Source organism: Pistacia vera, unplaced genomic scaffold, assembly GCF_008641045.1.
Source record: "Pistacia vera cultivar Batoury unplaced genomic scaffold, PisVer_v2 Contig744, whole genome shotgun sequence".
Classification (NCBI taxonomy): Eukaryota; Viridiplantae; Streptophyta; class Magnoliopsida; order Sapindales; family Anacardiaceae; genus Pistacia; species Pistacia vera.
The window spans coordinates 231,257-303,345 of NW_022196606.1; the positions used below are offsets into that span (position 1 = coordinate 231,257).

General features: G+C 39.2%; 4 protein-coding genes and 7 non-coding genes across 11 annotated transcripts in view; 8 read left to right on the forward strand and 3 right to left on the reverse strand.

Moving 5' to 3' along the window:
• Positions 1-3,971, forward strand: part of LOC116115512 (TBC1 domain family member 13-like) — an 8,894-nt gene extending 4,923 nt beyond the window's left edge. Inside the window, exons 7-9 of the mRNA XM_031401661.1 lie at positions 1,866-2,045; positions 2,669-2,785; positions 3,560-3,971. Of these exons, the coding sequence (XP_031257521.1) occupies positions 1,866-2,045; positions 2,669-2,785; positions 3,560-3,724 (462 nt within the window). The 3' untranslated portion in view covers positions 3,725-3,971. The remainder of the gene's footprint in view (positions 1-1,865; positions 2,046-2,668; positions 2,786-3,559) is intronic.
• A 3,075-nt stretch (positions 3,972-7,046) lies between these two features.
• Positions 7,047-11,962, reverse strand: LOC116115500 (O-fucosyltransferase 1-like). Its single transcript, XM_031401649.1, has 6 exons — positions 11,822-11,962; positions 10,476-10,599; positions 10,073-10,356; positions 9,405-9,534; positions 8,479-9,181; positions 7,047-7,111 (listed from the first exon to the last, which is right to left on the reverse strand). Exons 1-5 carry the CDS (start codon positions 11,878-11,880, stop codon positions 8,579-8,581), a joined length of 1,200 nt encoding a protein of 399 aa, XP_031257509.1. The 5' UTR covers positions 11,881-11,962; the 3' UTR covers positions 7,047-7,111; positions 8,479-8,578.
• Positions 11,963-14,526: 2,564 nt separating this feature from the next.
• Positions 14,527-21,158, reverse strand: LOC116115501 (O-fucosyltransferase 1-like). The gene is made up of 10 exons (XM_031401650.1): positions 21,088-21,158; positions 20,832-20,985; positions 19,823-19,901; positions 19,645-19,715; positions 19,302-19,390; positions 17,956-18,079; positions 17,553-17,836; positions 16,885-17,014; positions 15,959-16,661; positions 14,527-14,591 (listed from the first exon to the last, which is right to left on the reverse strand). Exons 1-9 carry the CDS (start codon positions 21,093-21,095, stop codon positions 16,059-16,061), a joined length of 1,542 nt encoding a protein of 513 aa, XP_031257510.1. The 5' UTR covers positions 21,096-21,158; the 3' UTR covers positions 14,527-14,591; positions 15,959-16,058.
• Positions 21,159-25,643: 4,485 nt separating this feature from the next.
• LOC116115516 lies at positions 25,644-25,761 on the forward strand. The gene has a single exon (XR_004125674.1). It is a non-coding gene; the product is annotated as a 5S ribosomal RNA (ribosomal RNA).
• Positions 25,762-30,946: 5,185 nt separating this feature from the next.
• Positions 30,947-31,065, forward strand: LOC116115514. Its single transcript, XR_004125672.1, has one exon. It is a non-coding gene; the product is annotated as a 5S ribosomal RNA (ribosomal RNA).
• Positions 31,066-31,399: 334 nt separating this feature from the next.
• On the forward strand, positions 31,400-31,518 carry LOC116115517. The gene has a single exon (XR_004125675.1). It is a non-coding gene; the product is annotated as a 5S ribosomal RNA (ribosomal RNA).
• A 334-nt stretch (positions 31,519-31,852) lies between these two features.
• On the forward strand, positions 31,853-31,971 carry LOC116115518. The gene has a single exon (XR_004125676.1). It is a non-coding gene; the product is annotated as a 5S ribosomal RNA (ribosomal RNA).
• Positions 31,972-32,305: 334 nt separating this feature from the next.
• Positions 32,306-32,424, forward strand: LOC116115520. Its single transcript, XR_004125677.1, has one exon. It is a non-coding gene; the product is annotated as a 5S ribosomal RNA (ribosomal RNA).
• Positions 32,425-38,412: 5,988 nt separating this feature from the next.
• On the reverse strand, positions 38,413-45,361 carry LOC116115502 (O-fucosyltransferase 1-like). The gene is made up of 10 exons (XM_031401652.1): positions 45,291-45,361; positions 45,035-45,188; positions 44,026-44,104; positions 43,848-43,918; positions 43,505-43,593; positions 42,159-42,282; positions 41,756-42,039; positions 41,088-41,217; positions 40,162-40,864; positions 38,413-38,805 (listed from the first exon to the last, which is right to left on the reverse strand). Exons 1-9 carry the CDS (start codon positions 45,296-45,298, stop codon positions 40,262-40,264), a joined length of 1,542 nt encoding a protein of 513 aa, XP_031257512.1. The 5' UTR covers positions 45,299-45,361; the 3' UTR covers positions 38,413-38,805; positions 40,162-40,261.
• A 2,269-nt stretch (positions 45,362-47,630) lies between these two features.
• Positions 47,631-47,749, forward strand: LOC116115521. The gene has a single exon (XR_004125678.1). It is a non-coding gene; the product is annotated as a 5S ribosomal RNA (ribosomal RNA).
• A 314-nt stretch (positions 47,750-48,063) lies between these two features.
• On the forward strand, positions 48,064-48,182 carry LOC116115515. The gene has a single exon (XR_004125673.1). It is a non-coding gene; the product is annotated as a 5S ribosomal RNA (ribosomal RNA).
• Positions 48,183-72,089: the final 23,907 nt, after the last annotated feature.

The following is a 72,089-nucleotide window of genomic DNA, read 5'->3' on the forward strand; positions in this document are numbered from 1 at the left end:
ACATACATCCAGTATTATAGTTTGCTCCAAAATTCACTCCACATGATCAGTGCTCCCTCATAATGGAAATATTGACTTCGTTGCTTACTAAACTGTTGCATATTGGTGCCATACACTAAGTAAGGTCAAATGCAATTTCTGTAACTGGGGGAAATACAAGGGGAAGTGTTATAAAACCTTGAGGTGGCTTTCCACCATAAATACATGTGTCTTCCTACAATTAGGATTGGTGTTATACACATGTCAATACCAAATGACACGTCACTAGATGGAATGTCAATTGATATTCACTTGCCAAGTGACCAAATTCTTGGTAACATTTCATTTGTTAAGATGTGTGACAAGTAGGCTATATAAACCCATCCCCCTTGCAATGTTGATGTGTTGAATCGTGAGAAATTCTAATGAGTAGAAAATAGAATCTTAGCCTTTTTATTCTTTATTAATTTAATCCGAGTTTATTATCTTTCATCTATTTAGGTTTAGTCATTATTTTATATTACTTGCAATTATCTACGTTATCATTGACAACAAGATCTTGTTGATCCTAACATATGTAAGTAGATCTAAGAAGTTTTGAGACCTTTGTACCTGCTTTATTTTTTGTAGTGTAGAATATACCTTCGTACAAAATAACATTGAGGCAATCTCCTAGCAAAGTTAATGAGTTTATATTCGTACGCCCTGTGAAGACCTTGGAGATCAAGTCCATGGTCACAAGGAAAACTTGTGTCAAACCAAGCTGGAAGTTTACTAGTAGAACTGTATAAGAGAATTGACTTTTGTATATAAAAAAAAAAAAAAAAAAAATTCTCTCCCTTTTATAAAAGAAATATAGAGAAAGAAAATCCATGTGTTGTGATTTTATGATAGGGGTAATGTTTGTTTTTAGAAGGGTTAGGTATGATAGAGGTGAGAAAGATAGAAGAAAAAGATTAGATTTTTATTTATTTATTTATTTTAATAGGGAGATGGTTTAGGGTGGGTTGTTCCTTTTATTTTTTTGGGATTGGACAATTATACCGTTTGACTGTAAATATTAACCGTTGACTCCCTTAAATGTGGATGCTATCTTCCTATTTCCCAAACCAAGGGTTTTTACTGCTAATTCATGAAACATCTGGGGGTCGACTGTTATTACCTCTTTTTATGATATTATGTGAAAAGAATGTTTTGGGACCTTTATACTCGCATTACTTTGATCCAATGCTAACCAATTCATATTCATAGTGTGTTATTTCAATAATGTTACTTTCTTATTGGTCCCTGAAACATTATAAGGTGGCTTATGGTTATTTCAATGATGTTACTTTCTTGCTGGTACACGAAAAATTATTAGTGGCTTGTGGTCATTGGAGATAATATGAATTTTCAGTATCAATTATTTGAGTATCCTCTGCCAAATTGTAATGTCTTATTTTTACATTGCTTTTTTGTTTTTTAAGAGTTCTTCTCCCAAGAGATTTAGCAGGAACTGGAAATTTGACACACATAATAGTTAAAAGAGCTAGTACTATTAAAGATACTAGTATATAGATATCTTAATTCTTTTCAAGCATTTATTTTGTGTCGTGGAATAATGCTGAACAACTTTCACAAATATTTTGGTGCAAGACAATAGATAATAGCAATGAGAATATTGTAGATCAAATTTTTTTGTCATGAATTTGTTATCAATAGTTCTCGTGCTATCATGATTTATCATGCTTTTGTTTTCATTTTGTTTGTCATTTAAAATAATCAAGTCATGCAGGCCTCAAATTTATTGTTTTCCTGAACTTATTATTAAGATTTATGATGCTGCCTTGATTTATGCATACTTTTAGTTTCATTTGTTTATCATTTTCCATATTTAAGTCATGCAGGCCTCTGCAGAAGCAGACACATTCTTTTGCTTTGTTGAGTTGTTGAGTGGATTTCGGGATCATTTTTGTCAGCAACTTGACAACAGTGTGGTTGGAATCAGATCCACAATCACAAAGTTGTCGCAGCTTCTAAAAGAACATGATGAAGAGCTTTGGCGTCACCTTGAGGTCACAACCAAAGTAAGACAATTTGAAAAATTAAGAATTTGTTGCATTTTAATATGAATGATCTTATGTTTTCTTAATCTTTTTTCTTGTTTAACATATTTACAGTATCTGTATAGATGTGTATCAAACTGACAATATGGTGGAGCACACTTGGAAATCATAATACCTTGTGGTTAGAAATATTATCCAATTTACATGACAAAGAACCATTCTGTTCACAGTTCATAGTCATGTACTTTATGTTAGAATTAGTTTTGGCTTGATTGGGCTTTACCGTGGTATCCAGAGTTCCAGACCTATCATGCTTGTACTTTACTCATAATGTTTTAGTTTCGAATTCATGAGGTCTCCCTAAGTGTATGCTTGCGGCATGGTTTATGAGTTGGATTTTACTAGTGATATGAGCTTGTCTCTGTTATTAGCTTTCAAATTTAAGCTTCATTCTGTTCTTATTTCATTATCCATTACTTAAATCTCTTTACTGTGACTAGATATCCTTAGAGGCCAAGGATAGTTAAAGAGAAGCAGGACGCTCTGATATGAGCTTTTATCATTTTCAAGACATTTCAGTGAATGTTTTGTTTTAGTCTATTAATTCTTTTCAGATGCCTCACTGATGTATTAAAATTTGACAGGTCAACCCCCAATTTTATGCATTTAGGTGGATTACTCTCCTCTTGACTCAGGAGTTCAATTTCGCAGACAGCCTTCACATTTGGGACACACTTCTGAGCGACCCTGAAGGCCCACTGGTAGGATTAAATTTCTTTTGTTTGTATTCTTATGTTAAGTTTGTTCATTTTAAGATGATAGAAAGATTCTGTATCCTTGAGTGCCAAAAAATAGCCTCTGGAACTAGTAATAGTACCCCTGAGAGTGCGAATGTCCCATAGGAGCTTAAAGACAAACCATAATCATATATTTTATTTCTATGGCTACATTGGTGTGAAGCCTTGTGATAATTTTAACTACGTTGCATGTTTGAAAACAACATCCTTACTAAGATAATTGTATAATAGATGATGTGATCAGATTTGTATGCAAACATTTAATTAAGTGTCCTAGAAAAATAAATTTTGATAGTTTTGGATTATTGGGTGGATATGCGTAGCCTGTCTATGTTCTCTGAAATTACTTCAGACACGGCTGAGATTCCTAGAACTACTTATAGATTTGCTTTCTCTTGAATGTTAAATGCTGCTGTTGATTTCGAATTCAGTTTTGAAATTCTCTGGATCCAATTACTCCAACTCCTTTCGGGTTAATCACCTACTCTCTCTCTCTCTCTCTCTCTCTCTCTCTCTCTCTCTCTCTCTAAACTGAAGCAGCAGTGTGGGCTTCCCTTATTTACTTTACTTCAACAAAGAAAATTTTACTGTCTAATGCTGCCCTGGGGTTAGGTTTCTTATTTTGACTGTATGATATCATGGAGCATCATTATGTGCGGTTGCTAGAGGATGTGGTTTCTTAATTCTCAGCTTAAGAATAACTCAAAATCTAACAAAGTTCCAACATTCATACTGCAGGAGACTCTGCTCCGGATATCCTGCGCAATGCTAATTCTCATAAGAAGGCGATTGCTTGCAGGGGATTTTACTTCAAATCTGAAGCTACTCCAGAATTATCCACCAACAAACATAAGCCATCTACTCTATGTTGCAAACAAGTTGCGGACTCGTTCCACAGTCTAATTTTGTTAGAACTCCTTCCCTTGTTCCATTTTGCAATTTTCCCTTCTTTGCATATTTTTGTTATTACGCATTTAATGTTTGTAAATTACTGGATGTAAATGTTGTTGAAAGTTATCGGCTAACATGCAGGGATAATTGTCTTTGTTTTATCTTACATTCATTAATTGTTTCCTTGTTGGAACTGACATTTGTTTTAAATTCAAGATTGGTGGGAATTTGGTTTACCTTGTGAAAATTTTCAAATGTTATATACTGTAATTATATTATGTTTGATATAAGTTAATCTATTTAGCGCACTTCCTTTTTGGTGTGAAGTCAAATTCTCAAGTGATATTGTAGCCGAAACCTAAAATCAGTTCATACTCCAAATTGGTTTGGTCAATTATGTATAAAGTTCATGCTCCAAATGTGTTAGGTTAATTATGAATATACATAAGTAAAAATCACCAAACAAGACTTAAATGTCACATTCAGGAATTGCAAACTATTTAAAAGACTAGCTTATATTATATGTTGTTTATTTATCCACCTTTATAAATCCAAAATCTAACTTACGTCCAAAAGGCGTGGCATTGCAATAGTAAGCAGAATTAAATTGAATTTCAAGAGATATAGAGAATAGAGAGTAACAATCATGATAGGAAGCAATTTTTGCACGTTCAAAGGTTGAAGCATGGAAAAATTGCAAGTCAATTTGTGATTACCCTACGAGTTCCCAAACAAGTGTCATCCTCGTAATTTTTTCAACAAATTTGTTCAATTAAATCAAAATTCTTGTACAACATATTTTGCTTCGTGCGTGTATTTACATGTCCCCACTAGACCTGGCCAAGGACCGATCCTAATTGGGTTTAGGTCTGGGCTTAAGATTGGTCCCAACAAGATGGGACTAGTCACTCATGGGCCTGGGATCGGTCTCAGGGCCATGAGAAATTTCAGGGCCTAGACCAGTCTTGGGCTCATTGGACCGATCCCATAGGCTTGAAAATTTTTTTCCACCCCCCAACTTTTTTTTTATATTTGGGGTTAAAATAAATTATGTAGGGGAGTTTATATAATTTTTAGGGGCCTGGAAAATTTTTACACCCCTATATTAGTAAATTTTGTTAAATATCAATTTAACCCTCAATATTTTTGTCAATTTTAAAATTACAAGAGGTTTTTAGATATTTTTCAAATGACTTTTTTAAAAAATGCAAAGGGGTTTGGACCCAAGCATTGTTTTAAATACCGGACCGGAGAGGAACCCGCTTTACTGGTCGGGTCACAGTTCAACCAGTCCAACCGGTTGGACTGATGATGTCATCACACTTAACTGAATTGTCATTTGAAGAGTACATGTATTTTCTTTTGTGTTAATTAATTTACAAGGATTTCAATTTTAAGTCCCAAAGCCCTTAGAGTTCGAATCATGTTGGCTGTAAATACAGAATATTAATCAAAAATAAAATTAGACAATTTTAAACTTAACTGAATTGTCATTCAGGCAAAAATATTTGTCAACTCATCAATTTCCAAGAAGTTGATTTTCTTTTCGTTTATAATAGCAATTAGATATAATATTTCAACAAAACTTAACTGGACAGTGGACATATAAGATACTGATCAACATTAGATAAGAGAATTCAACTTTTATTGTAATTTCGTTTGAATAAAACATTAAAACTATCTGTCAACCCATCAATTTAGAGTAGGAAATTGATTTTCTTTTGGTTTATAAAGCTGAACTATCTGTCAACCTATCAATTTAGAGAATGATAAGCCACTCAGTAAAAATTTCTTGAATCATCGGAATCAAGTCAAGTTGTATTCTTGCTATGTCATCATGCAACATACTGTCCTCATAACTCATAAGTCCTTATTCGGTTATTCCATCCACAAACATACAATAGAAGTAAAACATAAACATTTAGATTCAAGTAAGACGTGTTTATAACCTGGAAATACAAATACATAATCTGGAAATACATGCACATACAATAAGTACTTAGCAACAAACATACCACAAAATCAATTGATAGTTGTACATAAAATAACTCAGTAAAGTTTGCAACGAAATCATTATTGAAGCTGGATCGAGGAATGGCGTGTTTATAACCTGGATCGAAGAACGGAGTTGTCGTCAATAAATGGAGCTGTCGCCGTCGATTTCCAGCGAAGAACGAAGCTTTCGTCGTCGATTTCTGGCGAGGGAGGAAGACGTCGTCGATTTCTGACAAGGGAGGAAGACGTTGTCGTCAATTTTAGAGAATTCAGTTGCGATTTCAGACTTCGATGAGTGGAGTTGATTGCAATTTGAGTGGAATTTCAGTTCAGAGAGAAATTTTCGTAGAGAACAGAGAAGAAACTAAGAAATTTTCGCAGAGAAGAGAAGAAGCTCAGAAATTTTTAAAGAGAATTAGAGAAACCGAGACTGAGAAGAAGATGAGAAACAGAGAGGGCTGTGATGCGATTGCGTATTAGGGATTTTAAAATTTCGACCGGTTTTCGAACCGACGGTTCGTTGATTTTATCTGGTTTTCAAGCGGTTTAATGCATTATAGCAGTTTTGGGGTTGACTCGAACCGGACAAGTGACCGGTTCCTAGTCTAGCTAGTTGGACCGACAGGTCCGATCCGGCTTTTAAAACAATGGTCCCAAGCCCAGACCTTGGAGGGCCCAATCTAGGGACCGATCCCTCCTCCATGGGCCTGGTCCGAGTTTGGGACTAGTCCTCGTAGGACCGATCCTTGTGAGGACCAGTCCTAGGACCAGTTTTTTGGACCGGTTTTTTGGAACTGGTCCCAAATGCCCAAGTCTAGTCCCCACGTATATCCTTCCTCATAAACCCTTTGAGGAATTGTACATTATGACATTCTGGCTTCTCATTTTCATCGTTATTCATGCCCCATTTTGCTCCCTCTTAAAAATAAAATTCTCATCACGCAATTTGTTTCAACCGGAACTTCCTAGACCAAATACATCTTAGCGACAATTAAAACTAAATACTGAGTCAAATATTTTTCTCTAGCTGTAACAATATATAGTTCAATAAATTGACAGTTCGATGTTATCAAAAACTCTACTTTGATAACATTATCAATCTGGACTTTTACATCTCACCGTATACTATGATCCGTATTTTGGTCAGCCAAGACAGCAATTGTCTTAGTAAGAGCACAATCAGTCAGTATATAGTTCTCTTCCGAAAAAGTTAAAAAAAAAAAAAAAAACAGAAAAAGAAAAAGAAAAAGAAATGAAGTAAATTCTAAGCAATAAAGCATTAATTCACAGGCAAATTTTTTATACATGCACAAATTATAATGTATTCTGGACCGCGTATTAGTGTAGAAGATTGCCTTATTTGTCTAACTGATGCCATTGATCCAGTCCCCGGATAATATGAGTCTGCAGAGCACAAATAATTTTCACTCATTCATCCATTAAGATCAACAAAAACATTAGAAAAATTGTAGATATCAGAGTTTACAATGAATGGCGCAAATTTTAAGTGAAAAAGAAAAAATTGAATTAAAATATGAACCCAAATAAATTATATCTCTCTAGCAATATAAAAAGATTCTTTCATCAAAGAGAAATAACCAACTCAAACCAACAATTTAAAGCAAAATCGTATAGCTGATATAATTCTTTGAATGATCACTAGCTCCAAAGGAACCAGAGGCATCCTATAAGACCTCAATACGATGGGTAAATGTTAAAGTGCAATAATAAGAATCAAAACAGTCCAAACATATTTCGATTGAAGCACCAATAAAATACGTGACAAACATTATCAAGGTCAGGAAATTGAAAAACCTGCTCTTTTACTAGAAGGAATAAATTGTCAAAGAAGAATGAGAACAAAGCATGAATTTTGAGGTTTGTCATTCGAAAGAAGATGATGAAAATAATTAATGAGAGAGAAACATAGAGTGCCAACTGAGAAATGAATTATCTAACTGCAGGGCAATAAAAGCGTTGGATAAAATGAAGAAATCTAAAAGGATTACGTATGCTTAAATTGTAAAACATGATCCCAGTCAAGGGAAGGCTAATATCCACAGAATCCAAACGATGCAACAAACATGGTGTATAGTTAGAGAAGAAATGGCCAGCCATTTTGAGCCATTAAATCATTATCTCAACAAACACAAATATTCCATCTCATTTATACAGTCACCTAAAGAGTCTGTCTATCACTATGAATTATTTAGTAGTTCTCAACTTGAAGATATTTCAAACAATCCATTAAATAAGTTTCATTTCCTTTTCTCAATTTTTCCACGCTTTGGATGAAGAAATTCTGACCTTCACTCAAACACTATTTGACTCAATGTCTTGTGGTCCATCCAAATTTTCTATACGGCTATTATTCCTGAGGTAGTTAAGTTATCAAGTTTCATCTTCAACTTTCTTTACAATTTCAGAATCATATTCAATTTACTGGTCACAACAATTTTTTTAATTTATTATTTTTTTGGATAAGACATTGTCCAGCTATATTAAAGAAAAAATCATAGGTACAACAATGAACTAGATATCTACAAAGAGAGCACCATATCAGAGAACAGGTAGCAAATCTATACAAGTAAAATGACAAAAATGCTGTCAAAGATAATTTTTCCATCCCTGTGGAAAGGAAACCAAACCATACAAAATTAACCCAAAGCCCCTACCCAATTTAGATGTATAAAGAAAAAAGAAGAGCACTTGCCAATTAGCTAAACCAATTTACTGCTATAGCAAATTAAAATCTCAGATATGAAACTTACCTTGAAGATCAATTAAAACCATTCCTTTCTCCATTTTCATGGGTCAGGCTCATTACCCATTTGCAAACCAACTTCTAAGAGCATACGAAAATTCTTATCTTTATGCAACAGATGTTGTCAGGTTTGATTGCAAGTCACTTGTCAGTTCACTCTCCAACTGGCTACTTAAAATATCCAGCACGTTATTTGGAGGGCATTGGTCAGCAGGGTTCTGTGCTGACATTTGACAGAAACATTCAGGCCAGGAATTTGTATAAAAAGATTCTGGAGGGACACGCTTGTGAGGTCCACCAAAGTTGGTTTTCAGCATGACACGCCTAACAGCTTCTTCAAAGCCAGAAGTCCTCCCATTCTCCCGATCAATGAAAATTGGAGCAAGACCTTTCCTGTCAGGTCTGAGTGTAGTCCGGAAGCCATAATAGAGGCGATGACCCAGAAGATTGTTGGCAAAGTTACTAGGTCCATCATATGTTGGCATGAAAATGTCAGAGAGCAGACAAACCATGTAATCTACAGCGGACCCTATCAATCCCTGGGTGTTAGCAGCTAGCTCCTCTGAGGAATCCACAGAACTGTGATTCTCAAGGTGAGGGAACAGCGATCTGAATGGTTTCATGAATCGCTCCCCACCAAATAGTTCACCAGCCGCTAGGTATATCCTGGTAGAATTATCAAACCCCATAGCACGTAGGATAAGGCCAACCTGCAAAGTGAAGAAAGTTAAGAGCCAAAAAGAAAAGTTACATATTGCATGATTTGTTAATATTGAAAAATAAAATATGCATAAGACTGACAAAGAAGCAGTCACCCTGGAGTTGACAATCTTTTATAACCTTAATGAACTCAATTACTCATAGTTAACTACAAATATAAAAAATAATAATAACCAACACATAAGCGGCAATGGAAAACAAGAAAAAAATCACCTCTTCTGGAGTTAATGGGCATTTTCCTATGGCCCTTCTTTCTTTGTAAACAAGTCTTTTTTCAGCAAAATTTTCTTTTCGATACTTCTTCAATACTTCCTGCTCTTTCGGGGAAAATATATCAAAGCACCTGTAAATCATCCATATCATGTACATCAATCTCTCTTTGTGTAACCTTGATGTATTATTTTTTGTAAACATAGCTTGATCCTTCATAGATAAAAGATAGAATAGTCCCTATAATCCCATAAATATTTATAAGTGTTAATCACTGAACAACAATTGAGTAATTATTCATCCACCCCCAAAAACGAACCCCTCATATTTTGCCAAGGAACAGGAGAAACTTAAAGGATCTAATTTATATGACTTTTACAATCATTCCTTCTTATAAAAGGACTGAATCTTTTTATGATTCTTATATTAGCAATTTAACAATTTATTTGTGTTAACACAGACACATTGCCATATGTTGCCTGGTTTTTGAAATTTGTGATGTTCAAGTGTCTGAGTCATGCAGCTTCTGTCCTCCAGTCCTTACCTGTGTTTCAGAGTTGTAAACTACAAGAGCAATTACATCAATATATCTTAAATGTCTAATCCTCAAGTGTTGCCTCTGCTGTTGCAAATACTAGTTGAAAGAATAAGATTATGAAATAAAAACGTACCCAGCAAACGCTAGCATATCCATCTCAAAACGAAGATGTATCGATATGAAATGACCTTGAGCACGAAGTTTATCGACTATTGACTCGCTCAACTTCATAATATGTGGCTTGAACCTTAAAGCGTGATAGTTAACTCTGCACCTCAGTCGCTGATACTCAGGGTTGTCAATTTCTTCAGCTAAACGATGGGAAAAGGGAGTCAAATAAATAGCACCATGTTCCTTCATCTTTTTTAGAGCTTCTGTTGTATACCAACTGATAGGAGCATCTCTAGGTGGCCGAAGCTGAGTCCACAAGTAAAAAGATAAATAAAAAAGTTCAAAGTTCAAAATATTTCCAGGATAAAAAATAACTAGCAGATTTAACATCATGGATGCAATAATAACTTACAGCAATAATCTACCTGATAAGCTTTTATTTTCTTCTTTTTCCCATTTTTGTGAATTTCTGGTATGCTTTCCACAATTCGTACATCAAACCTCAGAGTGTGAATAAAATGCTCAACATCATAGATACCCTGGAAACCGCTGTAGATAACAAAATAGTGTGACTACAGAATTATCCCATGAGATCAACTATAAAATAATATATCAGAAGTAAAATCATCTTCAAAGAGCATCTCACAAATAGTTGAAAAAAGGTATGCTCAGGGAAAATGTATCTTCTGTGATCCTTTGTAAAGCATGTGAACGATTAATACTCTTTTGATGGAAGGCCAGTATCATAACAAACAAGTGCATAGTAAAGAAACAAACTGCAGCTCATTGCTAGTTCAAGTTTTAAGATAACAAATAGCAAAGGCATACACCTTAAGTGCTTTAACTGATAAGAAGAATAAGTACAAAAAATGTTACCCACAATTAAAAAAAAAAAAAAATTACTGATATGATTGCCATGGATTACAAAAGGAGGATATGATGCTATTAACTTAAATGATCCCTATATTAAGTTTTAAAGTTGCATTTTGAACATAAAAGGTGCAATATGATGCTCTGTAAAACTATTGGAAACTGTATATCACAATTCAATATATTTTATTTTCTGTGTAACATGTTTGATTCAAGGCTTGAAACCTATATTAAACAGAAACAGCACTTATAATCAACAGTAATTATGCAGAAGAAGCTTTTAAAACTTTCCAAAGCATCATTTGGAAGAATCAAGGTCACAACTTATAACCATAAGCCAGTCCTTGAATAATGAGCAGATCTCAGAAAAGTATTCATGTTTAAGCCTCTTGACCAAGATCAAGTGCAGTATTCTCATACAATTTCATAATAGGATGACACGCTTACATATATAATATGACCATATCTTATCACAACTATATATACAAGCCAGTCCTTAAACATTGAGGTGCACATCTCACAAATGACGTGAAACATAAGTTTCATGCTTGAGCCTCTTCACCAAGATTAAGTGCAATATTCTCACACAATTTATAATAGGATGAGAATTTACATTTACATATATGAAATGAGCATATCTCATCATAACTATATGTACAAGGATCATAAAAGAACAAGATTCACTAAAGTTGAGCTCTAATGGCTTTCAAGCAATACGTTATGCATCTAAGCCAAAAAATATAATGTTCAGATCACAAACAATATTTTAATTAAATAAATATGTAACATAATTGCAAAGCAGGAGATCTCTATTAAGAAACTGAAAACCTATGATGTAAACCAGTAAGATATTTAACACCACCAGAAAAATAAATGAGAGAACAGGCCAAGAACATGATACCTGTCATCATGCCAAAACGAGTTAGCGTCCAACTCAGGCAGCACAAGTGTAGCGTTCATGATTCGGGCAGCAAGAACCGCATTACAGATCTACAACATTCATAAGAATATATGTTAATTACAAAAAATTAACTCCATCAATATATAAGGAAAAAGAAATCCATCAAACTATTGGAATGATATCTTAGTGATGATAAATTCATTTAGATCACTTGGTATTTTTTTAGGAATGTACTATAGTTACATTGACAACCATTAATCTCTCTCTTTCTTGATAAGGAAATGTTTATCTCTATTTCACAATCATAATCCATGATATACTTTATGAAATAATAGATACAAACCGCACTACGTTGTTGATTTAGACCACCATTACAGCGAACACGCAGATAGCCATTGGTCTCTTTGGGAGAAGCTACACAATGTAAAAGGGCATAAGACAAAAATTGAAAATCCAAAATCTCTAAAATCTATAGATCAAAGTAGACATATTTTCTTCTTGAGAAACAGAAAAACACCTACGGGGCCAGTCAGATCTTGGAGCAGAGGACGGCCTCCAACCGCCAGAATTAGCACTTTCCCAAAGTTCTTCTACATTGATCTGCTTAAACATGGCAAATAAAATTATGAACATAAGCTGGAACAGTCAATAATGATAAGCAACCACTAAAAAATGAAAAGTTTTTCACAAATATCCAACTTCCTCTGACTATACTATTATCCATATTTCAAGAAATATAATAGATAATAATTCATAACTCAATCAAATATTGAAGCCAAAGGAAAATCTGGTGGAGGCCCGCAGCGATATTGAAGTGCAAATTGTTCGTTTGACTTGGGCATAGGTGTACAATTTTAACATTCAACATACAACTTCGTGTAATCAGTATCTTACTAACTATACTCGTATTCAACCATTAGGCTAGGTTATAGAATTATTAGCATTCATATTTTCAGTCCTAAGAATTAAAAATAACTGGGATTCTCAGGGGATGGAACAGCGATCTGAATGGTTTCATGAATCGCTCCCCACCAAATAGTTCACCAGCCGCTAGTATATCCTGGTAAATTATCAACCCCATAGCACGTAGGATAAGGCCAACCTGCAAAGTGAAGAAAGTTAAGAGCCAAAAAGAAAGTTACATATTGCATGATTTGTTATATTGAAAAATAAAATATGCATAAGACTGACAAAGAAGCAGTCACCCTGGAGTTGACAATCTTTTTAACCTTAATGAACTCAATTACTCATAGTTAACTACAAATATAAAATATAATAATAACCAACACATAAGCGGCAATGGAAAACAAGAAAAAAATCACCTCTTCTGGAGTTAATGGGCATTTTCCTATGGCCCTTCTTTCTTTGTAAACAATCTTTTTTCAGCAAAATTTTCTTTTCGATACTTCTTCAATACTTCCTGCTCTTTCGGGAAAATATCAAAGCACCTGTAAATCATCCATATCATGTACATCAATCTCTCTTTGTGTAACCTTGATGTATTTTTTTGTAAACATAACTTGATCCTTCATAGATAAAAGATAGAATAGTCCCTATAATCCCATAAATATTTATAATGTGTTAATCACTGAACAACAATTGAGTAATTATTCATCCACCCCCAAAACGAACCCCTCATATTTTGCCAAGGAACAGGAGAAACTTAAAGGATCTAATTTATATGACTTTTACAATCATTCCTTCTATAAAAGGACTGAATCTTTTATGATTCTTATATTAGCAATTTAACAATTTATTTGTGTTAACACAGACACATTGCCATATGTTGCCTGGTTTTTGAAATTTGTGATGTTCAAGTGTCTGAGTCATGCAGCTTCTGTCCTCCAGTCCTTACCTGTGTTTCAGAGTTGTAAACTACAAGAGCAATTACATCGATATATCTTAAATGTCTAATCCTCAAGTGTTGCCTCTGCTGTTGCAAATACTAGTTGAAAGAATAGATTATGAATAAAAACGTACCCAGCAAACGCTAGCATATCCATCTCAAAACGAAGATGTATCGATATGAAATGACCTTGAGCACGAAGTTTATCGACTATTGACTCGCTCAACTTCATAATATGTGGCTTGAACCTTAAAGCGTGATAGTTAACTCTGCACCTCAGTCGCTGATACTCAGGGTTGTCAATTTCTTCAGCTAAACGATGGAAAAGGGAGTCAAATAAATAGCACCATGTTCCTTCAATAAACCCTTTGAGGAATTGTACATTATGACATTCTGGCTTCTCATTTTCATCGTTATTCATGCCCCATTTTGCTCCCTCTTAAAAATAAAATTCTCATCACGCAATTTGTTTCAACCGGAACTTCCTAGACCAAATACATCTTAGCGACAGTTAAAACTAAATACTGAGTCAAATATTTTTCTCTAGCTGTAACAATATGTAGTTCAATAAATTGACAGTTCAATGTTATCAAAAACTCTACTTTGATAACATTATCAATCCGGACTTTTACATCTCACCCTATACTATGATCCGTATTTTGGTCAGCCAAGACAGCAATTGTCTTAGTAAGAGCACAACCAGTCAGTATATAGTTCTCTTCCGAAAAAGTTAAAAAAAAAAAAAAAAACAGAAAAAGAAAAAGAAAAAGAAATGAAGTAAATTCTAAGCAATAAAGCATTAATTCACAGGCAAATTTTTTATACATGCACAAATTATAATGTATTCTGGACCGCGTATTAGTGTAGAAGATTGCCTTATTTGTCTAACTGATGCCATTGATCCAGTCCCCGGATAATATGAGTCTGCAGAGCACAAATAATTTTCACTCATTCATCCATTAAGATCAACAAAAACATTAGAAAAATTGTAGATATCAGAGTTTACAATGAATGGCGCAAATTTTAAGTGAAAAAGAAAAAATTGAATTAAAATATGAACCCAAATAAATTATATCTCTCTAGCAATATAAAAAGATTCTTTCATCAAAGAGAAATAACCAACTCAAACCAACAATTTAAAGCAAAATCGTATAGCTGATATAATTCTTTGAATGATCACTAGCTCCAAAGGAACCAGAGGCATCCTATAAGACCTCAATACGATGGGTAAATGTTAAAGTGCAATAATAAGAATCAAAACAGTCCAAACATATTTCGATTGAAGCACCAATAAAATACGTGACAAACATTATCAAGGTCAGGAAATTGAAAAACCTGCTCTTTTACTAGAAGGAATAAATTGTCAAAGAAGAATGAGAACAAAGCATGAATTTTGAGGTTTGTCATTCGAAAGAAGATGATGAAAATAATTAATGAGAGAGAAACATAGAGTGCCAACTGAGAAATGAATTATCTAACTGCAGGGCAATAAAAGCGTTGGATAAAATGAAGAAATCTAAAAGGATTACGTATGCTTAAATTGTAAAACATGATCCCAGTCAAGGGAAGGCTAATATCCACAGAATCCAAACGATGCAACAAACATGGTGTATAGTTAGAGAAGAAATGGCCAGCCATTTTGAGCCATTAAATCATTATCTCAACAAACACAAATATTCCATCTCATTTATACAGTCACCTAAAGAGTCTGTCTATCACTATGAATTATTTAGTAGTTCTCAACTTGAAGATATTTCAAACAATCCATTAAATAAGTTTCATTTCCTTTTCTCAATTTTTCCACGCTTTGGATGAAGAAATTCTGACCTTCACTCAAACACTATTTGACTCAATGTCTTGTGGTCCATCCAAATTTTCTATACGGCTATTATTCCTGAGGTAGTTAAGTTATCAAGTTTCATCTTCAACTTTCTTTACAATTTCAGAATCATATTCAATTTACTGGTCACAACAATTTTTTTAATTTATTATTTTTTTGGATAAGACATTGTCCAGCTATATTAAAGAAAAAATCATAGGTACAACAATGAACTAGATATCTACAAAGAGAGCACCATATCAGAGAACAGGTAGCAAATCTATACAAGTAAAATGACAAAAATGCTGTCAAAGATAATTTTTCCATCCCTGTGGAAAGGAAACCAAACCATACAAAATTAACCCAAAGCCCCTACCCAATTTAGATGTATAAAGAAAAAAGAAGAGCACTTGCCAATTAGCTAAACCAATTTACTGCTATAGCAAATTAAAATCTCAGATATGAAACTTACCTTGAAGATCAATTAAAACCATTCCTTTCTCCATTTTCATGGGTCAGGCTCATTACCCATTTGCAAACCAACTTCTAAGAGCATACGAAAATTCTTATCTTTATGCAACAGATGTTGTCAGGTTTGATTGCAAGTCACTTGTCAGTTCACTCTCCAACTGGCTACTTAAAATATCCAGCACGTTATTTGGAGGGCATTGGTCAGCAGGGTTCTGTGCTGACATTTGACAGAAACATTCAGGCCAGGAATTTGTATAAAAAGATTCTGGAGGGACACGCTTGTGAGGTCCACCAAAGTTGGTTTTCAGCATGACACGCCTAACAGCTTCTTCAAAGCCAGAAGTCCTCCCATTCTCCCGATCAATGAAAATTGGAGCAAGACCTTTCCTGTCAGGTCTGAGTGTAGTCCGGAAGCCATAATAGAGGCGATGACCCAGAAGATTGTTGGCAAAGTTACTAGGTCCATCATATGTTGGCATGAAAATGTCAGAGAGCAGACAAACCATGTAATCTACAGCGGACCCTATCAATCCCTGGGTGTTAGCAGCTAGCTCCTCTGAGGAATCCACAGAACTGTGATTCTCAAGGTGAGGGAACAGCGATCTGAATGGTTTCATGAATCGCTCCCCACCAAATAGTTCACCAGCCGCTAGGTATATCCTGGTAGAATTATCAAACCCCATAGCACGTAGGATAAGGCCAACCTGCAAAGTGAAGAAAGTTAAGAGCCAAAAAGAAAAGTTACATATTGCATGATTTGTTAATATTGAAAAATAAAATATGCATAAGACTGACAAAGAAGCAGTCACCCTGGAGTTGACAATCTTTTATAACCTTAATGAACTCAATTACTCATAGTTAACTACAAATATAAAAAATAATAATAACCAACACATAAGCGGCAATGGAAAACAAGAAAAAAATCACCTCTTCTGGAGTTAATGGGCATTTTCCTATGGCCCTTCTTTCTTTGTAAACAAGTCTTTTTTCAGCAAAATTTTCTTTTCGATACTTCTTCAATACTTCCTGCTCTTTCGGGGAAAATATATCAAAGCACCTGTAAATCATCCATATCATGTACATCAATCTCTCTTTGTGTAACCTTGATGTATTATTTTTTGTAAACATAGCTTGATCCTTCATAGATAAAAGATAGAATAGTCCCTATAATCCCATAAATATTTATAAGTGTTAATCACTGAACAACAATTGAGTAATTATTCATCCACCCCCAAAAACGAACCCCTCATATTTTGCCAAGGAACAGGAGAAACTTAAAGGATCTAATTTATATGACTTTTACAATCATTCCTTCTTATAAAAGGACTGAATCTTTTTATGATTCTTATATTAGCAATTTAACAATTTATTTGTGTTAACACAGACACATTGCCATATGTTGCCTGGTTTTTGAAATTTGTGATGTTCAAGTGTCTGAGTCATGCAGCTTCTGTCCTCCAGTCCTTACCTGTGTTTCAGAGTTGTAAACTACAAGAGCAATTACATCAATATATCTTAAATGTCTAATCCTCAAGTGTTGCCTCTGCTGTTGCAAATACTAGTTGAAAGAATAAGATTATGAAATAAAAACGTACCCAGCAAACGCTAGCATATCCATCTCAAAACGAAGATGTATCGATATGAAATGACCTTGAGCACGAAGTTTATCGACTATTGACTCGCTCAACTTCATAATATGTGGCTTGAACCTTAAAGCGTGATAGTTAACTCTGCACCTCAGTCGCTGATACTCAGGGTTGTCAATTTCTTCAGCTAAACGATGGGAAAAGGGAGTCAAATAAATAGCACCATGTTCCTTCATCTTTTTTAGAGCTTCTGTTGTATACCAACTGATAGGAGCATCTCTAGGTGGCCGAAGCTGAGTCCACAAGTAAAAAGATAAATAAAAAAGTTCAAAGTTCAAAATATTTCCAGGATAAAAAATAACTAGCAGATTTAACATCATGGATGCAATAATAACTTACAGCAATAATCTACCTGATAAGCTTTTATTTTCTTCTTTTTCCCATTTTTGTGAATTTCTGGTATGCTTTCCACAATTCGTACATCAAACCTCAGAGTGTGAATAAAATGCTCAACATCATAGATACCCTGGAAACCGCTGTAGATAACAAAATAGTGTGACTACAGAATTATCCCATGAGATCAACTATAAAATAATATATCAGAAGTAAAATCATCTTCAAAGAGCATCTCACAAATAGTTGAAAAAAGGTATGCTCAGGGAAAATGTATCTTCTGTGATCCTTTGTAAAGCATGTGAACGATTAATACTCTTTTGATGGAAGGCCAGTATCATAACAAACAAGTGCATAGTAAAGAAACAAACTGCAGCTCATTGCTAGTTCAAGTTTTAAGATAACAAATAGCAAAGGCATACACCTTAAGTGCTTTAACTGATAAGAAGAATAAGTACAAAAAATGTTACCCACAATTAAAAAAAAAAAAAAATTACTGATATGATTGCCATGGATTACAAAAGGAGGATATGATGCTATTAACTTAAATGATCCCTATATTAAGTTTTAAAGTTGCATTTTGAACATAAAAGGTGCAATATGATGCTCTGTAAAACTATTGGAAACTGTATATCACAATTCAATATATTTTATTTTCTGTGTAACATGTTTGATTCAAGGCTTGAAACCTATATTAAACAGAAACAGCACTTATAATCAACAGTAATTATGCAGAAGAAGCTTTTAAAACTTTCCAAAGCATCATTTGGAAGAATCAAGGTCACAACTTATAACCATAAGCCAGTCCTTGAATAATGAGCAGATCTCAGAAAAGTATTCATGTTTAAGCCTCTTGACCAAGATCAAGTGCAGTATTCTCATACAATTTCATAATAGGATGACACGCTTACATATATAATATGACCATATCTTATCACAACTATATATACAAGCCAGTCCTTAAACATTGAGGTGCACATCTCACAAATGACGTGAAACATAAGTTTCATGCTTGAGCCTCTTCACCAAGATTAAGTGCAATATTCTCACACAATTTATAATAGGATGAGAATTTACATTTACATATATGAAATGAGCATATCTCATCATAACTATATGTACAAGGATCATAAAAGAACAAGATTCACTAAAGTTGAGCTCTAATGGCTTTCAAGCAATACGTTATGCATCTAAGCCAAAAAATATAATGTTCAGATCACAAACAATATTTTAATTAAATAAATATGTAACATAATTGCAAAGCAGGAGATCTCTATTAAGAAACTGAAAACCTATGATGTAAACCAGTAAGATATTTAACACCACCAGAAAAATAAATGAGAGAACAGGCCAAGAACATGATACCTGTCATCATGCCAAAACGAGTTAGCGTCCAACTCAGGCAGCACAAGTGTAGCGTTCATGATTCGGGCAGCAAGAACCGCATTACAGATCTACAACATTCATAAGAATATATGTTAATTACAAAAAATTAACTCCATCAATATATAAGGAAAAAGAAATCCATCAAACTATTGGAATGATATCTTAGTGATGATAAATTCATTTAGATCACTTGGTATTTTTTTAGGAATGTACTATAGTTACATTGACAACCATTAATCTCTCTCTTTCTTGATAAGGAAATGTTTATCTCTATTTCACAATCATAATCCATGATATACTTTATGAAATAATAGATACAAACCGCACTACGTTGTTGATTTAGACCACCATTACAGCGAACACGCAGATAGCCATTGGTCTCTTTGGGAGAAGCTACACAATGTAAAAGGGCATAAGACAAAAATTGAAAATCCAAAATCTCTAAAATCTATAGATCAAAGTAGACATATTTTCTTCTTGAGAAACAGAAAAACACCTACGGGGCCAGTCAGATCTTGGAGCAGAGGACGGCCTCCAACCGCCAGAATTAGCACTTTCCCAAAGTTCTTCTACATTGATCTGCTTAAACATGGCAAATAAAATTATGAACATAAGCTGGAACAGTCAATAATGATAAGCAACCACTAAAAAATGAAAAGTTTTTCACAAATATCCAACTTCCTCTGACTATACTATTATCCATATTTCAAGAAATATAATAGATAATAATTCATAACTCAATCAAATATTGAAGCCAGAGGAAAATCTGGTGGAGGCCCGCAGCGATATTGATGTGCAAATTGTTCGTTTGACTTGGGTATAGGTGTACAATTTTAACATTCAACATACAACTTCGTGTAATCAGTATCTTACTAACTATACTCGTATTCAACCATTAGGCTAGGTTATAGAATTATTAGCATTCATATTTTCAGTCCTAAGAATTAAAACTTCAATTAATTTTATCGCAATTTCTCATCAGCAAAACAAATTAAAAATCTTGAATGCATTGATATTTTCAGTCCTAATAGTCAAAACTTCAATTAATTTTCTTGCATTTTCTCAGTAGCCCAACAAACAATAAATCTGCGATGCATTCATATTTTCAGTCCTAAGTATAAAAAAATCAATTAATTTTCTCACATTTTCTCAGTAGCCACTGATATTTTCAAGCCAAAGAATCAGAGTTTCAATTAATTTCTCACATTTTCTTGGCAGTCATTGCTATTTTCCGTCCTAAGAACCAAAACCTCAATTAATTTTCTCGCATTCCCTCAGCAACAAAACAAACAATAAGTCTTGAATGAATTCATACATCCAGTCCTAAGAATCAGAACTTCAATCAATTTCCTAGCATTTCCTCAGCAGCCAAATAAACGATAAGTCTTGAATACAATGATACTTTCAGTCCTAACAATGGAAGCGTCAATTAATTTTTTTCAAATTTTCTCAGCAGCCAAACAAACAACAACTCTTTGAACTAAGTAAGTAACTAACCAACTAACTGACCTCGGAAGGAGAGGCCGATCCACGAGTTCCGGTAATAGTGGCGGAGAACAAGACTGAGAGAGTACAGATCAAGACAACAACAACAGCAATCGACAGCTTTCCTACCAATCCTTTCACTCCTCCTTGCTTCACGTGCAGCCTGTGGTGTCCACCTCTGCAAATAAAAATTAGATAAAAAACAAAATATCAAACAGGTGTTTGTTTCCAGAGAAAATTCTCAAATACACTTTCCACGAAAATGATATTAATTTTGTACCTCCTCATTTTTAGGAGATCTGGTGATATGATGATCGTTGATTGCTTAGCTTTGTTTACTTGAGCTGAGAGTTGTTGCCAGTGTGAGCGTGTGAGTATTGAAGGGTTGTATTTGGCGGTGGGTGGGCCGGGTCACTGTTGGATCTCAATGATTGGGTCCAGTTTAGACCCATTTAGATTTTTTGATTTTATATTTGTTGTAATTACACATAATCCCCAGTTCGTTAAGCAGTTAATTATTAAAATGACCTTTCTACCCTTTACCCGAAATATAATAATTTTTCCTAAATTATTATATTTATAGATATGGAATAAAATTTATGAAAACATTTCTTTCACACCCACACAATTTTCATATTTCCCCCAAAATGTCATCTTTCATTAATTTGTTTCCATTTTTTCCGATTCAAACAGAAACTTTCTCACCCAAAATATTGGGTTCGGTAGGCACACTGAAAGCTCATTCTAACACCTCAGTTTGTCATTGATAACACGATGGATGCGAGCTTGTACTTATAGCTCAGGTATAGTTTTCGAAGCTCAACACGACCTCCAAAAATTGGGGGGGACATATGGACAATTTGCACATCAATAGGTCAATGTAATGAGTATTTTGTAAGGTGCCTTGACATATGGACAACTCTCATCCGTTCTTCTCTTAAAATGAGATAGGGTTGGTATAAGATATCTTTGAGGCGGTATGGGCTTGACAGGAAGTACAATTTGTCTCTTAGGCACTTGTTGAGCTGATATTAGCGTGACTTAGTTTTTGGAGTGCGTAATCGCGCTTCAAAAACTCAGGTCTTCGATCTGAATGGCTGTCACATTGTAGGCTGCAGTCTCGAACTGAAGAGCTCAAACTATGCTTGGTGCGATCAGGTGTTGAGAGCTAGGACTGCGATTTGAAAGCTTGGAGCGATCCGAAGCTGAGCGCAATCTGATAACTTACATGAAATGTCCAGTAGATGAATCCCTGAAGGGAGCTAACATCAGAAACCCAAACACACGGCTTAGAGGCCTTAAACGGATAAGCCAACTTAAAACAGCCATAACTTTTGATTCGGGAGGAGTTTTGGAGCCCGTAAGATATCCACGAAAAGCTTGTTCCGAGCTCTACGTTGTGGCAACTGGGGAACCCGGTTGGGGCCATTTTCGGGGCCAAAATCCACCATTTCAGCATGTTTCAGGGCTGTTTTGAGTTTTCTACGCGTTTTTTCTGACGCTGGCAGCTAGTCGCGATCTGAGAACTAAGAACTGGTCGCGATCTGAGAGTTGAGAACACGACCTGAGGCTGTTTGCATTATCAGACCTAAGAGCTGATCACGATTTGATAGGAGCTTGACCTGAGAGTCTGAGTTATGCGGTCTGAATGATCTAATGCAAACAATCTCAAGTAAACAAGCGAGCTTATGAGCTCAATCAGAGAGCATAAGGAGCTCGATTTGAGAGCATAAAGAGCTCAATCAAAAAGTGCGAAAAAAGTTTGATCAGAAAGCGTGAAGCTTGATCTAAGAACACAATGAGTTCGATCAAAAAGAGCAAAGCTTGATCTAAGAACTCAAGATCAACGATCTGAGCGTGCGATCAGCGATCTGGCTACGCGATCAGAGAGCTAAAGATCAACGATCTGAAGCTGAAGATCAAGATGATCTGAGCGTGCGATCAGCGATTTGGCCACATGATCGGAGAACTTTGATGCGTCCGATCAGCAATCTGGCCACGCGATTGGAGAGCTAAAGATCAGCAATCTGAGCGTGCGATCAGCAATTTGGCCACGCGATCTAAAGCTAAAGATCAACGATCTGAAGCTGAAGATCAAGACGATCTGAGCATGCGATGAGGGATCTGAAGTTAAGATCAGCGATTTGAAACCGAAGATCAAGACGATCTGAACGTGCGATCGTGCGATCAGCGATCTAGCCACGCGATCTGAAGACTCTGAGGCGTGCGATCAGCGATCTAGCCACTCGATCGGAGGACTCTGATGAGTGCAATCTGCGATCTGGCCACGCGATCAGAGGACTTCGCGCAGTTTCAAAGGGAAAAATTCGCTCCAATCGGATGCCCGGTCGCAATGTTATCGCCTTCCGAAATTTCTGCTCCACTGCGATGGGTGACCTCCTGGGAAGTCTTCGTATTGAACCCGTCTTTTTTTGTGAGTACGTCGATCGAATTGGGATTTTATTTGAGAATTAGAACGAAAGGAATTGAGATTTTAGGGATTTTTTTAATGTGAACCAGTTATCCACCTGTCCCTCAATTACATTGGTCTAATAGCAATTCGAAGCATTTCATGCGTAAAGTTGGGTTTATGTTGCTTTTAGACCAAGTTGGCCCCGAAACCTAGTCGGAACGGTCGATTTGGTTTGAGTTTCAAAACCCTGGTTTGGGTTGATCACATGGTTTAAAATTTGAGGCAAAGGCATATTTGTAATTAAATACCTATGGCACTTCAAACAAAATTAGGCAATGATTCTTCAATGGTCAACTATCAGTGATGTATGACGATTTGAAGGTGGTTTATCTCACTACTAATCAGAGAAGGGATGATGATAAGATAGTCAGATAAGTCTACTTTATTATCTTTTGCATCCTCTGTGAAGTTTTATGTTCTTCATGTTCTCTGGCATAGACAAATCGTCGAACCAGCTATTAACGCCCATGCACCATGCGCTAGAATCTTGTTTCTGTTATGCACACAAAAGAGATGCATACGAGGCACTGGTGACTTTCAAAGTGATTAAAACCGACGCACAACTTGCATCTCAACATTTTTCGGATGTATAAGCTAAAGCAAAGCTTATGTCATTTTATAAATGGAAAGACAAAAGTTAGATAACAAATATTAAGTCTAATCCTTCGACCACCAATTCTAACCACACCATAAAATAAATTAAACTCTTGTTTTTCATTCTACTTATACAATTATTTTGGTAGTTTTGACACATCAAAACATCACAGGTCTAACAAATGTAACCCTAGGATTCCTATAAAATATTAAGTCTACAAATGAAAGCAAAAGTTAGATAACAAATATTAAGTCTAATCCTTCGACCACCATTCTAACCACACTATAAATAAATTAAACTCTGTTTTCATTCTACTTATACAATTATTTTGCTAGTTTTGACGCATCAAAACATACAAGGGTCTAACAAATGTACCCTAGGATTCCTATGAAAAAAAAAAAAAAAAAAAAAGGAAATCTAATTTAATTAAACACCTAAAATAAGAAATTCAATTTAATTAGAACTACTAAAAAAATAAAAATCAAACAAGAGAAGTTGTATATAGGAAATAATAATATTCCCTTTCCTTAAAAGAATTCCAAAATTATAGTCTTTGTGTTGTGTGTGATTTTTCCATCAAGCTCAGGGAATTACGCGGTTATAGCTCGATCCAGAATCAGTTCAACTCAATCGATTGTCTGACCTAGCATAAGCTCGTCGATTTTGTAGCTCGACCTAGCCAAGCAAGTCGCGACCAATCCCAACAGTTGTTCAACCAACTCACATATAACTTCAGATCTTGGATATCTCGGAAGGGATCAGATCGACAGCAATCTTGGCACAATCTTAATGCTCAATCATTAATATCGGAGTTGCGTTTCAATCTTAATTGTAATTCCTTTATTTTCGCTCTTTCCTTTTACAAAATCATATATGAACCCCCTCCAACGATGAGAAGGGGTTAGCAAATTGTTCTAGGATTATCATTGTAAGCTCTCCACAAAAATACAAAACACAGTGGATGTAGGCTCTAGAGTATAACTCGTCGAACCACTTAAAAACTCTTTGTGTCACCCTTTATGTTTTTTCATTCATACATTGTTGGTTACCCGTAATCATGCACATATTAGTTCCGATTTTGTCAAGGTCAATCAGATCGCTTTAGTTGGTGCAAACTTTGTATCAACATTTTGGCGTTAGAAGAAGGGCCTCCATCAAAATCTCAGAATTTTTGACAAACAATCCTAGTGACTCAATCACTCAAGGGCCACAATGTTTCACACAAATCGAAAACCACCACCGAAAACCATGACAATGTGGAAACCACCCACCAGATTGCACCAAGATGTCGTCGGGTGTCGACCACCAGTACCGCCAAGGCAGCAGGCCGCAACCAGTAGCGGGCAAGGACGTTGAATCCCAAAATGGCCAATTGGTGGAGATGATCAAAACAATGGTTGCATAACGTGCAACAAAAGGTTGAATTGAGAAACCATTAGCCAGGCCCCCAAGACCTGATCGACCGCACTTCACCAATGTTACTCCAACAATAGGAATTCAGTCAATGACCAATTTGGTTTGTCGGCACCGAGGAACGATCATCTATCCCAGAACCGCCAAGCACATTCTGTTTATGAACGAGAATCCCGCAAGCATAGGGATGGGCATTGGCCGAGGCAGGCCGAGGACCTCTCTCTTTGGCCGTACCCAAAAGCCCAGGGGATTCCCCAGTCCCAGCCCATAGCCTAAACGGGAATTTGGGGATTCCTCGAATTTCCCGTTCGACTTAGGAAGTGTGCTTAAATAAATAGAATGTGCGATACCAGATGGGTGCGACCATACCAGCACTAATGCACCGGATCCCATCAGAACTCCGAAGTTAAGCGTGCTGGGCGAGAGCAGTACTAGGATGGGTGACCTCCTGGGAAGTCCTCGTGTTGCACCCCTCCTTTTTGCCTCGCTTTCGTTCTAGCCCTCAAACCGTGTCTGTTTTACTTACTGAGCATCTTTGTGCTCACTCCGTTGTTTTCTTTGTTGTACAGGAAATAGGTGAGGACTTGGTCGGATGGACGTCGGCAAGCGTGGAGATTTGGCTGCACTATCCCTTGTTTCGTTTTGTTTCGAAAGTCCTTGTACATATGATGTTTTGTTTTGTAACGAATGTGATTACTAAGTAAAGAAAATTTTTGGGCCCAACTTGTTTTGATAAATATGCCATCTTTTTATTAATCGATATTACGAATCTGGTAGAAAGAAAGTAGTTGTTACATTCATCGAGCAATCTCAACCTGTAGACGTGGCCATGTGTGGACCATCCACGAGGAGCGATGAACCATCAAATTACTATAATGATAACCGTCGTTGCATGTCGCCTCGACTTTGCGCGTGAACAGCTGTCGTTACCCACGTGCGACGAAACATAACTGACATAGGCTGCCACATTTAATGTGGCACGACCACGCAAAAATTACCTTTATGCCCTAACTGTTCATATTTTGAGTTTTGATAGGTACCGTGAGGAATAAAGATCCAAGTGTGAGATACGTCAGCCAAGCACAAGGTCGACCATGGGGGTGAACATGCACTCGAAAACTCACTGATGAAGCCAAGCTTGGCATCAAATCGAGTAATAGTCTTTGGAGCCCAAACGAGCATCAAACACTAGGGGGCAGATGTTGTGTGTTGTTTTTCTGCTAAGCTCGGGCCAACTCAAGGGTATAGCTCGACCCAAAATGAGCTCGGCCACTATGATTGATCGAGCTAGCATAATCTCGTTGAGCTGTAGCTCGACCCAACATAAGCTAGTCGCAAACAATTCAAGGAATCATTTAAACAAACCCCAAATTACTTCAGATCCCAAATATTGCGGGAATGACTGGAACAACAATTATCACTACGCAATCACAACGCCTGATCGCGAGGATATCAGAATTATGGTTCGAATCAATTGTAATCCCCTCAATTTCATTTCTTTCTTTGTACAAATCTTGTATATAAACCCCCTTAGAAAATGGGGAGGGGGTTAGGAATTTCAGATAAGAATTGCATTGTAATCTCTCACAACAAATACAAAAACACAGTGGATGTAGGCTGTTAACCTGGCCGAACCACTTTAAAAATCTCTTTGTTTTTAGTTTCATTCATATTCATTGGTTATTATCACTAATCACCCACACATCGGCTCCGATCCTGGCAAGGTTGACCGGATCTCGCTGGTTGGTGCAAAATTCTGTAACCAACTATATATATTTAAGTAAAATTTTTTTTTCCTATTTTAGTTCAAAAAGTATATATTACGTAGTAGACCAAGAGATAAGAATAAAAAATGAATTTTAAGATTTTTTTATTTTTTAAATGAGGAGAGTCTAAAAAAAGTAAATTAATAATGAAGATTCAGAAATAAGTTAATTATAGATCTTGAAATCCACCGATAAAAATATTTCATTATAAATTAAAATAAGGAGATAATTTTGTAATCATGGAATTAGAATCAATTATCAAGATATTTTTAAATATTCAGTGGCTAATTAAAACATATTATTTCTTAACATAAATTATATAAGCAAGAAGTTAAGATCTATAAGCCAAAAGTTAAAACATATTTTTAATTGTTATATACTTATATCAATTATTAGATTCTAAACATGTTCTCTATTATTATATATAATATATATTGATAATATGAAAATGTACAAATTTATACAAGTCATAGCCCAAATAAATAAATAAATAAATACACACACACACACACACATATATATATGCGGATGATTATTGATAAGATTGCATACAAAAGAACATATATATATATATATATATTTTAAATGATATTATATTAGTGTGATTCATGTTATACATATATATAATTACCTAATATATATGTAAACGTTAATATATATGTTATACATATATATAATTACCTAAAATATATGTAAACGTTAATATATATGTTATATTTATTGATACATAATATAGTAACCTAATAAATATGTAAATGTTACTATATATGTTATATATATTCTTGCAAATAAAAATTTTGGGTCCAAAAAATAAATAGAGTAAAAGTAAAACCATAATCATACAATCCCTGAATTCCCCAAGGGCCGGGCTCGGGGATTCCCTTATATGCCCATCTTGGGGATGGGCTGGGTTCAAGGAATCCCCTTGGGCCCTCAAGCCAAGATTGGAGACAGAGGTCCTCGACCCCGACTTAGCCCGTGCTCATCCCTATTGTTGTCGCAACTGCAATCCACCCCAGCCTTTTTCCAATCGTTTTTTCTGTTGTTTCCAACGTCCACTTGCTTTTCCCAACCCTCTAGACACCGCATAAGCACTTCCCCTGCTCCATTTTTGCTGATTTCTAGAAAAATACCATTCTATTTATTCAATTTCTACAACTTCTCCTTAACATTTGAAGCAAAAGATTCATTATTTACCTGAAAACTAAAAAGAAGAGCACCTCTAAAGAGCAAGACAGTTTGAGCAATGAGTACGTCGATCGAATTGGGATTTTATTTGAAGAATTAGAAACGAAAATGGAATTGAGATTTTAGGGATTTTTTTTTAATGTGAACCAATTTATCCACCTTTCCCTAAATATTACATTGGTCTAATAGCAATTCGAAGCAGTTCATTGCGTAAAGTTGGGTTTATGTTGCTTTTGGACCAAAGTTGGCCCCGAAACCTGGTCGAACCAGTCGATTTGGTTTGAGTTTCAAAACCGTGGTTTGGATTGATCACATGGTTTAAAATTTGAGGCAAAGAGGCATATTTGTAATTAAATACCTGATGGCACTTCAAACAAAATTAGGCAATGATTCTTCAATGGTCAACTATCAGTGATGTATGACGATTTGAAGGTGGTTTATCTCACTACTAATCAGAGAAGGGATGATGATGAAGATGTAGTCAAGATAAGTCTACTTTATTATCTTTTGCATCCTCTGTGAAGTTTTATGTTCTTCATGTTCTCTGGCATAGACAAATCGTCGAACCAGACTATTAACGCCCATGCCACCATTGCGCTAGAATCTTGTTTCTGTTTATGCACACAAAAGAGATGCATACGAGGCACTGGTGACTTTCAAAGTGATTAAAACCGACGCACAACTTGCATCTCAACATTTTTCGGATGTATAAGCTAAAGCAAAGCTTATGTCATTTTATAAATGGAAAGACAAAAGTTAGATAACAAATATTAAGTCTAATCCTTCGACCACCAATTCTAACCACACCATAAAATAAATTAAACTCTTGTTTTTCATTCTACTTATACAATTATTTTGGTAGTTTTGACACATCAAAACATACAAGGGTCTAACAAATGTAACCCTAGGATTCCTATACAAATATTAAGTCTAACAAATGAAAGCAAAAGTTAGATAACAAATATTAAGTCTAATCCTTCGACCACCAATTCTAACCACACTATAAAATAAATTAAACTCTTGTTTTCATTCTAACTGCGTCGTGTAGGTTAAGAGTTTTGACACATCAAAACATACAAGGGTCTAACAAATGTAACCCTAGGATTCCTATACAAATATTAAGTCTAACAAATGAAAGCAAAAGTTAGATAACAAATATTAAGTCTAATCCTTCGACCACCAATTCTAACCACACTATAAAATAAATTAAACTCTTGTTTTCATTCTACTTATACAATTATTTTGCTAGTTTTGACGCATCAAAACATACAAGGGTCTAACAAATGTAACCCTAGGATTCCTATGAAAAAAAAAAAAAAAAGGAAATCTAATTTAATTAAAACACCTAAAATAAGAAATTCAATTTAATTAGAACTACTAAAAAAATAAGAAAATCTAAACAAGAGAAGTTGTATATAAGGAAATAATAATATTCCCTTTCCTTAAAAGAATTCCAAAATTATAGTCTTTGTGTTGTGTGTGATTTTTCCATCAAGCTCAGGGAATTACGCGGTTATAGCTCGATCCAGAATCAGTTCAACTCAATCGATTGTCTGACCTAGCATAAGCTCGTCGAGTTGTAGCTCGACCTAGCACAAGCAAGTCGCGACCAATCCCAACAGTTGTTCAACCAACTCACATATAACTTCAGATCTTGGATATCTCGGAAGGGATCAGATCGACAGCAATCTTGGCACAATCTTAATGCTCAATCATTACAATATCGGAGTTGCGTTTCAATCTTAATTGTAATTCCTTTATTTTCGCTCTTTCCTTTTACAAAATCAATATATGAACCCCCTCCAACGATGAGAAAGGGGTTAGCAAATTGTTCTAGGATTATCATTGTAAGCTCTCACAAAAATACAAAAACAGTGGATGTAGGCTCTAGAGTATAACTCGTCGAACCACTTTAAAAACTCTTTGTGTCACCCTTTTATTGTTTTTCATTCATAACATTGTTGGTTACCCGTAATCATGCACATATTAGTTCCGATTTTGTCAAGGTCAATCAGATCGCTTTAGTTGGTGCAAACTTTGTATCAACATTTTGGCGTTAGAAGAAGGGCCTCCATCAAAATCTCAGAATTTTTGACAAACAATCCTAGTGACTCAATCACTCAAGGGCCACAATGGTTCACACAAGATCGAAAACCACCACCGAAAACCATGACAATGTGGAAACCACCCACCAGAAGGTGCACCAAGATGTCGTCGGGTGTCGACCACCAGTACCGCCAAGGCAGCAGGCCGCAAACCAGTAGCGAGGCAAGGACGTTGAATCCCAAAAATGGCCAATTGGTGGAGATGATCAAAACAATGGTTGCATAAGCGGTGCAACAAAACGTGGTTGAATTGAGAAACCATTAGCCAGGCCCCCAAGACCTTGATCGACCGCACTTCACCAATGTTACTCCAACAGATAGGAATTCAGTCAATGACCAATTTGGTTTGTCGGCACCGAGGAACGATCATCTATCCCAGAACCGCCAAGCACATTCTGTTTATGAACGAGAATCCCGCAAGCATAGGGATGGGCATTGGCCGAGGCAGGCCGAGGACCTCTCTCTTTGGCCGTAGCCCAAAAGCCCAAGGGGATTCCCCAGTCCCAGCCCATAGCCTAAACGGGGAATTTGGGGATTCCTCGAATTTCCCGTTCGACTTAGGAAGTGTGCTTAAATAAATAGAATGTGCGATACCAGATGGGTGCGACCATACCAGCACTAATGCACCGGATCCCATCAGAACTCCGAAGTTAAGCGTGCTTGGGCGAGAGCAGTACTAGGATGGGTGACCTCCTGGGAAGTCCTCGTGTTGCACCCCTCCTTTTTGCCTCGCATTTTCCTTTCCGTTCTAGGCCTCAAACCGCGCAGTCTCAAAGGGAAAAATTCGCTCCAATCGGATGCCCGGTCGCAATGTTATCGCCTTCCGAAATTTCTGCTCCACTGCGATGGGTGACCTCCTGGGAAGTCTTCGTATTGAACCCGTCTTTTTTTGCGTCCCGTTTTCCTTATGTGTTCAGCCGTTTACCGACTTGCGACGGAATCGGAGAAGCCGAAATCGATACGGCAAAATCGGTGTTGTGAGCGAGAGCGTGAACGTGAACGTGAACGACTTAGGAAGTGTGCTTAAATAAATAGATTGTGCGATACCAGATGGGTGCGACCATACCAGCACTAATGCACCGGATCCCATCAGAACTCCGAAGTTAAGCGTGCTTGGGCGAGAGCAGTACTAGGATGGGTGACCTCCTGGGAAGTCCTCGTGTTGCACCCCTCCTTTTTGCCTCGCATTTTCCTTTCCGTTCTAGGCCTCAAACCGCGCAGTCTCAAAGGGAAAAATTCGCTCCAATCGGATGCCCGGTCGCAATGTTATCGCCTTCCGAAATTTCTGCTCCACTGCGATGGGTGACCTCCTGGGAAGTCTTCGTATTGAACCCGTCTTTTTTTGCGTCCCGTTTTCCTTATGTGTTCAGCCGTTTACCGACTTGCGACGGAATCGGAGAAGCCGAAATCGATACGGCAAAATCGGTGTTGTGAGCGAGAGCGTGAACGTGAACGTGAACGACTTAGGAAGTGTGCTTAAATAAATAGATTGTGCGATACCAGATGGGTGCGACCATACCAGCACTAATGCACCGGATCCCATCAGAACTCCGAAGTTAAGCGTGCTTGGGCGAGAGCAGTACTAGGATGGGTGACCTCCTGGGAAGTCCTCGTGTTGCACCCCTCCTTTTTGCCTCGCATTTTCCTTTCCGTTCTAGGCCTCAAACCGCGCAGTCTCAAAGGGAAAAATTCGCTCCAATCGGATGCCCGGTCGCAATGTTATCGCCTTCCGAAATTTCTGCTCCACTGCGATGGGTGACCTCCTGGGAAGTCTTCGTATTGAACCCGTCTTTTTTTGCGTCCCGTTTTCCTTATGTGTTCAGCCGTTTACCGACTTGCGACGGAATCGGAGAAGCCGAAATCGATACGGCAAAATCGGTGTTGTGAGCGAGAGCGTGAACGTGAACGTGAACGACTTAGGAAGTGTGCTTAAATAAATAGATTGTGCGATACCAGATGGGTGCGACCATACCAGCACTAATGCACCGGATCCCATCAGAACTCCGAAGTTAAGCGTGCTTGGGCGAGAGCAGTACTAGGATGGGTGACCTCCTGGGAAGTCCTCGTGTTGCACCCCTCCTTTTTGCCTCGCATTTTCCTTTCCGTTCTAGGCCTCAAACCGCGCAGTCTCAAAGGGAAAAATTCGCTCCAATCGGATGCCCGGTCGCAATGTTATCGCCTTCCGAAATTTCAGCTCCACTGCGATGGGTGACCTCCTGGGAAGTCTTCGTATTGAACCCGTCTTTTTTTGCGTCCCGTTTTCCTTATGTGTTCAGCCGTTTACCGACTTGCGACGGAATCGGAGAAGCCGAAATCGATACGGCAAAATCGGTGTTGTGAGGAAGAGCGTGAGCGGCTTACGACCAAGTGGTGCGAGTTCCACGGCGACCATGGATATAACACTGCAGACTGCATTGCCCTACGGTTGGAGGTCGCCACACTATTGAAAAGGGGACATCTCCGAGACCTGTTGACAGATAAAGGGAAGAGCACCATTAGCCAGAAAAGCACAAAAGAAACATCTCCACCCTCGCGGGAACCTACGCCAAAAGGATTCTGCTTAATCATCTTAGGAGGGTTAGAGATTAGTGGGGTCAGTTACTCCTCAGCCAAATGCTACGCTAGAGCCAACAGCCACCATTAAATCCAATCCATCCATCCATCTTCTCGATCACACTCCCACCAGGTAATTCAGTTCGAAGACGACGAGCCGGTCACCTTGGCTACCCCACATCACGATGCTCTAGTTATCTCCCTCCAGATCGCCAACATCCTGGTCAACAGGGTATTCATAGATAGGGGATCCTCAGGAAACATTCTTTTCCTTGAAGCAGTGAAGGCTATGGGTCTGAAAGAAACAAACATCAACAAACGACCGACCCTATTGGTCGGGTTCAGTTCCGAGCCAAAATACACCATCAGAGAGATCGTCCTTCCTATTTACGCCAGCAGAGTAAACAAGCAGACCATTCTTCTAGTGATCGGCTGTCCTTCACCATACAACATCATCTTGGGCCAACCTTGGATCCACAACATGCGAGCTGTTCCATCCACCTTCCACCAAACGATCAGGTTTCCTACTAAATGGGGAGTACGGGAAATCAAGGGCGTCCCTAAGGCTTTAAGAGATTGTTACAAGAACACCTTCAAAAGTAAAGGTAATGCTTCATAGCAATTATAGTCTCATCTAACCCATCCGACCAAGCCAGATCAACCATCTATGGAAGAGTTAGATGAAGTGCAGATACATCCGGACGACCCCGAAAGAAAGACCCATATAGGTTCTCGCCTCACGCCCTAGACAAGAGAAAAACTCATAGAATTCCTCAGACAAAACCAGGACTGTTTTGCCTGGTCCCACTCTGACATGACAGGAGTCAGCCTAGAGGCAATGGTCCACCACCTCAAAGTAGATTCGGATCACCCACCAATGAAGCAGAGGAGAAGGAAGTTCGCACCAAAGTGCAACTGGATCATTAAGGAAGAGATTGAAAAGTTACTGAGTAATGGTCTGATCAGAGAGGTCCACAACCCCGAATGGCTGGTGATAATCCAAGGATTATATTATTTTATTTAAGCTTTGAGGCCGGATTTCAGATACTTCTTAGTTATTTTTTCCTGAATTGCTACTTAATTTCTTACATTTCATGTTTCAGGTTAAAATGGAAATTTTGAGCAAATAAAGGCAGACTTGGAGTTTTTGGACTCAGGCGGGGGGCAATTCTGTAATTTCAGAATTCTTTAGGAAGCTTCGCCGCGGCGAAGGTTGTTCTTCGCCGCAGCGAAATGGGCCAGACATGCACCAGATTCAGCTTCTTTGTCGTCGCGGCAAGATTCCTTCTTTGCCGCAGCGAAGTCTGCGTTCTCTAGTTTTTGTAAAATGCACAGTTTCGTTTTTAGGCGAAGTTTTAAGATTTTGGATGAGGTATAAAAGAAAGACTTAATCTTTTTGTTTAGGACGTTCGTGGAGAGATAAACAGCAGTTTTTAAAATTCTTAGATTCATNAAGAAAAAGTACCGATCCTTCCAATTCTTGTCACTCGACCAAAGGTCGGTTACCAAGTGAGGCCGATCATGCCTAAGATTGATCAGATATTGATCTTTCTCCTTGTTGTTTTCCTTCAGGAAATACGAATACAACAGCTCATGCAGCCCAAACATCACCTGGTTCCGCACGCGAAGGTCCTCTAGTGCCATCAACAACCTCCAACCGTTTGGTATAATTTGGGACGGGGCAATCATGAAATGGTTCAGCACCTCCCAGAGAAGGCGAGGAATTTGAAACCTCAACCCGTCATGAAACCATTTCTTGTACACACTCACCCAACATTTTGCTTCCAAGTCGACCCGCTCGTACCACTGCAATGCCCTCGATCGAATCCAAAATGTGATACATCATTCGGATCCACCACACGTCATTATCCTTAAGCACGGGCAGATAATCCTGGCTTAGAATCTCGTTGTCGAGCCGACTCGACTCGTCTTCAGAGCCACTATCGGATGAGGATGGACTACCAACTCCTTCGGAGTCTTCCCTACTCCCCTCTTACCGGTTTGAACCACTCAAGTTAGCATCACTTGTCCCTGGGGTAGCAATGCTCACGCCAGTCAGTGTACCACCAGTCGGTATACTGCCAGTCGAGCATCATCACCATGATCAAGGCACCCTCGTACTCATTCCCGACATTTGCCTCAACTCCACTCGAACCACTTGAGCCTGACTTAGACATCCCAAAATCTATTCACTCTACCCGACCGACCGACCGACTAACATACTTCGTCAAAACCTTACTGCCTTGTCACCACACGTCCTAAGCGACCGACCGACTCCCCTACTTCAAACTCAATTGCTTAATCACCACTCGCCCCTCACCACTAACCAACCTACTCCATTCAAACCTATAACCGCTCACCTCGATCGACCTACACCGTCCAAACCTATCACCACTCACCCAGGCCGACCTACTCCCTTGGAAACCTAGTACTCACTAAACACCGCTCGCCTTGAACGACCGACCAACCTGCCTTTTTAGAATCAACCGCTGCTTGATTGGCACTCGCCCCAAACCACAGTGAATCGATAGGACCTTTTTCTGTTCAACCGGAATTTCAAGCTCCGTTCAACCAGAATTTTAAGCTTCTTCAAAGCAAAACCTCTTCTCCAAATTTTCAAAATCTTTCAAAAAGAAAAACACCATCGAATCCAACTCCAAATCTATCGGAACTCAACGCACACAAAAGAAAAAGAGAAAAGAAAATAAAGCAACGAACANACTTTTATTCCTACAATGGCTAACCAACTAGAAGGAACAACCAATAAGCAAGGCTCTCGAAGAAGCAATGGACATCGAACTGGCTGACTCTTGGATGACCCCGATAGTGAAGTACTTGGAACACAATGAGCTCTAAGCCGATAAGAACAAAGCATGCCACCTAAGAGCGAGAGTCGCCAGGTTCACCACATATAAGGGCCAACACCTTAGGAAGTCATTCTCTGGTCGCTACCTCAAGAGCATAACCCCAGAAGAGGCCAAACGGGTTCTCGCCAAACTCTATAAAGGCGAATATGGAAACCATGCAGGAGGACGCAACCTCGCACACCGGGTGATCACTATTTGATACTATTGGCCAACCATATGCACTGATTCAACAACTTATGTGAAAAGATGTGACAACTATCAGAGGTTAGCCCACGTCTCACACCTCCCACCTGAGCGACTCCACTCCACTCTAACACCTTGGCCGTTCATGAAGTGGGGAATGGATATAGTGGGAAAGCTCTTGACCACGCACAGGCAACAAGTCTTCATGTTGGTTGTGACTGATTACTTTACCAAATGGATCGAAGCCGAAGCATTTGCACAAGTCAAAGATCAAGAGGTAAAAGCTTTCATCTGGAAAGCAGGTTTGGGGTACCGAAGGAAATTGTCACCGACAATGGATCCCAATTTATCAGTTCAGGCTTCAGGGATTTCTGCGACATATGGGGGATCAAGCTAAGCTTCTCTGCCCCCCGTAACCCCCAGTCCAACGGCCAGGCCAAATCATCAAATAAAACCATCATGCAGACTTTCAAAAAGCGCTTGTAGAAAGCCAAGGGTGCATGGGCAGATGAACTACCCGGAGTCCTTTGGTCCTACCGAACTATAACCCACTCATCAATGGGCGAAACTTCTTTCTCCCTCGTATATGGATCTGAGGCAGTCATTCCAGCCAAAGCATCGATTCCTTCGGCCAGACTCCAATGGGTGGACGAGGAAATCAACAATCAGAACATAGACATCGTCAACGAGCTACATGAGCAGGCGAACATCCGCAACGTAGTCTATCAGCAGCAAGCTGCTCGACCCTATAACCACAGTGTCAGGATCCAAACTTTCAAAACAGGCGACTAGGTCCTCTACAGGGTCTTTCAAAACACTAGGGAGATCAACTCGGGCAAGCTTGGCCCTACCTGGGGGAGGGGGGTCCGATTCCAAACTCTCGAAGGTAAAGACATCAACAACAATTGGAATGCAGTCCACCTCAAACGCTACTACTTTTAGGTGATGTTTGTTTTCTTTTTATTTTTATTTAAAAAAAAAAAGGATGAGTGAGTCTATCCACCTTCTTTACAGACAGTCGGCCTTATGGCCCGAATACAATAAAGTATTATTCAATAATTTACACCTTCGGTCGGCCCTGCCTGATTCATGAGTTTTTACACCTTCGATAGGCCCTTCCCGATCCACGAGTTTACACTTTCGAATTAGCCCTACCCGATTCACGAGTTTACAACTTCGAATCGGCCCTGCCCGATTCACGAGTTTGCACCTTCAATCGGCCCTGCCCGATTCATGANATCGGAATCAAGTCAAGTTGTATTCTTGCTATGTCATCATGCAACATACTGTCCTCATAACTCATAAGTCCTTATTCGGTTATTCCATCCACAAACATACAATAGAAGTAAAACATAAACATTCAGATTCAAGTAAGACGTGTTTATAACCTGGAAATACAAATACATAATCTGGAAATACATGCACATACAATAAGTACTTAGCAACAAACATACCACAAAATCAGTTGATAGTTGTACATAAAATAACTCAGTAAAGTTTGTAACGAAATCATTATTGAAGCTAGATCGAGGAATGGCGTGTTTATAACCTAGATTGAGGAACAGAGCTATCGTCAACGAATGGAGTTGTCGCCGTCGATTTCCAACGAGGAACGGAGCTTTTGTCGTCGATTTCTAGCGAGGGAGGAAGACGTCGTCAATTTCTGACGAGGGAGGAAGACGTTGTCGTCGATTTCAGAGAGTTCAATTTGCGATTTCAGACTTCGGTGAGTGGAGTTGATTGCGATTTGAGTGGGATTTCAGTTCAGAGAGAAATTTTCGTAGAGAACAGAGAAGAAATTAAGAAATTTTCACAGAGAAGAGAAGAAGCTCAAAAATTTTCAGATAGAATTAAAGAAACCGAGACTGAGAAGAAGATGAGAAACAAAGAGGGCTGCGATGCGATTGCGTATTAGAGATTTTAAAGTTTCGATCGATTTTCGGACCGACAGTTCGTTGATTTTATTCGGTTTTCATGCGATTTAATGCATTATATCAGTTTTGGGGTTGACTCGAACCGGACATGTGACCGGTTCCCGATCCAACCGGTTAGACCGACCGATCCGGTCTGGCTTTTAAAACAATGGTCCCAAGCTCAAGCCTTGGAGGAGGGCCCAATCTAGGGACCGATCCCTCCTCCTGGGCCTGGTCCGAGTTTGGGACCAGGCCTCATGTGAGGACCAGTCCTAGGACCGATCCTTGTGAGGACCAGTCCTAGGACCAATTTTTTGGACCGATTTTTTGGAACCGGTCCCAAATGCCCAGGTCTAGTCCCCACGTATACCCTTCCTGATAAACCCTTTGAGGAATTGTACATTATGACATTCTGGCTTCTCATTTTCATCATTATTCATGCCTGATTTTGCTCCCTCTTAAAAATAAAATTCTCATCACGCAATTTGTTTCAACCGGAACTTCCTAGACCAAATACATCTTAGCGACAGTTAAAACTAAATACTGAGTCAAATATTTTTCTCTAGCTGTAACAATATGTAGTTCAATAAATTGACAGTTCAATGTTATCAAAAACTCTACTTTGATAACATTATCAATCCGGACTTTTACATCTCACCCTATACTATGATCCGTATTTTGGTCAGCCAAGACAGCAATTGTCTTAGTAAGAGCACAACCAGTCAGTATATAGTTCTCTTCCGAAAAAGGAAAAAAAAAACAAAAAACAGAAAAAGAAAAAGAAAAAGAAATGAAGTAAATTCTAAGCAATAAAGCATTAATTCACAGGCAAATTTTTTATACATGCACAAATTATAATGTATTCTGGACCGCGTAGTAGTGTAGAAGATTGCCTTATTTGTCTAACTGATGCCATTGATCCAGTCCCCGGATAATATGAGTCTGCAGAGCACAAATAATTTTCACTCATTCATCCATTAAGATCAACAAAAACATTAGAAAAATTGTAGATATCAGAGTTTACAATGAATGGCGCAAATTTTAAGTGAAAAAGAAAATATTGAATTAAAATATGAACCCAAATGAATTATATCTCTCTAGCAATATAAAAAGATTCTTTCATCAAAGAGAAATAACCAACTCAAACCAACAATTTAAAGCAAAATCGTATAGCTGATATAATTCTTTGAATGATCACTAGCTCCGAAGTAACCAGAGGCATCCTATAAGACCTCAATATGATGGGTAAATGTTAAAGTGCAATAATAAGAATCAAAATATTTCGATGGAAGCACCAATAAAATACGTGACAAACATTATCAAGGTCAGGAAATTGAAAAACCTGCTCTTTTACTAGAAGGAATAAATTGTCAAAGAAGAACGAGAACAAAGCATGAATTTTGAGGTTTGTCATTCGAAAGAAGATGATGAAAATAATTAATGAGAGAGAAACATAGAGTGCCAACTGAGAAATGAATTATCTAACTGCAGGGCAATAAAAGCGTTGGATAAAATGAAGAAATCTAAAAGGATTACGTATGCTTAAATTGTAAAACATGATCCCAGTCAAGGGAAGGCTAATATCCACAGAATCCAAACGATGCAACAAACATGGTGTATAGTTAGAGAAGAAATGGCCAGCCATTTTGAGCCATTAAATCATTATCTCAACAAACACAAATATTCCATCTCATTTATACAGTCACCTAAAGAGTCTGTCTATCACTATGAATTATTTAGTAGTTCTCAACTTGAAGATATTTCAAACAATCCATTAAATAAGTTTCATTTCCTTTTCTCAATTTTTCCACGCTTTGGATGAAGAAATTCTGACCTTCACTCAAACACTATTTGACTCAATGTCTTGTGGTCCATCCAAATTTTCTATACGGCTATTATTCCTGAGGTAGTTAAGTTATCAAGTTTCATCTTCAACTTTCTTTACAATTTCAGAATCATATTCAATTTACTGGTCACAACAATTTTTTTAATTTATTATTTTTTTGGATAAGACATTGTCCAGCTATATTAAAGAAAAAATCATAGGTACAACAATGAACTAGATATCTACAAAGAGAGCACCATATCAGAGAACAGGTAGCAAATCTATACAAGTAAAATGACAAAAATGCTGTCAAAGATAATTTTTCCATCCCTGTGGAAAGGAAACCAAACCATACAAAATTAACCCAAAGCCCCTACCCAATTTAGATGTATAAAGAAAAAAGAAGAGCACTTGCCAATTAGCTAAACCAATTTACTGCTATAGCAAATTAAAATCTCAGATATGAAACTTACCTTGAAGATCAATTAAAACCATTCCTTTCTCCATTTTCATGGGTCAGGCTCATTACCCATTTGCAAACCAACTTCTAAGAGCATACGAAAATTCTTATCTTTATGCAACAGATGTTGTCAGGTTTGATTGCAAGTCACTTGTCAGTTCACTCTCCAACTGGCTACTTAAAATATCCAGCACGTTATTTGGAGGGCATTGGTCAGCAGGGTTCTGTGCTGACATTTGACAGAAACATTCAGGCCAGGAATTTGTATAAAAAGATTCTGGAGGGACACGCTTGTGAGGTCCACCAAAGTTGGTTTTCAGCATGACACGCCTAACAGCTTCTTCAAAGCCAGAAGTCCTCCCATTCTCCCGATCAATGAAAATTGGAGCAAGACCTTTCCTGTCAGGTCTGAGTGTAGTCCGGAAGCCATAATAGAGGCGATGACCCAGAAGATTGTTGGCAAAGTTACTAGGTCCATCATATGTTGGCATGAAAATGTCAGAGAGCAGACAAACCATGTAATCTACAGCGGACCCTATCAATCCCTGGGTGTTAGCAGCTAGCTCCTCTGAGGAATCCACAGAACTGTGATTCTCAAGGTGAGGGAACAGCGATCTGAATGGTTTCATGAATCGCTCCCCACCAAATAGTTCACCAGCCGCTAGGTATATCCTGGTAGAATTATCAAACCCCATAGCACGTAGGATAAGGCCAACCTGCAAAGTGAAGAAAGTTAAGAGCCAAAAAGAAAAGTTACATATTGCATGATTTGTTAATATTGAAAAATAAAATATGCATAAGACTGACAAAGAAGCAGTCACCCTGGAGTTGACAATCTTTTATAACCTTAATGAACTCAATTACTCATAGTTAACTACAAATATAAAAAATAATAATAACCAACACATAAGCGGCAATGGAAAACAAGAAAAAAATCACCTCTTCTGGAGTTAATGGGCATTTTCCTATGGCCCTTCTTTCTTTGTAAACAAGTCTTTTTTCAGCAAAATTTTCTTTTCGATACTTCTTCAATACTTCCTGCTCTTTCGGGGAAAATATATCAAAGCACCTGTAAATCATCCATATCATGTACATCAATCTCTCTTTGTGTAACCTTGATGTATTATTTTTTGTAAACATAGCTTGATCCTTCATAGATAAAAGATAGAATAGTCCCTATAATCCCATAAATATTTATAAGTGTTAATCACTGAACAACAATTGAGTAATTATTCATCCACCCCCAAAAACGAACCCCTCATATTTTGCCAAGGAACAGGAGAAACTTAAAGGATCTAATTTATATGACTTTTACAATCATTCCTTCTTATAAAAGGACTGAATCTTTTTATGATTCTTATATTAGCAATTTAACAATTTATTTGTGTTAACACAGACACATTGCCATATGTTGCCTGGTTTTTGAAATTTGTGATGTTCAAGTGTCTGAGTCATGCAGCTTCTGTCCTCCAGTCCTTACCTGTGTTTCAGAGTTGTAAACTACAAGAGCAATTACATCAATATATCTTAAATGTCTAATCCTCAAGTGTTGCCTCTGCTGTTGCAAATACTAGTTGAAAGAATAAGATTATGAAATAAAAACGTACCCAGCAAACGCTAGCATATCCATCTCAAAACGAAGATGTATCGATATGAAATGACCTTGAGCACGAAGTTTATCGACTATTGACTCGCTCAACTTCATAATATGTGGCTTGAACCTTAAAGCGTGATAGTTAACTCTGCACCTCAGTCGCTGATACTCAGGGTTGTCAATTTCTTCAGCTAAACGATGGGAAAAGGGAGTCAAATAAATAGCACCATGTTCCTTCATCTTTTTTAGAGCTTCTGTTGTATACCAACTGATAGGAGCATCTCTAGGTGGCCGAAGCTGAGTCCACAAGTAAAAAGATAAATAAAAAAGTTCAAAGTTCAAAATATTTCCAGGATAAAAAATAACTAGCAGATTTAACATCATGGATGCAATAATAACTTACAGCAATAATCTACCTGATAAGCTTTTATTTTCTTCTTTTTCCCATTTTTGTGAATTTCTGGTATGCTTTCCACAATTCGTACATCAAACCTCAGAGTGTGAATAAAATGCTCAACATCATAGATACCCTGGAAACCGCTGTAGATAACAAAATAGTGTGACTACAGAATTATCCCATGAGATCAACTATAAAATAATATATCAGAAGTAAAATCATCTTCAAAGAGCATCTCACAAATAGTTGAAAAAAGGTATGCTCAGGGAAAATGTATCTTCTGTGATCCTTTGTAAAGCATGTGAACGATTAATACTCTTTTGATGGAAGGCCAGTATCATAACAAACAAGTGCATAGTAAAGAAACAAACTGCAGCTCATTGCTAGTTCAAGTTTTAAGATAACAAATAGCAAAGGCATACACCTTAAGTGCTTTAACTGATAAGAAGAATAAGTACAAAAAATGTTACCCACAATTAAAAAAAAAAAAAAATTACTGATATGATTGCCATGGATTACAAAAGGAGGATATGATGCTATTAACTTAAATGATCCCTATATTAAGTTTTAAAGTTGCATTTTGAACATAAAAGGTGCAATATGATGCTCTGTAAAACTATTGGAAACTGTATATCACAATTCAATATATTTTATTTTCTGTGTAACATGTTTGATTCAAGGCTTGAAACCTATATTAAACAGAAACAGCACTTATAATCAACAGTAATTATGCAGAAGAAGCTTTTAAAACTTTCCAAAGCATCATTTGGAAGAATCAAGGTCACAACTTATAACCATAAGCCAGTCCTTGAATAATGAGCAGATCTCAGAAAAGTATTCATGTTTAAGCCTCTTGACCAAGATCAAGTGCAGTATTCTCATACAATTTCATAATAGGATGACACGCTTACATATATAATATGACCATATCTTATCACAACTATATATACAAGCCAGTCCTTAAACATTGAGGTGCACATCTCACAAATGACGTGAAACATAAGTTTCATGCTTGAGCCTCTTCACCAAGATTAAGTGCAATATTCTCACACAATTTATAATAGGATGAGAATTTACATTTACATATATGAAATGAGCATATCTCATCATAACTATATGTACAAGGATCATAAAAGAACAAGATTCACTAAAGTTGAGCTCTAATGGCTTTCAAGCAATACGTTATGCATCTAAGCCAAAAAATATAATGTTCAGATCACAAACAATATTTTAATTAAATAAATATGTAACATAATTGCAAAGCAGGAGATCTCTATTAAGAAACTGAAAACCTATGATGTAAACCAGTAAGATATTTAACACCACCAGAAAAATAAATGAGAGAACAGGCCAAGAACATGATACCTGTCATCATGCCAAAACGAGTTAGCGTCCAACTCAGGCAGCACAAGTGTAGCGTTCATGATTCGGGCAGCAAGAACCGCATTACAGATCTACAACATTCATAAGAATATATGTTAATTACAAAAAATTAACTCCATCAATATATAAGGAAAAAGAAATCCATCAAACTATTGGAATGATATCTTAGTGATGATAAATTCATTTAGATCACTTGGTATTTTTTTAGGAATGTACTATAGTTACATTGACAACCATTAATCTCTCTCTTTCTTGATAAGGAAATGTTTATCTCTATTTCACAATCATAATCCATGATATACTTTATGAAATAATAGATACAAACCGCACTACGTTGTTGATTTAGACCACCATTACAGCGAACACGCAGATAGCCATTGGTCTCTTTGGGAGAAGCTACACAATGTAAAAGGGCATAAGACAAAAATTGAAAATCCAAATTCTCCAAAATCTATAGATCAAAGTAGACATATTTTCTTCTTGAGAAACAGAAAAACACCTACGGGCCCAGTCAGATCTTGGAGCAGAGGACGGCCTCCAACCGCCAGAATTAGCACTTTCCCAAAGTTCTTCTACATTGATCTGCTTAAACATGGCAAATAAAATTATGAACATAAGCTGGAACAGTCAATAATGATAAGCAACCACTAAAAAATGAAAAGTTTTTCACAAATATCCAACTTCCTCTGACTATACTATTATCCATATTTCAAGAAATATAATAGATAATAATTCATAACTCAATCAAATATTGAAGCCAAAGGAAAATCTGGTGGAGGCCCGCAGCGATATTGACGTGCAAATTGTTCGTTTGACTTGGGCATAGGTGTACAATTTTAACATTCAACATACAACTTCGTGTAATCAGTATCTTACTAACTATACTCGTATTCAACAATTAGGCTAGGTTATAGAATTATTTGCATTCATATTTTCAGTCCTAAGAATTAAAACTTCAATTAATTTTATCGCAATTTCTCATCAGCAAAACAAATTAAAAATCTTGAATGCATTGATATTTTCAGTCCTAATAGTCAAAACTTCAATTAATTTTCTTGCATTTTCTCAGTAGCCCAACAAACAATAAATCTGCGATGCATTCATATTTTCAGTCCTAAGTATAAAAAAATCAATTAATTTTCTCACATTTTCTCAGTAGCCACTGATATTTTCAAGCCAAAGAATCAGAGTTTCAATTAATTTCTCACATTTTCTTGGCAGTCATTGCTATTTTCCGTCCTAAGAACCAAAACTTCGATTAATTTTCTCGCATTCCCTCAGCAACAAAACAAACAATAAGTCTTGAATGAATTCATACATCCAGTCCTAAGAATCAGAACTTCAATCAATTTCCTAGCATTTCCTCAGCAGCCAAATAAACGATAAGTCTTGAATACAATGATACTTTCAGTCCTAACAATGGAAGCGTCAATTAATTTTTTTCAAATTTTCTCAGCAGCCAAACAAACAACAACTCTTTGAACTAAGTAAGTAACTAACCAACTAACTGACCTCGGAAGGAGAGGCCGATCCACGAGTTCCGGTAATAGTGGCGGAGAACAAGACTGAGAGAGTACAGATCAAGACAACAACAACAGCAATCGACAGCTTTCCTACCAATCCTTTCACTCCTCCTTGCTTCACGTGCAGCCTGTGGTGTCCACCTCTGCAAATAAAAATTAGATAAAAAACAAAATATCAAACAGGTGTTTGTTTCCAGAGAAAATTCTCAAATACACTTTCCACGAAAATGATATTAATTTTGTACCTCCTCATTTTTAGGAGATCTGGTGATATGATGATCGTTGATTGCTTAGCTTTGTTTACTTGAGCTGAGAGTTGTTGCCAGTGTGAGCGTGTGAGTATTGAAGGGTTGTATTTGGCGGTGGGTGGGCCGGGTCACTGTTGGATCTCAATGATTGGGTCCAGTTTAGACCCATTTAGATTTTTTGATTTTATATTTGTTGTAATTACACATAATCCCCAGTTCGTTAATCAGTTAATTATTAAAATGACCTTTCTACCCTTTACCCGAAATATAATAATTTGCCCTAAATTATTATATTTATAGATATGGAATAAAATTTATGAAAACATTTTTTTCACACCCACACAATTTTCATATTTCCCCCAAAATTTCATCTTTCATTAATTTGTTTCCATTTTTTCCGATTCAAACAAAAACTTTCTCACCCAAAATATTGGGTTCGGTGGCACACTAAAAACTCATTCTAACACCTCAGTTTGTCATCGATAACACGATGGATGCGAGCTTAGGTGTTGAAAGTTAGGACTGCGATTTGAAAACTTGAAGCAATCCAAAGCTGAGCGCAATCTGATAACTTACATGAAATGTCTAGTAGATGAATCCCTGAAGGGAGCTAACATCAGAAACCCAAACGCACAGCTTAGAGGCCTTAAACGGATAAGCCAACTTAAAACAGCCATAACTTTTGATTCGGGAGGAGTTTTGGAGCCCGTAAGATATCCACGAAAAGCTTATTCCGAGCTCTACGTCGTGGCAACCGGGAAACCCGGTTGGGGCCATTTTCGAGGCCAAAATCCACCATTTCAGCATGTTTCAGGGCTGTTTTGAGTTTTCTACGCTTTTTTTCTGACGCTAGCAGCTAGTCGCGATCTGAGAACTAAGAATTGGTCGTGATCTTAGAGTTGAGAACACGACTTGAGGCTGTTTGCATTATCAGACATAAGAGCTGATTGCGATTTGATGGGAGCTCGACCTGAGAGTCTGAGGTATGCGATCTAAATGATCTAATGCAAACAATCTCAAGTAAACAAGCGAGCTTATGAGCTCAATCAGAGAGCATAAGGAGCTCGATCTGAAAGCATAAAGAGCTCGATATGAGAGCATAAAGAGCTCAATCAGAAAGTGCGGAAGAAGTTCGATCAGAAAGTGTGAAGCTTGATCTAAGAACACAATGAGTTCGATCAAAAAGCGCGAAGCTTGATCTAAGAACTCGAGATCAACGATCTGAGCGTGCGATCAGCGATCTAGCTACACGATCGGAGAGCTAAAGATAAGCGATGTGAAGCTGAAGATCAAGACAATCTGAGCGTGCGATCAGCGATCTGGCCATGCGATCGGAGAGCTAAAAATCTGCGATCTAAAGCTGAAGATCAACAGTCTAAGCATGCGATCAGCGATCTAGCCACACTATTGAAGAGCTCTGATACGTGCGATCAACGATCTGGCCACGCAATTGGAGAGCTAAAGATTAGCAATCTGAGCATGTGATTAGCAATCTGGACACGCGATCTAAAGCTAAAGATCAATTATCTGAAGTTGAATATCAAGACGATCTGAGTGTGCAATGACCAATCTGAAGCTAAAGATCAACGATTTGAAACCGAAGATCAAGACGATCTGAATGTTCGATCGTGCGATCAGCGATCTAGCCACGCGATCTGAAGACTCTGAGGCGTGCGATTAGCTATCTAGCCACTCGATCGGAGGACTCTGATGCGTGCGATCTGCGATATGGCCACGCAATCGGAAGACTCTGACGCGTATGATCTACGATCTGGCCACGCGATCAGAGGACTTTGACGCATGCGATCTGCGATCTGGCCACGCGATAGCAGCACTCGGATGCGTGCGATCTGCGATCAGGCCACGCGATCGAATAACTCTGATGTATGCGATTTGCGATTTGGCCGCGCGATCAGAGGACTCTGACGCGCGCGATCAACGATCTAGCCATGCGATCGGAGGACTTTAACACGTGCGATCTGCGATCTGGGCACGCGAACGGGGAACTTAAACGTAGCACCCCTCCTTTTTGCCTCGCTTTCGTTCTAGGCCTCAAACCGTGTAGTTTCAAAAGAAAGATCCGCTCCAATCGGATGCCCGGTCGCAATGTTATCGCCTTCAGAAATTTCCCCTCCACTGCGAGCGATGAGTGACCTCCTGGGAAGTCTTCGTATTGAACCCGTCTTTTTTTGCCTCACATCTTCGGAATCGTAGAAGCCGAAATCGATACCGACTTGCGACGGAATCGGAGAAGCCGAAATCGATACGGCTCCAATCGGTGAGAGCGTGAACGACTTAGGAAGTGTGCTTAAATAAATAGAATGTGCGATACCAGATGGGTGCGACCATACCAGCACTAATGCACCGGATCCCATCAGAACTCCGAAGTTAAGCGTGCTTGGGCGAGAGCAGTACTAGGATGGGTGACCTCCTGGGAAGTCCTCGTGTTGCACCCCTCCTTTTTGCCTCGCTTTCGTTCTAGGCCTCAAACCGTGTAGTTTCAAAAGAAAGATCCGCTCCAATCGGATGCCCGGTCGCAATGTTATCGCCTTCCGAAATTTCCCCTCCACTGCGAGCGATGGGTGACCTCCTGGGAAGTCTTCGTATTGAACCCGTCTTTTTTTGCCTCACATCTTCGGAATCGTAGAAGCCGAAATCGATACCGACTTGCGACGGAATCGGAGAAGCCGAAATCGATACGGCTCCAATCGGTGAGAGCGTGAACGACTTAGGAAGTGTGCTTAAATAAATAGAATGTGCGATACCAGATGGGTGCGACCATACCAGCACTAATGCACCGGATCCCATCAGAACTCCGAAGTTAAGCGTGCTTGGGCGAGAGCAGTACTAGGATGGGTGACCTCCTGGGAAGTCCTCGTGTTGCACCCCTCCTTTTTGCCTCGCTTTCGTTCTAGGCCTCAAACCGTGTAGTTTCAAAAGAAAGATCCGCTCCAATCGGATGCCCGGTCGCAATGTTATCGCCTTCCGAAATTTCCCCTCCACTGCGAGCGATGGGTGACCTCCTGGGAAGTCTTCGTATTGAACCCGTCTTTTTTTGCCTCACATCTTCGGAATCGTAGAAGCCGAAATCGATACCGACTTGCGACGGAATCGGAGAAGCCGAAATCGATACGGCTCCAATCGGTGAGAGCGTGAACTACCCATTTGGGCAGTTTGCATTATAATTTTTTTTTTATTTTTAATGATTAAAAAATTATAATGATTTATTATAAGGAATCAAAATATCAAAATTATAATTGTGATAAATTATACATATATGTAAATATATTATATATTAATGGTATAATATTATGTATTATTGTATTAAGTAACAAGTATTAACATATGAATATATGATATTATGGTTACTATAATAGCATATTATGTATAATGTATATTGTATATTGTATAATTTTTGTTTTATAGCATATTATGTATAATGTATAAAATATAATATATTATAATAAATTCTTAATAAATTATACCATATATATTATAATGTCTCATTAATATTCTAAATAATACATAGCATTATACATAATGTATTACATATGATACATTATACATATATATTATAATAAATTCTAAATGAATAACTACCATATATATTATAATAAATTCTAAATAAATAGCTACCATAATATAACAAGGGCAATTAGATAATGGAATTGAAATAATGATTCAATAAGGGACAATTTTTTTTTTAATAATGATTTATTATAATCAATCAAAATATCAAATGATACATTATACATAAATAACATATATATTATGTATATCAAATGATATATTATACATATATAACGTATTTATTAAGTATTACAAATATTTATAATGATTTATTATATTTAATCTAGTTTTATTTATTACTTATTTGTATATGGATTCAAGGCATGGCGAGGCGGGGAAAGACTAATCTTGTCCTTGAATTCGGGGATCGATTTTCGGCCTAGGGCTGACCCAAACCCTGAATAATTCAGGGAAACTCCGCCCCGTTCAGGGCAGGTCGGGATGGGTCCTTGCAGGGACGGGTATTATGCCCATCCCTACGAGAGTAAACTAACCTCAGGAGGTGACTTGGCAGAGAGCCCATGAGAAAAGATGAAGGAATAGGTCGCCAGAGGGATACTCGACGATATTCCCAACATCAGCGTGCCAGTTTTAACCCATGCCAAAGGCAGGCTTAGACCTCGCAAACTCACGAGATGAGTCATGCACGCCAATTTGGCAATGACCGATGTTCCGGTTATAACCAACGTCGCGAGCAACGCACTAATGAGCATGATAACACTTACCCGCCCAACCATCAACTCGACTTCGTGCATCAATGCGCACAATGGAGGGGGCTCACAAGCAACAGATTTGCGAACTCACCTGCTTGAGGTAAGGCTGAGTAGAGCTAGCCAGAGTAACCCCATAACGAAGACTTAGATCGTGTGAAAGAAATGCTCGATGATCTAAGAGCCTGCCAAAACAGTGTGGCAGAAGAGATAGTGAGTTCTCAATTCACAGAGGAAGTTCACCAAGCCCCGTTTCTCCAATGATTCAGGGTGCCAGAAAGCAAGTTCATTGGGAAAGGAGATCCTAGAGATAACCTAGACTTTTTCAACAACCTGATGGAGCTACACTAGGTTTATGACTTGGCAAAATGCCACTGCTTCGCTGTCACATTGGTAGGCGATGACAAGAGGTGGTACAAAAGGCTCAAGGCGAACTTAATCAGCTTTTGGCAACAGTTCTCCTCCCTGTACCTAAAACAATTCCAAGCGAGGAGACAATTCGAAATGTCGCTCAGCTACATGAGCAATATTCATCAGGAGAGAGATGAAACACTGACCTCGTATCTGACGAGGTTTGAGAATCAGCAAGCCAAGGTCGCGGATACACCCAAAGAATCAATCCGGACTTTGCTAATTGCAGGCATTAGGCCGCAAACGGAGCTGTGGAAAGAGCTCCAAAGCGATAACCATGTGAGTCTGGCAAAATTTTATCAGATGGCTACCAAACATCAGCGAGTAGAAAGCTCGCTAGCCGCCCTAGCCAGAAGCTCACCACGAAGAGTCCCGAACAGGCGACAAGATCACCCAACAGATAAACGAAGGGGCCAAGACTACAATGACAGGGACCGAAACAAGTTCCAAAAGAGGCAGAAAATAGAATATCACGGGGAAAGGCAACCTTTCCTGCAATATACAGAATACACCCCCCTCAATCAAGACATAGCTCATATATATGAAGTCTACCGTGAGGCTAAAAGATTGCCCTTTCTAGAAAGGATGAGGAGGGCTCCGAGCAGAAGAGATCAGCAGAAATATTGTCGATACCATTAGGATATCGGGCACAACATCAATGAGTGCCAGGCTTTAAAGGATGCCATCAAAGATCTAATACGAAGGGGCCACCTAAAAGAATTTGTTAAGGAGGCGCCAACTCGCGAAAATATAAGCTAGCAAAATAATCAGGCCCAACAAGCCCCAGCCAACAATGAGGTCCTAGTAGGCATGATCTATGGAGGTCTTGACATTGCAGGGAGCTCAAGGCGCTCTCGCGAGCAATATGCTCGAGAGGCAAGAATAGACTCAGTCCCCCAAGTAATGAGCTGTGAACAGAAGCTGCCAAAGCGGCCTAGACACGAGAGCGAGGAGATAGGGTTCACAATGGAAGAGGGTGAAGAATCTCCTCACCATAATTATGATGCGATTGTAATCGCAACATAGATCGACAACGCTCGAGTACTAAGGGTGATCGTCGATAATGGTAGTGTAGTGAACATCATCTTCTTGGGAGCTTTCCGAAAAATGAGGATCACTGACACAACCCGTCTCGACCCTCCTTATCCCATAGACTCCCGATGCACCCATGAGACTTGGGTGATCGAGAAGTGCCATGTGGGAAAACTATAAAATCTGTTTATAAATAAAACATCATAAAACTCCAGTTAAAACATTTGTAAACACTCCTTTTTGTTTCTCACAAATAAATATAACATTATTTGCAAATAAACAAATGCAACTGAATTTTCTTTTACAAAATGAACATATGGTATCAGACTTTTCCATATCTTTTACAATCTAAAACATGAAATAAAATACATGATGAAGAAACATGAACTTTGCAGCGGAAAATGAAACACAACCACGAAACTTATGATGAAGTAAAGTCGTGTGGCCTAACCTTGAGTGGGATTCACTCCTCTGCACGAGCACCTTCTTGACCGGGGGGGGGGGGGGGGGGTGTGGAAGAAAAACATTTGAAAACGAGGGGTGAGCTAGAAATGCTCAGTGAGTGGGTAATGGGTTAGTATGTAATAAAACATTTCAGTATACAATACAAACACTCATGCGTATAAGATTTCATTTCCATAACACATTTTATAATATAAGCTATCTTTCGTAGAAATGCTGAAATCTCTCATTGCAAAACTTCATTCTGAAAGCTATTATGGTAAACAAATCAATACTCATGTTTCTCTACACATATCATTCTAAAAACATTTCATATACAATTACATTTTCATTTATAAAGTTCCATTTCAAATAAATGATATACATGTATATATATATCCAAACCATCTCTCAATCACATATGAAAACTCTCACCCAACTAGTACCCAGGGGTAAATCCGTCTAACCTGACAAGATCTAACAACGCGCGGGCTGAACCAATAAATCCATCCTGCTAGGCGAAATCAGTCACCGCTCAAGCCTTCGACCCAGTGAGTCCAAGCATCACTCGGGCCGGCACAATCATATCTTGTTTAGCGATATCTGCCTTGCTCGGGCCTTCGACCCACTTGGGCCGGCAAAACCAAATCATATGTAGCGATATCTGCCTCGCTTGGGCCTTCGACCCACTTGGGTCGGCAATATCAAATCATGTGTAGCGATATTTGCCTCGCTTAGGCCTTCAACCCATCTAGGGCCGACAATATCAAATCATACGCATGTGTAGAATCAAATCCACATCATAAAGGGGATGGGTACTACTCAGAGTGGTTTGAAAACCCACTATCATTTCATACTTATTCTCAAAACATTTTTTCTCATGAGCATATAATAAATTTCATAGCATCTCATGTAATGTAAACAAAATATAAATGCAAGTTCTCAAATGTTTTCAAATACAACAATTTCAACCCATTTTCATTTCTTTTCAAACTGTTGCCCAAAAGCATGAAAATTCCATCTTCTCATGTCTATCAACAATTTCCAACAATAACATTGCAATAAAACTCATTTATATAAAGAAATCAAACATATTAGGCAATTTAAAACAACAAACAATTATAAATAAGCATTTAGAGATAACTTTGTTAAAATGAAAGTTAAGGGTTTTGATTTTTCCACTCACCCTCGTGAAGCTTGTCCCAAATAACGAAAACCCTCAAAGAACTTCGTTCTCCTCCTATTTGAACCAATTCTTTGAAGAAATTAGCTTAACTACAAACTTAGAGAAAATGAAGGAAAAAGGATAAAAGTTTACCCAAATAAAAGCTTACCCACGGATCAAGCACGCTCAAAAATCGATTTCCAAATGAAAATGGGGTCAAGACCACCCTTCTCCCCCTTTTCTTCTTCTCCTTTCTCCTTTTTCTTTTTCTTCTTTTCTTTTTTTCTTCCTTCCAGTCGACTGAATTGGATATAAGTCAGTTAAGTGGCAAATATCAATTTGCCCCCTGAATTTTTACGCTATTTTCAGAAAGCCCCCAAACACAACAGTATTTTTATTACAAAGGACCCCTATATTATCGAAGTATTCCAATAAGGTCCCAAAAGATTAAATATTTTCAATTACACCCCCAAAATAACAAGGAAACTTTCAAAACTGACAATTTAGTCCAAATTCCAGAATGTACCATGCCTCGGCACCATCTTGCAGCACCAAAATATGCAAAATTTCAATATAGTCCCAATGTATTAAATCCTATCACTTGAACCCAAAAAAAGTTCTAAAACTTGCAGTTCACCCCCTTTTTCACACATTCCCAATAACATTTCACTCAACTCAAATTACCAACATGGAAAAGTCATCCCTTTCCAAACCAACCACCAATTATCACAAGATACATCAAACGTAAATTTTATAACTCAAGTGATTGAATTGACAAATCAAGAGTAAACATTCTACACAAACCATTTTACACTCCAATTAACCAAAACGCTTCTATTTATCACTCAAACAAACCAGTCTCACCAAATTAACTGGATTTCTCTTTTTCCACTCAAATCAGGAAATCACAACCAACCAACAAAAATCTTTTCATTCGTCCAAAAAAAAAAAAAAAAAAATGAGAACACATGCAAGAGTCATACCAATGCATAATTATATAAAACATACGTGAACACAAAGCGGTGCGGGGGTTACACTCACGGTCTTTTTCATTCTGTCAAAAGTCGATTTTATGGTATAGACACTTATGACCTCCCTCCTATGCCCTGCGGTAATGATTCCTCTGGCATTACGACCTTTACCATAACATGCTATCCATAGATCAAATTATTTCGTGGATTGGATTTCACTTGATTGTCGAGGGCTCTATTGCGTGTGCTCGAGGTAGAAGTTTTGTATAAATGTATCGCAAACAAAAGCCTACGTAGCAGTTCCAATGCTACGCCTTGAATCACTCGACCATCTCTCCTACATAACTTGAGGGCGTGCCCATCGTCGCTTTATGGATTCACGAGGATGGCCTAGTCGCCAAGGGAACATTTGACCTACCCATAACCCTAGGGGCAGAACCAAAGATTAGGACTACGATGGTAGAATTCTTAGTGATGGACTACCTGACCACTTACAATGTCATTATTGGAAGACCAATCGTGGATGATTTGAGTGCAGTCACCTCGGTGCACTGCCAAGTAATGAGATTCCAGACTCCAAGCAGGGTTGCAATGATCAGGAGTTATAGGAAAGAATTTTGGAATGCTACAATCGGGCCATTCATGCTATACTAAAATAGTCACTCCCAAGAACCATGGTCATAGTAGAGTTCGAGCCAAACCCTAGACCACTGGAGGACACCATAAATCCTCACATCCATAAAGAAGAGCTCGCAACAGGGGCAACAGAAGAGCTTTGAGAAATGTCTATCAGCGAGGAAGACCCAACTCGCATGTTAAAGATTGACAATAGTCTGAGCAACAAACTAGCCGACAATTTGGTGGGGTTCCTAAAGAAAAACCTCAATGTGTTCGCATGGGAACACGCGGATATGGTGGGATCAGCCTAGAGGTGATGTGCCATAGATTAAATGTCAACCCAACAGCTCAACCAATCAGACAAAAAAGAAGATCTATGGATGCTTAAGAATCCAAAGCACTCAAAGATGAAGTTGACATGCTCCTAAACATCAACTTCATCAGGGAAGTGAAATACCTAGACTGGTTTGCCAACCCAGTTTTGGTGAAAAAGTCGAATGGCAAGTGGTGAACTAGCATCGATTTCACAGATTAGAACAAAGCTTGTTCCAAAGACAACTTTTTGCTACCCCGGATCGACTAATTAATAGATGCAACAGCCGAAAATGCACTGCTCAGCTTCATGAATGCATACTCGGGATACAACCAAATCTCGATGTATTAGCCTGATGAAGAACACACCTCATTTATTACTAACCGGGGTATTTACTATTATAGGGTTATGCCATTTAGCTTGAAGAATGCTGAGGCGACCTACCAGTGTTTGGTGAATAACATGTTTGCCAAGCAAATCGACAAAATGTGGAGGTGTATATCGACAACATGCTTGTCAAATTAAAGGTCACCGAAAGCCACATTGAGCACCTGGGGGGAAATGTTCAACATCCTCAAAAAATATAGAATGAGGCTCAACCTTTTGAAGTGCGCTTTTGCAGTAAACTCTAGAAAGTTTATAGGTTCCCTTATTAATCAACAAGGTGTCGAAGCCAACTAAAAAAAGATTCAAGCTCTCTTGGACATGAAAAGCCCCACCAGCATAAGACAGGTTCAGAGCTTGATGAGGTGTGTGGCCGCACTTAGCAAGTTTGTTTCTTAAGCCACAGACAGGTGCCTACCATTTTTCAAAACCCTGAAGGGAAACAAGGGTTTCAAATTGATAGAGGAGTGCGAGAAAACATTCTAGGAATTGAAGAAGCCTTTGGGGTAGCCTTCTTTGCTATTAAAGCCTATCCAAGGTGACTCGTTGCTTCTACATCTATCGGTATCTAAGTCTGCGATCAACGCTACTTTGGTACGCGAAGAATGAGGAGTGTAATGGCCGGTGTACCATGTAAGCAAGAGGTTGCTCGATGTTGAGACAAGATACCCTGAGATAGAGAAGCTCGCCTATACACTTGTCATCACCGCTTAGAAGCTATGGTCCTATTTCCAAGTGCACTCCATACATGTGCTAACGAGCTTTTCGTTGAGAAAGATAATACGGAAGCTCAAGGCACCGGGTAGATTAATTCAGTGGACAATAGAGATGAGTCAACACGATATCAAGTACATCTAGAGAATAATAATAAAGGGTCAAGCTTTGGTAGACTTTATCTTAGAATTTTCCTATTAGCTTGAGGGAGAAATAAGCCTGCCATGGATGAGCACCTCTGAGACAAGCAAGCCAGAAAAACCAAAGTTTGACAGTTTATGGCAGTGGACTCTATATGTGGACGGGTCCTCAAATGAGAAGAGGGCAGGAGCTGGGCTCTTGTTCTAAAGTCTCGAGGGGAACCCGATCTGAGCTATAGTCAGATTCAGGTTCATTACCTTGAACAACAAGGCAGAGTACGAGGCGATGCTTGCGGGGATCCGCCTCGCCAAAGAAATGCAGGTAGAGTCCTTAAAGATCTATAGTGACTTTCAGCATGTGGTTCACTAGATTTCAAGGGAATATCAAGTAAAAGAGGACAGAATGGCATCCTATCTCCGATAGGTAAAATCTAAGCTCAAGTAGTTTAAGTCTTTCATTATTCTTCAGATCCCGAGAGAGAAGAATTCAGTGGCTGACACTCTAGCTTGCCTAGCTTCGACAATGAGTCAAGAAAAGATTGATTCGATGCCTGTTAGATTTCTCCCAAGTCCTAACATCCTCGCCTCACAAGAATTAGCCTTAGTAATAGGGCAAAGATACAGTAGATGGATGCAATAATCACTTACCTAAGAGATGGAATAGTGCCTGAAGGAAAAAGTGAAGCCAAGACACTCCAAGCAAAGTTAGCTCGATACACGCTCATCAATGACAAACTATATAAGCGTGGATACAATTCGCCGCTCTTGCGGTGTGTTGATCACGAGGACATGGATTATGTCTTGAGAGAAATCCATGAAGGCATCTGTGGGAACCATGTAGGGGGACAGACCACTGGTATACAAGGTGCTTCGCTAGGGTTATTACTGGCCAATAGTTTTTTATGACGCAGCAGAGTATGTGCGCAGGTGCGACAAATGTCAAAGATTTGCAAATGTTTCGCAAGCTCCAACCTAAGAATTAACTACTCTAACAAGCCCTTGGCCATTTATTTGGGGTATCGACCTAATAGGCCCTTTGCCTCAAGGAAAATGGGGTGTTAAGTTCGTGGTGGTCGTAGTGGACTATTTCACCAAGTAGGCAGAAGCCGAGCCTTTAGCTACCATCACATTGAACAAGCTAAAGGATTTCGTCTACAAAAACATCATTTGTGGATTCGGAATTCCCCATACCATAATAACCGACAATGGGAAATAATTCAATTGTGAGGACTTCAAATCTTTCTACGAAAGGCTCGGTATCAAGAAAAGCTTCACTACTGTTTATTGGCCTCAAGCCAACGGCCAAGTGGAGGCTATGAACAAGGTGATCAAGCATACCATCAAAAAGAAACTCGATGCCCTTAAGGGAAGATAGGTTGAGGAATTGCCCAAGGCCTTATGGTCTTACAAAACGATAACCAGAAGCTTGATAGGAGAAACCTCGTCCTCACTTTCATACGGGTGTGAAGCAATGGCCCTAGTTGAAGTGGGAATTAGTTCGTTCCGAAAGGAAGTCTTTTATGAAGAAACAAACAATGATCTTCTTCGCTTGAGGCTAGATCTAATCAAAGAATATCGAGCCAAGTCTCAGCTAAGGCTTGCCTCCTACCAGCAACAAGCTAGACGATATTTCAACTCTAAGGTCAAGAACAAGGATTTCAGAGTGGGCGGCCTAGTCCTCATAAATGTCATCCAGGGTACACAAAATTCGAAGTTGGGGGCACTTGGGCCCAAATAGGAAGGTCCTTTTATGATCACTGAAAAGCTCGCACCAGAAACTTTCCCCCTAGAACACCTCAATGGTAAAGCTGTACTGCGAGCATTGAATGTCGAGCATTTGCAAAGGTATTACAAATAAGCAGCTCTGGTTCCAACCATGTCTTATCTTTTTTCTTATATTCATTGTAAGGTTGTTTATGGCCAAAATTCTATCAATAAAAGAAAGGCATTATTCATGAACTCTATTTTGTTCGTCACTTTTTGTTTATTAACATTTTGTTCATCATTTATCATCTATGGTTTCAAAATTGTGACGTATGCGATCACATCCAAAACTTAGAGTCAAGAGTTCAAAAAAAGGCAGAACTTCCCGAATTGATGAAATTAAACTTGAAAAAACTCAAGTAAACACATCAAAGGAAAATTGGTCATAAATCGATGACCAAAACTCAAGACGGACAATTAGTCTAAACTCGGAGTTGTTGCACAAGATTTTCTTCGAAAAGTTCCTCAAGAAGTGAGCTACGTATAACTTGGGGCAAATTCAAATTTTATATAATAAGTCTAATTAGGATGATCGAAACGACCCTGCAGAAATAAAAATTGCTCGATAGAAATGTGCAAAACAAATTTTTCATTGATTATGTAAGTTTAGTTACAAACTAAACTAAAAACAAAACAAAACAAAAAACAAAACAAAAAAAAAAAAAAAAAGAGATAAACAAAATTCTCTAAGTAGTTGGAGAAGTGAGGGCATTATCGCTAGTAGGATCGGGGAGTTCGTCGCCCATAGGGATAGAGGGATTGTCGACAGCAAAAGCCTTGGTAGCCTCTTCAGGGGTTGGAGTCGGGACGTCCTTCAGAGTCTTGAACGGAGGAAGGTCGACAGCAATAGGCGGGAGTGTGGCCAGAGGAGCCAGATCCTTAACCTCCTACTTAACACTAGCATCCTCATCTCTCTCCTCGACTTCCTCCTCACCTTCACTGTCGGGCTTACAGTCATTTGAGTAAACGTATGCCATGCCTTGGGCTTCGATCTTCATCTTGTTGACCTCTTTTTGGTAAGCCCTCGGAAGGAAGGAAAAGTTAAGTGAAGGATGAGCTTCCCATAGTTTCTACACTAGAAAGACCGACGTTTCCCAAGCACAGCTCATGATGGTTGAGTGCAACTCCCTGATGTCGAGCCTAAGCTGTTCAGTTTCAGCCTCGACCCTTTGGTGACCTTTCACCTCCTTAGTGAGCTCAAGCAAGACCTTTTTAAAGTTGGCCTCCTAGTTCGAGGCAACCTTCTAAGCCTAGGTGAGCTTGGAATTCAGCTTATTGTTGGCACCCTGCTATTGTGCCAAACTCTTCTCAGCCTCGACTGCCTTCGCCTCAGCCTTTGCTCGAGTAGTCTCACGCGTCTTGATTTTGTCAAGGAACTCATTTTCCTTGAACCCAAAAGCCTTGATCTCTTTCTAAAGTCATTCAAGCTTAGCCTGCTTCGAGTCATTCTCTTTCTCTACCACCTCAGCCCTAGCCAAGGCATTCTCCTTAAGCCCCTCCACTTCCTACCACCCTTGATAAGTACCCAACAATGTGGGGTAACTCTCATCAAAGAGAAGCTTGGTTACCACGCAAGCTTGAAAAGAAATAAAAGTCAGCGAAGTAAAAAGAAAAACATATTAATAAACAAAAAAAGAAAGGGGGCGAATTACCAATACCTTTGTCATGTAGCTGCATGCCCAAGACAAAAACTAGGGAAGAGATGAATCCCTAATGCCCGTAAAAGTTCGTAGGATAACAACATCCCTAGACGCCAAGGCCCCAACGCCGATATGCTTAGGGAACTTGTAAATCATTGCATCGAGCGTAGCCTGAGCTACCTCGTCCGCCTTTTTGCCTCCCTACAAAGACAAGCTTGATTTACTTCCCACGAGAATGATAGCCTCGTTCCTGGGAACAGACTTTTTCTTGGCCAAGTCCTTAGCCGCAAATTTCTTAGGGATGCCAGCTTGGCCTATAACTTCCTTGCCCGAGCCACTTTGCTGCTTGGCGACCTTTTGCTTTTCCAAGCCCCCATACGGGTTGGTTGATTTCTTTTTGCTCGAGCCTTTTTGTTGCTCTGGCACCTTTTTTGTGCCCGAGCTATCATGTTGCTTGGACACTTCCTACTTTTCCGAACCTCTAGTTGGTTCAAGGGTTTTCTTTGTCGGTCCCTTTTAGGGCTCGGAGGCACCCTTCTCCATAGCTACCTTGGAGGCAATGGCGGGCTTCTTGGCGCTTGAGCCTTCCTGAAGCTCGCCCCCGCTACGCTTGAGGACCGGGCACGAGGCACCTTGCCTAAGCGTCCCGGCAAGATCAGTAGGTTACTTCTTTATCGGAGCGACTAGCGGTTTCTTGGCAAGCCCGGACGCTACCATCTTCTTCTTCAGGCCTTTTGGTTTCCCAACCCACATATCTATAAAAGGAGAAGCAAACAATCAGCGACCTAAAAAAAAGGAGCTAGTAAGCACTTTTCCTTTCTCAAGAATGGAGTTGAATTTGGCGTTGTCGACGCAACAGCCGTACGTTCTCAACTGAGGGAGCGAGATAAGCTTGTTAACATTGTGCTCCTTATTGGAAAGATTACTAAAGTGCTGAAGCTGCTTTAAGCTCGCTGTAGGAAGAAAGTTTTGCTCGATGTTTACTGCAAAGCAAAGAAAGTTGGTTAGTCCGACAGTCGAGCTTGGAAACACTTTTCGCACACACAAGGATCAAAGTCTTACTAGCTTCCAAAGCAGAGATGCTAGTCTCCCTAGCCTCATAAAACAAAAATTGAGAATCCCAATATAGAATTGATCCATATCCAATTAATTCAACAACAAAACATACCTTAAAACCAAGTACAAATTCAGCCAAACATAGAACTTGAATAAACTCACACTTACTTGCAAATCCGGACCAAGACAAGTAGAAACACTTTAAGCCTAAAGGATTACTCCACCAACTTGAATTGATTCACCACCAAATCCCCTTGCCAAGACTTGGATAAAGAATGCACAATCAAAGAACACAAAAGTTCTGTCAAATGGATAAACCAATTTCATATATTTCAAAACCTAAATGTTACAATGGAATAGTTGCCCTTATATAAGCAAGTATAGGGATAAACAAGTAAATTACAAATACAAGAAAATGAAATAAATTAGCTAAATATTACAAGCCATTCATTCAAAAAGCAAAGTCATGCCTATTTAATGCAAGAGAAACACAATCCCTAATTCTAGGATCTATGTCTTTAACCACCCCATTGGTTGTCTAAGCTTACTTCCACTAGATCAAAACTAATCAATGATCCTAATTAAGTCTACTAATAAAGGTGTAAGAATTTGGGCCTTGAGAATTATGTAAATGGATCCAATAACGGATCATGTGGATCTTCCCCATTGGAATGCAACTCGGGCCGAATTGAGCTTTTTCAATACTTGGACTTCTTTCTTGGTGGACTTGAGCTTCCCTTGTTTGGACTTTCTCCCTCCTTGGAACTTGCTTGGGCCGAATAGCCTCCATTACTTTCCACATTCCACAAACCAAGTGTTTTAGGACTTGGAGGGAATTTCTTCAATTCAACCGAATTAGCAAGTGTTTTAGGACTTGCAATTCCTTGTCCACTCATGTTTACAAGTGTTTTAGGACTTGTAAATGTATCAAGAATCTTTTTTGAGAGGTTGACCAAAACATTAAAGTGTACTTTTCTCGCCTTGGAAAGATCATACTTTTGGTCTGAACTCTTTTTTAACTTATACAAGTGGACGAGCTCCTCTACGAATGGCTCACCCAACTCAGCTATTTGGTATGCTATGTACAATCCTACAATAATGATATATGAGTTTGCCGATAGCTGAAGAGGGACAACGATGAATTGTCTCAAAACATTGTTGATGAAATGATGAGAGGGAACAGACATCCCACACCTCAAAAGGGTATCAAAGACCGCTAAACAACCGACGGGGGGATTTTTCTAGGAGAAGCCTCCCAAAACCCTTAAGGAAAGTTAAAACGAATAAATTTTAGTTATGCGCCTAAGATCTTCAGCCTAAATCAAAGAATGTGGTTCCTTTCTTGGCTTATGGACTAGAGATTTCTTTGGCTAAACAATCTCCGCAGAAACATGGTTCGAAGAGCCCGCCGTATCGTGGTCCAGAGAGCTCGCCGTATCAGGGCCCGAGCTCCGGGTAATGACATCCTCAGAAGCCTTAGGGATTACGCCCCTAAGAACTATCGAGCCCACTGGGGAATCAAACATGTGATCAATGCTATGGCTGCTTGACGAAGACATGATGATAACTCATCTCTAGGCACCTGCAATAGAAGCGAACATGCATCAGAGCTTGAAAATTCGGTGACCTATCCACACTTTGCTTTCAGTTCAGGCACCCAAGATAGCTCGTGCCAGACAACAGACACAAGCAACCTACCAGGATTCTGGTGGTCACCACCATAAACCCTTCTTAAACCTAGAACCGCTAGAAACACACTAAAAAAACCCTAGCAAAGCTTAATGTGGCCATGACAATGGCCACCCTTAACTGCAAAAATTTATGAAAACAAGTAAAGGAGGGGTAAGAAACCTCATCGAAGTGAAAAGATGGAAGAAACTCACTAGAAAAGCACTGTGAAAACAAAGGAGCAGCTACGGAATAAGCAAGAAAATCTGAAAACTTTTGCAAAGTGTGTAGACGTTTTAATGAGGTTGCTCGCTTTTATAGTGGTTTGCACGGGAGACAAAAGGGCAGGATTCAATTGTAGCCATCGATCTATAGTGAATCTTGACCCTCCATTCGTCGACAATCCTATCTCTTGGATGTGGCCACGTGCCGATCATCGCGAGGGTATACCCTTCATTTCAAATTCTGAGTTTGTCAATAATATCATAGCAGAGGAAGAGCCAAGTGTTGAATATGTCGATCGAAGATGAGTCCAACTCATGAAGCTCAATCGGATCTGTATTTAGCACACAACTAATGAAGTCCAAGCTTGATATCAGGTCGAGCAATAGTCTTCAAAGCTCGAAACAAGCACCGAACACTAGAGGGCAAATGTTGTATGTGATTTTTCTATCAAGCTGGGGGAATTGCAAGGTTATAGCTCGATTTAGAATCAGTTCAACTCAATCGATTGTCTGACCTAGCATAAGCTCATCAAGTTGTAACTCGACCTAGCACAAGCTAGTCATGACCAATCCCAATTGTTGTTCAGCCAACTCACAGATAACTTCAGATCCTAGATATCTTGGAAGGGTTCAGATTGATAGTAATCTTGGCGCAATCTCAGTTCTCAATCATGAGAATATCGGAGTTGCATTTCAATCTTAATTGTAATCCCTTTATTTTCGCTCTTTCCTTTTACAAAATCTGTATATAAACTCCCTCTAACGATAAGAAAGGGGTTAGCAAATTGTTCTAGGATTATCATTGTAAGCTCTCACAATAAATACAAAAATAGTAGACGTAGACTTAAGAGTATAACTCGCCGAACCTCTTTAAAAGCTCTTTCTGTCACTCTTTTATTGTTTTCCATTCATAACATTGTTGGTTACCCGTAATCATACACACATCAGTTTCTATTCGGTCGAGGTCAATCAGATCGCTCTAGTTGGTACAAACTTTGTATCAACACTTCGCATCAATAATGGTTTTTAAGAAATGTGTGCCTTTACCTCGTTGTTCTAGTTGGTCACCGAGAAGTTGGAGAATATATGGGCTGTAATAAGGTTTCTACAGTCAAATTATAAACTAATTAAATAAATAAATGTTACGTTATATTGATAATAATTTAAAAGATTGAATTTAAGATTTTGCTTTGTAGATAAACTTTTATAATAGAAAGCGCTTTTAAGCAAAAGTGCTTTTACAAAAGTGTTTTGTATATATTGAAGTTAAATGGAAGAAATTAAATTTTTCCTTTAATGAAAGTAAAAATTAAATTTTAGTTCCAAATTTATTGCTTTCAATGCCTGTGCATAGGAAATATCATTCTTAAGTTAACCACTTGGTGTGTGGCCGGATGGGAAGACTTTTGAGTTGATTACTCATAGGTCTTGTGTTCATATCTCATAAAATGATTACTTACCATATTTATGACTTACTTGGTCTATTGAACTTATAGGTTGTTTAATAAACCCTTGGGATTAGTTGAGGTACGTACAAACTGACCCAGACATTCTAGTTATCAAAAAAAAAAAAAAAAATATCATTCTTAAGTTCATCTAAAATATTAGTCATAATTTCCTTCGGTATATAAATTTTGTTGATTGCCAGAAACTTGTTCCTTACAATTGAACTCAACAACTAGGCACCAACTTGCCTATAATATGGCATTGATCTAATCATTAGGGAACGCATGACTATTATTGATGTTGCGAACTTGAAAACATTTTGAATTTCCAATGTAATTGCATAAACACGCCATTTACAATAATCATGACTGCATTTGATTTCTCATCGTGATTTTGTCAATTTCCATATATAATATTCATACATATTTTGAAAAGCATGTATGTTCATAGCATCATGCAAACTTTTCATGTTCTTGTAAACCTCCATAGTAGTATGTGAATACAACCACCGGATAAGCCACTACCAATGATAGCGTTTGGTTGTTTAAGAAAAAGTGACAACCAATAAAGTGCATCTTGAGCTACCTCAATATCATGTGCATCTAGTGGAGGAATTTCATTCAAAGGTTCCAGGGTTACATTCATAGTGATGTTAACCAGCAGGACATTAGGCACAAATAATGCTCTATCACAATTAACTTCTTCCACAAAAACACACTTTGTGTCATAACATTAACTTCTTTTAGTTCTCCTTAATCTTGGGGATACCATCATCATCTGTATCATGGTCACAATGATCTCCTAACCTAATCTTATTCAATATTGTAAAGATTCTGTTATGCTTGGGAAAATAGGGTTGACGTGGCGCCATGTTAAGTGTGAAAGGTCAGACCTCAGGAAGAGTTTATTGGCATTCTGGCACGGCCGCGTCATGTGATCATGGTTGCACCCACAGCTTGCTTCCGTCAGAATAATGGGTGCATGTCAGGCCAGTCAGGAGTTGTGATGATCCCGCGTGTCCAATCCCTGCAGCAAATCACATGAATTACTCTAAAAGAAGGATTTGCACGAATCATCCCACCAACTTACAGATTCATTGATCATTACCTCAAGGCATCCCACTATAAAATGAGAGCTCCTCTCTCATTAAGGGGATTCGCACATTTACTCTTGACCAATCTTTCTCTCTCTCTAGAATAGACAGTCTTTGATACCTTGTATCCTCAGTGTAAAGTCAGTCGTCTAAAACGACCTGAACCTTATCATTAATAAAAACATCAGTGGACGTAGGATTTGCTCCCTTAGCATCTGAACCACTTTAAAACTCCTTTCTCACTACATTTACTATCATTTTCCTTTCCATTCACGTGTGTCTTTTGGGCCAACTCAACTTTTCACACGTGTGTTTCGTTGGTGTCAAAATCACGCATCAATAGTTTGGCGCTAGAAGGAGGGCCTGATTTAGTGTTCATCCTTCATCAGGAGAATCTCCAACCTACCGGTCCTACAGCAACAAATGGCCCGCTAACCAGAACCTGAGCAAACCAACAAGGGTGCTGAGGGGCTCCCCCAAGTTCAGGGGGACACTTCTTCCAAAAAACCTTCGACCCCGCAAAATGCTGTAGGAGATATCCCGTCAAGCCCACAGCTTGACCCTATTATTAGAAGCTACCTGGAGAGGTTTGACAATACTCTCCAGACGGTCAATCGAAGGCTGGACCGTTTGGACCAGGGCGTGCCATCCAAGTCAGCTGTAGCGGTGCAGCCACCAAAAACGCCTGCAGGTCGCGCGAAAGTGCGGCAAAGGGAAATAGCCCGTGCTGCGAGCATTGCAGTGCGTGGACAAAAGGGTAAACAAGTGGCAAAAAGCAAGCCCACAAGCTCCAAAGGGCCAGTAAACTCCAACCGCGTCCCAAGCAGAATACCAGCCTCGTTGAGACTCGGTGAAAGGACGCAGCCTGAGCTGTCCCATGCCATGTCGCAAGTGCACACCCATAAAAGTGTTGGACGGGGCGATTCCTATCACCACCAGCAAAACGATCCTGATCGTCACTGTACGAGAGGGTCCCACACTTCGTAGGGTGGTTCTTACCCCCGCGAAGGTCGTGAAAATACCACGCAACTTTCACCGCCATCACATGCCTCTAGCTGGCGTGTGTCGAGAGTGGCCAGAACCGTCGACTGAGGCGAAGAGGAACCCGACCTCCGGACTTTCCTCAACCGTAATCGCGAGGGTCGAACTCGCATAGGTGAAAGCGATCCCCAAGCGGCTCTATTGCCAGAAATTGAGGAGCTGCAGCTAGCTCTAGATAGACTACGAGCTCAGCAAAACGAGTTGGGGCAGGTCACATATGTGTCCCCTTTCTCTACCGAAGTGTTAACCGCTCCACTCCCACCAGGATTCAGGATGCCCGACATGCGGGCGCTTGATGGGAACTCCGATCCACAGGATCATTTGTATGAATTTAACGACCTAATAGAGCTTCACCAGGTCTCAGATCTAGCAAAATACCGTTGTTTGGCAGTGACTTTGACCTCTCATGCCAAACGTTGGTTTAGGTCACTCCCAGCGGGATCGATCAGTTAGTGGCCTCAGATGAGCTACCTCAGCAATATAAGGCAAGAAAGGGATGAATCCCTCCAGTCCTACATTGACCGTTTTCATAGAGAACTCAACAAGGTGGCTCATACTCCCGAAGAGTCTGTTCGGACTCTCATCATAGCCAGAGTCCGTCCACAAACCGACCTGTGGAACGAATTACAGGCTGAGGACGATGTTTCCCTCACTGGATTCTATAATCTTGCAGAGAAGTACTCCAGATAGAAAATTCATTGGCGACACTCCACCGTTGTGACCACGGCGCTTCGGGCAGTACACCTGGTCCGCGGGATAGTAGAAGAGCTGATCGCAGGGAGGACGCAGACAATCAGCGAAGAGGGAAGAAACCTCGTTACGAGCCCAAAAAGTCCTATGCTCCCGTCCCTCGTCGCGATCGCAACAGAAACCAATATACTCCACTAAACGCATCTGTATCGGCTATTCTCGATAAATCCAAGGAGGCCAGCCTGCTCGGAGAGCCCGAGCCCATGAAAACTCCCGCGACAGCCAGAAATAATAAAAAATATTGTCGCTATCATCGGGACAATGGGCACCATACTGATGAATGCCGAGCTCTCAAGCAGGCGATCGAAAACCTTATCAAGCAGGGACATTTCAAGGAGTATATTGATGACTCTGCTCCCTCACAAGAGAAAAATCAGAGGGAGCCAAGTAAGAAGCGCCGCGATCAGAAAAGAGTGTGCACCCTCAATTTAATTTTTGGGGGACCGCACTTCGCGGGAAACTCACGAAGTGCCCAAGAAATGAAGGAATCAGCATGCATGAAGAGTGGTGGAGATGGAGAATGAAAGCATGAAAGCATGGATTAAAAAAACAGGTTTTCAAACAAAGCTTGGAAAAGAGATTATACCTACTCCTTTGCTTTGGATTGATGAAGATCAGCCTCAAAGTAATGAGACCTCCACACTTTAACACCACCTTGAGAGGTTTAGAGAGTGGTCGTGGCTTTTAGAGAGAGTTTTGGTTTTGCTTTGAGTGAACAATGTGTGTTATGAACAAAAATGCAACCTTTTGCATTTATATATACTTGGGCAATTTTGCAATTATTTATTTTTCACTTCCAAGCCCAATAAAATCTTATTTTATAAAGGGACCCCACGAATTTAATATGCTACCCTTTGAATAATCAATATTATTCAAGGGCCCATGTAAACTAAACTAGTTTACATTAACAACCCAAAAATTTACCCTTTTTACCCTTTAACTATTAAAAGGTTATTTTTGTTCATCTCATTAATCTTAACACTTTAAGATATAATAATTAAATATAATTAATTATTGCTTGACCATTTTAACCCTTAAAATGTCACAAATTGTTTTCTATGTAACTATTACTATAGAAATCCCGTTATTACCCTCGGAAGGTGCTAGCCCTCTTCGGATAATCATTTCTCTCTCTCATCCTTCTCTAACTTCTCAAGGCTATTGGTGTGACCATGTAGGTCCACCGTGGATTAGCCGTGAGCCGGTTCTGGATGAATCCGGAAACCTGTCCGGAGGCCCAACGACTATGGTAAACATCTAGCAATGTGCCATAGTCCCTAAACCACGATGAAGAAATACTTCATCGAACCCATTTCAGATCATACGTACCATGCAGGTAAAGTCCCTCCATTGAGATATCCTAATCGAGTATGGATTCATGGAACGTCAAAATCCTAAACTCGATCTTCTACCGAATTGTCGATCAATATGTCCGGAACTTGTCATCACAAACTTACTTTTGTATGACTAATAATAGACTCTGGCCAGAGATTCAGTTTTCTGACATTTATCGATGTTCGTCTAGGAACTCGAATCCGGATGGAGTCAGCGGTACTCCCGATCCTATATTTCCGAGTCAATGGATCCCCTCTTGACCATCGTTCGTTTCCGCATATGAACAACGCATGACCAAATAGGCTTTATTGTACGAAACATGATTAGTCTCGTACTTATACACCGTATGAACCATACGCATCCATATCGGATCCGACTACAATGTCTCAGGTCAAAGGACTACATCGTGCACTGATATAACCAAACGATAAATCATTGACTACATGCTTTTCCAAGTGATTTGTCGTTATTCGGTCACGTTCGAAAAACAGTTCACCAACCGTTAATCCATACCAATGCCCTAGTGACATGACTATCATCGTCATCCGTACTTATATCAACTCATGATATCTTTCGGAAGCATCCGGTATGCCTACTGTACAATATAGTTGCCCAAATTTATATTGCTTCCGCAGGGAACCCTTTTCGATAATTCATTTACCTATTAAATGAATCATCTGGACAATTCATATACATACTTTATTTTAAATGCATGACTGAATAAAGGAAGCAATTTACATATATGAATTGAAGAACTCTTTCTTCTATTATTTATGATATATATAGATACAAGACAAAATGCTCTGAAACCGACAACACGAATGGTTTCTAGGGCATACACTAATATACACTAACAAGAAAGGTATGCTCACGAGGCACATCATGAGCCTATCAGAGCGATAAGCGTGGCACAGCGACCATAGAAGGTTCATTGGGAGGAAGAAATTTCCTTCTCCGAAAAAGATGCGGCCCAACTGCATCATCCTCATGAAGATGCCTTTGTGATAACGCCCCTCATAGGGCGCCATAATATCCAGAGAATGTTAGTGGATAACGGAAGTGGTGTGAACATCCTGTTCGCTTCAACTTTTGAAAGAATGAATTTGGACGAGGTAGACCTGAAGCCTACCTCTTTCCCTCTATATGGCTTCACAGGGGACCACCTGCTCCCCAAGGGCACAATCTCACTCCCAGTCACACTAGGTGACTTCAACGAGGTGACCAGAGTAATTGCGTTCTTGGTAGTGGATTGCCCATCCGCCTTTAATGGAATTTTGGGGCGACCTCTGCTGAGACACTTTAAGGCAGTCACTTCAGTATACCATTTGAAGATTAAGTTCCCCACCCCGACGGGGATTGGGGAAGTTAGAGGGTCTCAGCGTGCAGCTCAGGACTGCTATGTGAAAGCAGTACAGATGGCGTGCAAAGGCAAAGGCATCTCACACGGTGATCACAACCAGACAATGGCGATTAGTCGGATCGAGCCACAACATGGACCAGTTGAGGATAATATAGATCCTTGCATTCAGGACTGCCCTTCCAGTGGGCCAGTTTAGGACCTGACTGAAGTACTGGTCGATCAGACCGGGCCAAGCACGGTGCTGAGGATCGGTAAAAATCTCAATCCCTAGCTCGCTATCGAACGACCAGCTTCCTCAGGGAAAACATCGATGTGTTCGCATGGTCGCGAGTAGATATGGTCAGGATTAGCCTGAATATTATTTGTCATGCATTAAACATCGACAGTGAAGCCAAGCCAGTTCGCCAAAAGAGGAGAGCGATGGACTCGGAGCGATATGCTGCCTTGAAGCTTGAGGTGGATAACCTTCTCCGAAATTGATCCATTCGAGAAGCACTCTATCCGACCTGGATTGCCAACCCAGTTCTAGTATAGAAGCCTAATAGCAAATGGCGGACCAGTGTCTACTTCACCAACCTCAATAAGGCATGTCCGAAAGATAGTTTTCCCCTGCCAAGAATTGACCAGCTCGTGGATGCCACTTCGGGGCATGAGCTGCTAAGTTTTATGGACGCATACTCGGGATATAATCAAATTCTGATGTACGGGCTAGACGAAGAGCATACATCTTTTATTACAGATCGGGGACTGTACTGCTACAAAGTTATGCCCTTCGGCCTCAAGAACGCTGGTGCGACTTACCGGAGACTAGTTAACTAGATGTTCTTCGAACAGATAGGCAGATCAATGGAGGTCTACGTAGACGACATGCTGGTGAAGTCGCATGTCGCTTCAGATCATGTAGCACATCTCGCTGAGATGTTCGGCATCCTCCGACAGTACCGAATGATGTTGAACCCCCTCAAATGTTCATTCGGAGTATCCTCGGGAAAATTCCTAGGGTACATGGTTAACCAACGGGGAATTGAGATCAACCCCAAAAAAATCCAAGCTCTCCTTGATATAAAGAGCCCGACCAACAAAAAACAGGTTATGAGCCTAAACGGGCGTATAGCAGCGCTAAGTCGCTTCATATCGAAGCTAACAGATCGCTGCTTGCCATTCTTCAATGTACTCAGGGCCAATAAGAAGTTCGAATGGACTCCCAAGTGCGAACAGGCCTTCCAGAGAATAAAGGAACACCTCAGGAAGCCACCGCTTCTGTTTAAACCTCTCCCACAAGAGATCCTCCTTTTGTTCCTGTCCGTCTCGCAGTTCGCGGTCAGTGCAGCTCTGGTTCGGGAAGAGAACGAAACTCAATGGCCAGTATATTACACGAGCAAGCGTCTGTTGGATGCCGAGATGCGGTACCCGAAAATGGAGCGATTAGCCTATGCCCTGCTAATCGCTTCCTGAAAGTTGCGACCTTACTTCCATGCCTATACAATTCACGTATTGACTAATTACCCGCTCAGACAGGTCCTCCAAAAACCAGAGGTGTCGGGAAAATTGCTCAAATGGGCCATGAAACTCAGCCAGTTTGATATCCATTACAAACCAAGAGCAACTATTAAAGGGCAGGTTGTTGCCGACTTCATATCAGAATTCTTGCATCATCTAGCAAACGAGTCGGAACAGCCCAGGGAAGTCATCCATGAAACTATTCAAAATCTCTCGACCTGGACCCTCTACATCGATGGATCATCGAACAGAAAGAGGGCCGGAGTGGGCCTTCTCTTGTTGAGTCCCAAAGGAGCCTGCATTCATGGCATTCTTCGGTTCGGTTTCAAAGCAACTAATAATGAGGTCGAGTATGAAGCTCTGCTCGTTGGACTCAGGTTGGCCAGGGAAATGGGCGCAACCGCGATCAGCATCCACAGTGACTCCATCCTGGTCGTTAACCAGGTTTTGGGAGAGTATCAAGCCAAGGAAGATAACATGATCAATTATCTGAAGAAAGCTAAGGCCGCACTCGAGCCGTTCAAGCCCTTCACGGTCACTCAGATCCCCAGAGAAAATAATTTTGTGGCAGACGCCTTGGTAAGGATAGCCTCATCATTAGACTCGGATACACCGGAGAACATTCCTGTTCGATTCATCGAAATCCCCAGTATCAGCCCAATAGAACAGGCCGTGAATGTAACGGGTTCAGACTCATGTATGACCCCCATTACTCGGTATCTTAAGGATGGGATCTTGCCTGACGATAAGGTCGAGGCAAAGGTTCTGCGAACAAGATCTGCTTGCTACACCTCATTGGAGACCAGCTATATAGACGAGGGTTTAGTGCCCCTATCCTCCGATGTGTAACCAGCGAAGAAGCGGATTACATCATGAGGGAGATACATGAAGAGATCTTCGGTAATCACACCGCCGCACGATCTCTTGTGAACAAGGTTGTTCGTCAGGGGTACTATTGGCCCCGAATCCAAGATGACGCCTACAACTTTGTCAAAAGGTGTGATAAGTGCCAGCGGTTCGCAAATATACCGCGAGTTCCCTCCCACGAACTGATAACCATGACTAGCCCCTGACCTTTTTCCATGTGGGGGATCGATCTCATCGGTCCCATGCCAGTCGATAAATGGGGAGTCAAATATGTCGTGATCGCGGTAGATTACTTCACCAAATGGGTGGAAGCCGAACTGCTAGCCGCGATCACGACCAGAAAGCTCAAAGACTTCATTTTCAAGAATATTGTGTGCCGCTACGGAATTCCTCACACCCTCATCTCGGATAATGGGAAACAGTTCGAAACGAGGAATTCAAACAGTTTTGCGACGATCTGGGCATCCATAAAAAATTCGCCTCAGTCGCAAGGCCACAAGCAAATGGCCAAGTTGAAGCTGTCAACAAAACTATCAAGCATACTCTGAAGGCCAAACTTGGCGCAGCCAAAGGTAATTGGGCC

Bases quoted from the DNA above. Each gene is read 5' to 3' on its own strand.
- LOC116115500 (XM_031401649.1), bottom strand. From the start codon at position 11,880: ATGAACGCTACACTTGTGCTGCCTGAGTTGGACGCTAACTCGTTTTGG. The intron at 10,600-11,821 runs GTATCATGTTCT...TGTTATCTACAG, and splicing joins TCGTTTTGGCATGATGACAG to CGGTTTCCAGGGTATCTATG. The intron at 9,535-10,072 runs GTACGTTTTTAT...GATGATTTACAG, and splicing joins GATATGCTAGCGTTTGCTGG to GTGCTTTGATATATTTTCCC.
- LOC116115501 (XM_031401650.1), bottom strand. The intron at 19,902-20,831 runs GTCAGTTAGTTG...ATGTTTAAGCAG, and splicing joins GATCGGCCTCTCCTTCCGAG to ATCAATGTAGAAGAACTTTG. The intron at 19,391-19,644 runs GTTTGTATCTAT...TGAATGTTGTAG, and splicing joins TAAATCAACAACGTAGTGCG to ATCTGTAATGCGGTTCTTGC.
- LOC116115502 (XM_031401652.1), bottom strand. The intron at 42,283-43,504 runs GTATCATGTTCT...TGTTATCTACAG, and splicing joins TCGTTTTGGCATGATGACAG to CGGTTTCCAGGGTATCTATG. The intron at 41,218-41,755 runs GTACGTTTTTAT...GATGATTTACAG, and splicing joins GATATGCTAGCGTTTGCTGG to GTGCTTTGATATATTTTCCC.